This window comes from Furipterus horrens, unplaced genomic scaffold (genome assembly GCF_987537825.1).
Source record: "Furipterus horrens unplaced genomic scaffold, mFurHor1.1.pri manual_scaffold_8, whole genome shotgun sequence".
NCBI lineage: Eukaryota > Metazoa > Chordata > Mammalia > Chiroptera > Furipteridae > Furipterus > Furipterus horrens.
The window spans coordinates 6,079,306-6,151,394 of NW_028327178.1; the positions used below are offsets into that span (position 1 = coordinate 6,079,306).

The following is a 72,089-nucleotide window of genomic DNA, read 5'->3' on the forward strand; positions in this document are numbered from 1 at the left end:
GAGCTAATTTGATTAGAGCGAGAAAGTAACTAAAATGCTTATCAATTTTTGGAAGATTTTTGCTGATGATTGACTATTCCAGGAAGGGCAATGGATGGAGAGAGGTCTATGGTGATGATGTTGGTGGAAGGCTGATCTGGAAGTCTCAGGGTCCTTATGCTATAAATGGGGTTAGGTAGCATAATCTAACCCCATCTACCCCCAATGACCCTCCGAGGCCGAGGCTGTCAGGAGGTGGAAAGAAAATAGAGGTGTTGAGGTCCCTCCAGGTCATGCAGACCTCTCCACCCTCTTCCCTCCTGACAGTGGTGTTGTGGAGGCTGAAGGGAGGGATGCTTACCCGGAGCGTGAGGTGTTCCATGCTTTCTCCTCTGTTCTGTTATGGGAGGCGTTGAGTCTAGGGTCAGAGTGGTCTTATCCATGTATCTCACCTTCCTTCTTTCACTGGAGGACGTTTATGAAAAGATACCCTCCCAAAGTTTTAAAGTGATTTAGTTTGAATTAATCTGCAGCACCACCTAATCATTTATAGTATTAGCAAGCAAAATATTTGCTTTACCAGAGGTAAAAGTGACAATTTGTAAGCGTGAGCAGAGTGCCTATAACAACTTTATTTATGTCATGCTTTTGAATACTCATGACGATCCTTTCCATTTTCCATACAACAGAAAGGAGTCTCCCTTAGTTACGTAACTTAAATGTGGAAAAGTCAAAACTGAAATCAATTTCAATGCTTTCTCACGTCTGCGCCTCAGAGATTGGTTAACCTACCACTGGCCAATTCTTTAGCTGTAGTTCCATTCACTTAGTCTTTAAACAGACAAAATGCTGGTTTCATGAGCTCGGTAGTCAAAGGGGCATAAAACCATTCTGGATATCCTTTAAGGACTTCAGCTACCTGGTAGGAATCAGGCCTCTTCTTTCACGAACATGGCAGTGATAAATGGTTTGCATTTTTTTAAAAAGAAAACATCCTAAATAGAACTATTAAAAGGAGGAAAATGATGGTAGGCGGTCATAATGAGTTTCCTTGCAACACTTTAATGTTTCCAAGTTCCACTGAATTACCAAAAAAGATTTCCACGGAAGGTTTGTTGCAGGAGGCACTGTTTTGCTAACGATTAATTGGCGCCTGGAGGACAGAACGGTGCTTTGTAAAGTTGCCTTGGATAGTTGCCTTTGAAAGGTTGTTACGCATTATCATGTGGAGTTCTGAATTTTAACTTCTCCAACTAAACTTAAAATTTTAAACTAAAATAACCTTTGTTGCACTTTGCAGCATTTCCTTTAAAACTTAAACCCTGACCCCACTCTGTGCAATTTTTTTTCTTAACTTATTTTGAGAAGCACTACAGAAATCCGACAAGACACACTCCTTCTGAAGCACAGTGCATCTCAAAAGCACTCTTGGCTGGTTTCAGTGGCCTTGAACACGGACCCCTTCCGTTCCCACTGGCCCCTGCTAACCGTGGCACTTGAACTGGGTCACATGGTAAGAGCCCCAAAGAGAAAGTGTCTCTGGAAGGGAAATAATTTACACTAAAAATGTACACTTAATAAGTATTTAAATAAAAAGAATATAGAGGGCCACTGACATTTATAAGGTTCACTAAAGTTTTGAAAAAGCAAAGGAACAGGGAGACAGTTGAAATGAACTAAGAAATGCATTCTTCAGTCATAAAAACAAATTAAAGTTGTTTCTATAAATTATTAAGTGAACACATCAGTTTTGGGCAGAGAAAGTGCTTTATTCAGTAGCAGTGTAGATAATAATCCATAAGGAGCATAATTACAGCTAATTTTGTGTATTAAATGTAACATTTCGTGAGGTCACTTGGTAAAACTGGGGACATCAGGTTCCTAGACTGTTTTTGTCTTAGTTACCTGTATTGCAGAATCCATCACACCAAAAGTGGGTGGATTAAAATAACACCCATCCAGCACCTCACATTTCTGTGGCTCAGAAGTCCAGGCATGACTTGGCTGGGTGCCCTGCTGTAGGGTCTCCAAGGAGACTGAAGTCGAGGGGCCAGTGGGAGCTCTGGTCTCATCTGAAGGCTTGATTAGGGAAGATGCCCCTTCCAAGGTGACTCACATGGTGTATTAGGTGGAGTTGCCATGAAGAGAAATGTAGAAACACAGAAACTGCACACAATTCTCAGAGAAAAGACAGCATTTATTAGTAAGAAAGTCTTTGATATGTCACTAGGCATGGAAGAGGTGGCCATTGGTATGGAAGTCAATGTCTAAACATGAATGTGTTCTTCTGTACACATGTACAAAGCATGTTCCTGACCCACATATCTGTGTTCTCCCTTCAGTGGGGGAAATCCATGGCTTTAATAGGAGGGGGAAATAAAAAACACACTATCTGTATAAAACAGAACCTATAACATTAATATATCTGAATTTTACATTGACTTGTTGATTAACTGTTACCAAAATTCATTTCACTACTGTTTACCATGAATACTTCAACTGTGTTCTTGTAAATTCTATAGCATGTACGAGCAGGTCAGGATCAATGAGGGGAGTTAGTTTGATTCTGTGAGAAGTCCTGAAGCTAATCCTCTGGTGTCTTGGTAAAAGCTTCCATTATTATCCCAATGGGATGAATCTGTGGGGCCAGTCATCCTAGCAGGCAAAATTCACCTCCACTAGAAAACAAAGTACTGTGAGGTTAACATACATATTGGTAAGAGGGTTTTGTGCTTTACAAGATGATATTTTATTCACTTTTATTTCTTTTGATATTCTTATACCAAATTGTATTATGTGTGAATAATGCAAGAACTTAAAAATACTGCTCAAGATAAACATAGAGTTTCTCTATATGCTATATGCCGCAATCAATCATAAAAATAAATACAAACTTGATCCTATAAATTGTTAAATGAATGTATCAGTTCAGAGGAAGCATGTTTTGGGCAGAGAAAATCATTGTATACATTAATGTTTGATATTGCCATATTTGAAAGTCTTATGTTAACATATGGTCTCTTCTGTTTACATTTTAATTCAACATATAGCTTTGGTAGCTTCTCTTTGTTATTGTTTTTGGCTCTCGTAGCATCATTCATTTCTGCCTCAGTCACTAATACGGGGAGCATTCTCCAGTTTCGGGGGTGTGCCAGTGAAGGCGGGTATAGAGGGGAGAAACGGTGACGGGTGGACACTTGACTTGGGGCAGTGAACACATGATACAGTGGAGAGAGGATGGGTTGTCTCACTGTGCACTTGAAACCTGTATAATTTTGTTAACTAATGGCATCCCAATAAATACAATAAAAAAAAAAATGGCAGTGTCTCAAAAAGAAAAGTCTCTCAAGAGAAAAAGAAAAAAGTTGTGTAAGGAAGGATGAGCAAAGGTTAACAGATATTTCTCAGGGGAAGTTAGCCAGCCAAGGGATCAGCGACCTGTGGGGTCTGACAGGAAACATCCTGTGTCAGCTGGTCTTCAGGAGCTGATAAGGGTATCACTCTTCAGGCTTAAGGGCAAACAGAGTCAGGCACTGGAAGGAGAGCATTTCTAGGAACGTTTTGTCAAGACAAAGTAGTGGGCGAGAAATGAGCAGTTGCACACCTGGTCACTGCTCGTTCATTATTTTGACCCAATGATTGGTTTTGAGGACGGCCAATGTAAATGCCACAAGTTGAGCTGTCACCGCTCTGACAGTGTCACACAGAGCCCACCCTTAGCCACCTGTCTAGGCCTTTTAATCTCAGGCCTAAGGAAGGGACCTGTGATCTCTGGAAATATTTTACATATATAATTGCAGCGTGGCCCTGGCTGGTTTGGCTCAGTGGATTGAGCGTCGGCCTGCGAGCTAAGTGTCGCTGGTTCGATCTTCCAGTCAGGGCACATCAGAGAAGGAAAACTCTGACTCCAAAAAACCTCCGCTGCCTTGCGGCATACCTCTTCAGGGGAAAGGCTAAGGGAGTAAACCCCGACAGAAAATCCGGAGCCGGAGTCCCTAAGGCGGTTCGACGTTGTAGTCAACACCGGCAACTCCTGCGGCGCACCTGAAGCCAAGCTGTATTGACTCCGTCTTTCCCTTGGACCCTTCAGCTGCGAAGAGAGGGGGGGGTCTGCTGCATGGGCAACAGCAGACCCTCCATATCACCCCACCCAGGCTCTGTAGCTTCAGCTTCACTGGAGAGGACACTCCAGCGTCATCGCAAGATGTCGATTCAACACGGGAGGAGACAGATACCGTGTCACTCCCGAGTCGGACTGCACAGCCATTCTCGGCGGTGCAGATAGACTCTTAAGAAGCTACACCATCGTCTCTCGAGACGGACGGCTGCCGACGATAATTGCAGCATCTTTATCCACTAACCTAATCTTTTAAAATAACCACACATAAAGTGGTTTTTACAGGGAAGTGTTACAAGTAATTTGAGTCATATTTTTATATTTCTGAGGAGGGCTGGCATTGAACTTTGAGTTCTCTACAGGGCTGCGTGGTCCACATCCCAGGGGTTCAATTCATTATCAGGAAAGTGCCCCTAAAGCCCTTATTTACAACCATAGCTCTAACCATGGACGCTTTAGTGGGAGCCAGGGTTTAATGTAACAGAGTAGTTTCAGATTCAAGTAAATGATGCTTCAGGGGTATTTGTTATCCATATTGATGTGATTATTCCACGATTTCCATATGTTCATACTATCTACATCCAGATTTCTTTTCTATCTGATAACTTATCATGGAGGATCATTTGAAAGGAAACTACCTGTATCTGTTTCATTTGCTTTTTCCTACTCATACACAATCCTAACAGGCCCTTAGTCACCCTCTACAAAATCTTTAAAGGTGATAGAGTAAGATTGCAGGTACAGGTATCATACACCCAAAGCCTGAATTCTGATCCTATCATTTTCACTCCGTGCAACTTTGAGGAATTTACTCGGCCTCTCTAATCTCAGCCCACTCAACCCAAATGTAGGGGAAGCATCTACCTAATAAGGCTATTTTGAGGATTAATTAAAATAATTATATGGAAGGAACATATATATTTATATATAATTATATATATTACGGTAGTTGAGGTAAAATAAATAATAGTTTACACTTTCTTTATATGTAATGGGCTTGTATCATTTAGTATACAGATATAGGAAATTTTCAAGTATTAGTCTTCTAGTAATTTAATCCAAGATTAAATGTTTGGACAAAGCCTCCTACAAATAACAATTATAAATTCTAAAATTAGGATATATAGAGAATATAATACTATAACATGTGGATGTCTATGTTTGTTATTGTTAACAGGTAAGCAGCCTAGAACATATGTGTGTGCACATGCACATTGATTTAAAGCTTTAAAGTTCATTAAGAAATTTGGAACAAAATGTTAGAAAATATTTTGAAAAAAATGATAATGTAAAAGATGTCCAAATATGTGGAAGTGGCTAAAGCAGAGCTTACAGGAAAATTTACACAGCTTAAATGTTGAAACTGAAAAACAATGAAGGTATAAAATTAATGTTGTAAGTAGCCCATTAAAGAAGCCCCCTCCAACAAATGGCAAGCCAAACACAAAATAAGTGGAGAATGGGAAATAATGAAGATAAGAATGAAAATTAGTTAAACAGAAACAATAGAGAACACCAATGGAAACAAAAGCTGCTGTTTAAGATGGGTGAAACTGATAAAGCTCAGTGGTAAAAGAGAGAAGAAAGGGGGGAAAACAATTATTATTAATATTGGGGAAGAAGAGAGAGGTCTATAGAGATTTGGTAGATAAGCGGATAATAAGAGTCAATTATAAAAAAATTTATGCCAATAAAGTTGACAACTTAAATGAACTTGATGGATTCTTCAAAGTACAGATATTATTCACTCTGAATCAAAAAGAGAAAATATAAATAGTCTTTTGTCTATTCTCACTATTTAGTTCTTAATTCAAAATTCACCCACAGAGAAACTTTTTAACTATATAGTCACCAAGCAACCGGCAATATTTATCAAACATTTAGGTATAAATGCCACCATCCATAAACAAACATTTTAAGGAAATAGAGGAGGAATATCCAAATGCCAGTGATTTACATGAGCTCAGCATTACTCTAACAGCAAAGCATGAGAAAAAAGTCACCGGGAAAGAAAACTATATGGCATTAACATAGACAAAACATTTTAACAAAATATTACCAAGTCATATCACCCAGTATAAAAATGTCTTAGTCTGTAATGAACAAGTGAGGTTTTTCAAAGGCCTGCACACAGGTAGTTTAACATTGGGAAATCCATCAATGGGACTTGTCATAGTGGAAGAATAAAGGAGGGTAAACATTTGATCGTTTCAATGCATAAAGGAAAAGCAACTGACAAATTACACCACCCTTTCATGGTAAAAACCCTCAGTACATTAAAAAATGAAAGGAACACTTTCAACATAATCATGAAAAGTGACTGGTTATCCTTTAAACAACTAGCATGACAAATATGTCTATTTCTCAAAATGTGTATTCCACGTGGTACCGAATGTCTGACCCAGTGCAAGGAGGTATGAAAAGGAAACAAAGTATTTAAAGATTTGAAAAGAGAAAGTAAAGCTCTCTTACTTAGAAATTACTCATTTACCTAAGAAATCTACAAAAAAGCAATTATGTCTAATAAGTGAATTTAACAAATTTCCAAGTTAAAATGTCATAACTATGTAACCATTATAGAGTCAACAAAGTGTAGTCAAGACCAAATTACAAAGCATCACAGGTGTAAATTATAAAGAAGTATGAAGAAATGGAGAGACTGTACCAAGTTCCCAGGTTGGGAGACTCAATGGTCTTATATTTTCAATTATTCCCACAATGATTATAAATGCAGTGGCATCACTTCCCTAAAACACCATTCCCCTTTCTCCCTGTCTCTTCTATTTTATTGTATTCTCTCTTCATACCCAAAACATACCATCTCCGCTGTCTCACTTCATTCCTTTTCCTTTTGTAACTCTTCCCACAATCTAGGAACCTGTAGGATAAACAGTGTATTCTTGCTTTTATTGAACTACAATTAGCAAATCTTGAAGGGCCTAAGTGATAATGATCTTGACAAGTCATTTTTATCTCTTTACCCCTGTCTGAGACCATGCCTTTATGTTTCATCCATTTGTGTGAGAATTACTAAAATAGACTCATAATTGAGTATCCCGCCTTTGCTGTTAAACGCACTCCTTACTGTTGCCAAAATAACTTTACAAAAATTCAGATTTAGTCAAATTATCCTTTCCCAAAAGGCAGTGATGTATTCATAACTAAATCAAACACCTTCATGTTTTTGTTCTGCTTATATTTTCATGCTTAACTCCTAACGGTTTTGAACATCCACCTGAAAATCCAAGTATGCCAGTTTTGTAGGCATTGCATTAAAATGACATTCTTAATGGTACTGCACACAGGCTACCTTTCTTGATGTAAATAGAACTGCTTGTTCATAGAGCTCAACGTGAGCACCATTTCTTTTGGGAACTTCCCCAGTTCCCTCCACACTTCCATCTGGAAAACACTGGTAGATTAAGCCACGTCCTCCTGTGCTCCTATAGTACCCTGTGAAAAATATATCAAAACACTCATGAGAGTCTTAAAAATGCAGGGCCCTTTAACTAATAGATGCCTTTATTTTTGTAGAGAAAGAGCGCAGTGGGATTTTTTGATTTGTTTGTTTTTAGCTACTTCTAGTACAGTGCATCACACAGAGTAACACTCAACAGTTCTTGAATAAATAAATGTTGTGAATACATTCACTGGCACTCTAAATATAAGACAGCATGATAGAGTGGAAACTGGATCATTTCTGGCATCGGATTGACAGAAACTTGAAATCTGACTGCAAAACATTCTCACTGCATGACATTCTCTTAGATTCAGTTTCCTTCTGCCTGGTATGAGAATGAAAATAATAGCAACCAACTTATATCAGATTGCCTGAAAATTTCCTATCACTTAGAAGGGCCAAAGCTTCCTTTCTTCCTGCTGTTGGAAGGGATGCCCAGGAGAATTAACATTGATTTGGGTACCACTCCCTTTGCCATTGAAAACTGGACTAGAGGCATGAATCCAAAAGATAAGTAGCCCCCTGGTGGGGTAGCTGAGTTGGTTAGAGCATCATCCAGAAACACCAGGGTTGTGGGTTTGATCCCTGGTCAATGAATGTATAAATAAGTGGGACAACAAATTGACGTTTCTCTCTCTCCCTCCCTTCCTCTCTTTCTAAAATTCAATTAAAAAAAAAAAAAAAAGAAGAAGAAGAAGTACCTATAGAATCATTGTTGATGTACATAGACTACTTTTGGCTCTTACAAGCTGTAACAGAAAAAAATATTGCCTCTTTTTCAATGTTGTGGAAGAGTTTGAGAAGAGTAGGTATTAAATCTTCTTTGGATATTTGGTAGAATTCACTAGTGAAGCTATCTGATCCTGGATTTTTACTTTTTTTGGGGGGGGTTGTTGGTTGTTTCAATTTCTTCACTGTTAATCAGTCTACAAAGATTTTACAGTTCTTCATTATTCAGTCTAAGAAGGTTATATATTTCTAGGGGCTTACTCATTTCTTCTAGGTTATTGAATTTGGGGGCATATAGTCTTTCACAGTATTCTTGTATGGTCCTTTGAATATCTATGATATCTGTGGTAACTTCAATTTTGAATTTTGTTTGAGTCTTTCCTTTTTCTGCCTTAGTGAGTTTAGCCAAAAATTTGTTAATTTTATTTATCTTTTCAAAGAACCAGCTCTTTGTTGCATTTGGTTTTTGTATACCCTTTTTGTTCTTTATTTTATTTGATTCTGCTCTGATTTTTATTTCCTTCCTTCTGTTGACTTAGGGCTGCTTTTGTCCCTTTTCTCTTTCTTTGTTAGGTTGTTTACTTGGGTTTTTCTTATTAGTTCAGACAGGCCTGTAATAAGATGAGAATAAAGATTTCCTAGTAGAAGTTTAAAAATCTGTCACTAAGAACTTATGGATGTAACCATCAGCAGTAAATAAGATAGATTATACCTAAACAAAAACTGAGGGGAAAGAAAGCCTTACTCAGAAAGTAGAAGGTAATGACACCATTTGGTGTAGATGGGACAGGAACAGACAGAGGGAGTAACCGAATCACTTTTGGAGACCTAAGGGACAATGATGAGCTCCCACCATGAACGTCTCTAGGTCTGTGATGGCCCTGCCCTGTCGCTTCCTGTACTTCCTGTACTTCCACGCAACTCTGCTTAAGCATAACTACCAATACAAAAATCTCCGCTTCCCTGGCAACCCAAGATGCCTGGCCCATCAATGCTGCTTTGTCAGGCTGCTGAGACCAGGAAGCTGGATGCTGAACTTGTAATAGCTCTTAAAATGTTTTATACCCTTTTCCAACACGGCACGGACTACATTGGTCCTTTAAAATATATGTTGGGTCACATTCTCTTTGTTTAAAATGTTCTAATAGCTTTCCATCTCCCACCTTGCAAAAGCCAAATAACCTGAAATTGCCAGCAAGATCTAAAATCTGCCCGCTGTGCACAAGTGAACACATATGCATGCGTGCACACACCCACACCCCCCCCCCACACAGAGCTACACCTCATCTCCTACTTAATGTTTCTTGAACATTTTAAGCTAATGGTTTCTTGGATCCAAGCTGTTCTTTGACAAGGTAACCTCAGAGCACAGCCCCTCATCTCACGTGTGGTTTTAGCTCACGGTCTCCTTCCCAATTGGACGTGTCCTGACGCGTCTGTATAAAGTTTTGTGCTTCCTGTCCTGTGACAATGCTAACTAACCCTCTCATCTGACTTTTTTTTCTACTCGGCACTTTTGCTTATCTGGTATCCTAGATATTTTAATAATCGATCTTGTGCCTTCACTGTGTCCCTTTACTAGAACATGAGCCCCACTGAGGTGCTCTGGTCTGTAGCTGACATGAGTGTACCTCCAATACTAAGACAGGCTCCTGGAAGACAGCAGAGGCTTTAGAATTTCTTGGGAAGGACAGCAGAAGGGACTCAGCGAAGGGAGGAAGGACCTTAGTTTAAGTTCTTTTACTGCTTGTGTAAATGGAGGCCGCTATAACACTACTAACTTAAATCACTGATGGTAGTTTTTAAAGAGGTGTTTCTTTTAAAAATTGTAAGTTTTCTTCGGGAAAGAGGAGGTGCAGGTCATGATTGGAGAAAGATCAACATTTAATTAATGTTAAAATATTACTAACTTTAATGTCTAGTTTTCATTCATGTAAATATATACATTTAAGCAGGATTTTTTCTTTTTACAAGGGTATGCAAAGCTTTTCGAAAGTGTGGCGATGTTTTAGAGGTGCTATTATATTTCAGGAAATGTAAGCAACATGCAGGACATCAAGTTGTATAGTACCACTCAGTCTAGAAACAAGCTGTTATGTTCTGCAATCTCCCGTGGTTGGTTCTCGATTCAATAACGCGTTTCACATTTCATCACATGTTCGGTGGAGGCTGACATTCCTCTCTTCCCAAATAATCCCGCTGGATTTTTATTTTATTTTCACTCCTTTATGATGCTGAAGACTTAGTTGTGCCTTTCATTTTCAGAAATTGGGTGGTGAGAGTCTTCTGTGTCTTTGTATCCCCCTCACCTCTGACAAAGGTGGTAGATGACATAGGGTGATGATCGGCCTTTTGGAAGTTGTACTTCTGAACTCTAGTATCTTAAATTGTTTTTGTATTGCCTATTGCTAAAGTATGTCTTTTACAGGATGGACATTTTTGCTATTTATGTATTTATTCATTGCCAAGTTCCTGTACCATGGGATTAGGTTACAGTTGAATCAAAGTCTTCCTTAGATGCAGAGCTCCAGGGAAGGTATGTACACAGTAATGAAAGGAAACAAAAATAAAAGAGGAAATGTGTGTATTTGTGAACAGATACATTTTAATTATATCAAACTAATGCTGCTGCAGCTAGAATTTAAAAGAAATCTAAGGCGATACAAAATGTTGCCATATTCAATAGAATGTTTTTAACAGGGACCCAAGTTTTACTGAGTCAGACCAAAAAAAGTCTTGCCCTTGTTCGAAGCATATAGATTAGTGAGTGTTTTATTTATTGTCGCTTTTGTTCTCAGAAGGCATTGTTCCTCCTGTTTATCATCGTGATATGCAATCAATCTTAAAAAAGAAAAGAAGGTGCTGTAAATTGGACTAATAGAAAAGAATGACATCTAATGGTTGCCCATAGAGCAAAGTATCTTTGTTTTTAGTTTTTAAGGAAGTGATTTCCACACGCCTGTAGTGAACGCTGTTGGCTGACAACCAGCGTCAACCACCCTGATTTGGTGAAATCAGTCTGTTCCTTCAACAAGCTCTCACTCCCAGGTGCAGGGATGGCATAGTGGCTCGAAGCTTTTCTCTTTGGCTTCATTTGTTTACATACGGACCAATGACCATTGTAGTCAAAGAGGCACAAGTGGAGTGTTCAGGGGGTTCTTCGAAGAAACGTTATTCTGAAGCACAAAAGACCAAAGGGACCTGGACAACTGAGGCTACTATATCAGCTAATCCTAAGCCTATCTTTCTAGGAACATATCAAATTTCTTCATTGTTTAAGCCGTTTTTAGACTTTATTTTGTTTTGTGTTGGTTTCTGTATGGAGCCTCCAGGAATCCTAATGGATACAGTATCATATAGCTAATATATTTTCCAATTATTCTATCTTAATATATCATGAACTTTATTTAAACCCATGAATAGAATTTTAATTTGAGCAATACTAAGCTCCTAGGCTGTGGTGATGAGGATGTAGACCTTAGATTCTATCATCCTGGACACAGCTGACTGGATGAAGCCAAAGTAGTTCATTGAGGTCCCCTGGATAGTCAGTGCTGTGAAGTATATAGAGCTGAGCTCTCTGTTTAAAGTTTTATCTTTAAGAAATAGGTCAGAATTGGAGTCATGTTTGGTCTTCATCTTCTGCCCATATTAGATCTGAGCTATAGTTAATTCATAAATTTACATTTCTCAATCATCTGGTTCTAAAAACGTGTTGACTCTTCAGAGCTTTGATGAATTTTAATATTTTAATTCACATCTTTAGATGTACTCGATGCAATGCGGGCTTAGTTGTTTCTGAAGTTCCGGGCTCTCTTCCTCAGCCTGCTGGCAGATTATGTTGGTAGAATCCCCCCAGATCACACGGGAAAGCTGACAATTGTTTGCCGGCATGTTCATCTGTAGCTATGAAACAGCACCTGTGACTTGACCTGTTCACCCTCTCACATGTTTATTTCATGGTATGGAGACCTCTAAAAACCCACAGTGGAACAGCTTTGACTCCTGGGAGTAGTGGTGAACGTAATTCTGAGACTCTTCATTTGCACAAGCCAGGCTCCGTTCACTATTCAAAATGGCTTTCTCCTCCCATCGCTGGAAAAGCCCTCCGGTACTTTCCCTGTGCTATCAGGAAAGTGCAGGAGAAGTAATCCCTCATCTCGTCTGGTACTTAGTCCCACCAGACCAGTCAAGGCCACATTCTTGGTTGTGACAGAGTTGTGAAGACTTGCTGGATTCCAGCCTGTCTGCTGTGAATCACCTCTTGCCCCCAGAGAAGACAAACATTTTTGTTAAGTAATTGAAAGTACTTTGTGCCTACCTTAAAATCAGACCTTGTTGGTTTCTTTATATGGGTTTTTTGTTTGTTTTTATATATTTTATTTATTTTATTTTTTAGAGAGAGGAGAAAGGAGGGAGTAAGAGAGGGAGAGAAACATTGATTGGTTGTTCTGCACATGTGCCCCACCTGGGGACCTGGTCCGTAACCCATTCATGTGCCCTGACTGGGAATCGAACTGGTGACCTTTAGATTTGCTTGCCAGTGCTCAACCTACTGAGCCACACCAGCCAGTGCAACAGGTGTTTTATAATACATCTTTCATGTAATGAAATCACGAATCGCTGTTAATGGTGCTCTACAAAAAGCATATATCCCAAATAGTACGTTCGTTAGAAAACATAATTCTGTCTCACTGTAGTTTCTACAGTTCTCATTGTCTTTTTAGTGATATTGTAATAATCGGTGTAGCAGAGGCTGACCCACGCTTGCTCCCTTATGCCTTAAGATCAGTCCTCGGGATATCACATTGACCATGAACTCTGAGGTTGGAAAAGGGTAACTGCAATCCAAAGTAGGCCTGGAAACTGTATCAAAGGAAGAAGCAATGCCCCATAACATGTTAGATTCTTACATAAACATTAGAACATGGATGCATCCTGAGGAAATTACGTTAAGTGAAACAAACCAGTCACAAGGACAAATGCTGAAGGATTTTACTATTATAAAAAGTATAAAGCAGAGAGTACGATGCTGGTTGGTGCAGCCCGTGGGAGGAGAGGGTACCGGAGAATATTCAGTGGGTATAAAGGTCTGCAGGATGAATAAGTCCCAGCAGGTGCCATATAGCATTGTGCCCACTGTTTACAATACTGTATTTGCACATGAAATTTTTTGTTAAGAGGCTACATCTCATGTTGTATTCTTACCACAATTTAAAAATTGCTTACAAGACAAAGCTTATTTCTATTTGCTATGCCACATATTATAGAGGTATATAACATTTACTTAACTAATTAAATTTTTGAATTCAAACATGAAGTAAGCGTAACTTAGAACACGATCCGTTTCATTCTCACAGCATTCGTTGTGATCTTTTTCCTACCACCCTTCTCTTGTGGCCACAAAAAAGCATCAGGGCTGCCTATGATCTCAGTATTGCAGGACTCAAGTGTATTCCTGAACATCGATGCTGCCTCCTTTCAAAAATAGCATATATAAACCTTAACAATATTAAGTTCTACAGACATTCATAGTTTCAGACCTATCTTTAAACGCTCTGATTTGGATTGAAAATTAGTTTTAACTAAAAACAACTTGAGAAAACAGCATAAAACCGCATACACGTTTATAACAGATTTCGTACAATCAGCATATCTCGGCGGTAAATAAACTCAGGAAAAGAAGGGGACACGGACTTCTCTCTGTGCACTTCGCCCGATTCCTGCGCAGAAAGGCCGAATTCAGAAGCAGCCAGGAGGCGCAGACAGTGGGAAAGCTCCTCTTTTTAGTAACTTTTGTGCTTCCTTTAAATCGGTCATCTGTTTCCTCAGCTCGCTCCCGAGCAGAGGGCGCGTCCTTTCCACTTGCGAATTCTCTTACATCCGTTGAATCCTCTCTTTATCACCTCAAGGCCATAAGGACTTGATTCCTATTTTATTTTTGCTCGTTGTTAGGAAAAGGGAAAAAAACACGGTCAGTTCATCCTGCTCGCTGGAGCTGGCTGCATTTCAATCCCAGACTGGGCGCGGACACCGGGTGGCCCTGTGATATTTTACACAAAGGGCGCAGTGTTCGTGGCTTTACTCAGCGAACCCAAAATAGCGTTCGTCAGCAGTGACAAACGGAGTGTCGTGGTCCTTAAAGCTCCAGCCCAGAGCAATGTGACTCAGGCAGGTTGCATGAGAAGCCAGAGAAGCCACATCAGAACCATCTCTTCCACCCCTCCTCATGGGTTTAGCACGAATTCAGAATTTCACTTTCCTCAGAATTCCTAGAAGTTGAAGAGACACAGGTAAGAATGAGAGAATCAGGCGTACGTTGAACTATAAGAATTATTTCTTAGTGAATACAGGGCCAGAAAGGACTTTGAAAAGCTCTTTACTAGTTTGCACTTCATAGGAAAGAAAAAACTCTAAATTTTTAAAACTACAACATGCTCATTCAACTCTCTCTAAGACAAATGTGCATGAGAACAATTTGCCATCATTGCCATTCAGGCTGAGAACCAAAAATTTGCTTATATCTAGAATGTTTAAAACATTATTTCTGGGAGGTGTATATCGCTATTGGATCCTTTTGCTTCTCTATGATTTTGTTTTTTAAATTTATCACGTGTTTACCTCTGGACTGTCAGATAATCCTTACAGTAAAGTTGTCAACCTTAAAACTATGAGAACTAATATTAACTCGCTTAATATAATGAATTATTTATATTTAAGTGATGTAAGTACAGAACTTTCTGCATATCTGAATAAAACTAAATGTTTCTTTGAAGAACAATCTATTACCAAATCTTATACACAATTATTTAATTTTCTTCTTCGCTATCAAAGTTTCTAGTGACATTTGAAAATTCTTAAAACGAAAAGCTTAATTAAGAATGTTATAATAATACTAATAAAACTAAACTACTAAGTACATCATGAATATAAACACATATATAGTCAAACATGTATACCTATTAATTTACAATATATTACATGAGTTACATATAACAAAAAGGCCAATTTATCAAATATGAAATACATAAACTTGTATATTATGAAAGTGCAAAATTTGAAAGACATTTAATATTGTTTCTATTTTAATTTGTTGAAAATTACTTTAATTGGATTACTAATTTTAATAAAATATTTCAATGAAATATTGCAAAAGGAATTTGGTAAATCTAGAACATGAAGAGGTAAACAACAAAAATATCTAAATAGAATGGTAAAGTTTTCCTTTAGAGTATATAAATTTATACTTTAGGTCTATGAATTCATTTCTTTGAATTTCTATGTCTGTACAGAAGAGGCTATTCATATAAAATATTTGCAAATTTATAATATATAGAGTTTGGGTATATTTGTGATATCAATTATTATAATAAAATAATATAAGTTCATGTAATATTTATTAAAATTCTAAAGACATTAGATGTTTAAGTATGATAAATATGCAAATATACATGCTTATAATTGTTTGAAAAAGCTGAAGGGGATTAAGAATTATAAACTTTCAATTATAAAATAAGTAACTGGGGTATATTGTAAAGTATAGGGAATATAGTCAATAAAATCATAGTAACTTACTAATGTAATATTGTATGTCAACTATAGTTTAAAATACTTTAAATATTTAAATTTCTATATAAGCTGCATATTTTCCACATTTTTCAACCAATAAAATATTTTCAAGAAGGAACAGACATTACAAAATTGAAAGTCTAGAATTATTCATTTTTAAGTAAATAACCAGCTTATGAAATCTAGAAGTCATCTCATATCTTGTTTTTTTATATGCCTCCTGTGTATTCCTAAGAATTATTACTGTTCTTTTATAATAAGCCTATTTAACAATATAAATTGATGCTTAATTTTTTGCCACTCACGCTCTTAAATATTATGCTACATTTCAGGTGCTATAGAATATTTAACATGTTTTACAGTTTAAAAGGACATGCTGTTCTTGTCACCTACCTTTGTTTAGATTGGGTTTTAATGCCACCGACCTCATGTTTGAGAACCATGCTGCTGAGTGTTAGGAAAAGGAACATTGCATTTCCTTGTCATGATGGTTGCCTTTGATATCCATGATCTTTGAAGACCTGTGTCTTTGCTGTGGCATATCCGATTGAGGACGAAACACAAAACTACGTAATTTAATAACCCCACGTGAATCCTTCTTTCTGGCAATGCTGCTGACAGCTCACAGATCTGAGAAATGAGTGACTTTTACCAGTGACCAGAAGGAAGTCTGACATGTTTTTTAAAAACTCCACATTCTGGCTGGTGCGGCTCAGTGGATTGAGCACCAGTTTCAGCTCTGGTAAAGCAGAAGAGCTCTTGTCAGAAACTGGTTGCACGGATTACTCAATAAAAGACATTCACAATCACCAAAGAATGTCGTAATGTTAAAGCCAAGTGTGGTTTCCAGAGACTCTGCTTTGCCATACCAAGTCCATGAAAAGCAAACCCAGAGATGCAGGCGACAGATTAGTGGTTACCGGCAGGCAAGAGGGGGAGAGGACAAAGTGGGCAAAGGGGATCAATTGTATGGTGACAGATGGCAACTAGACTTTGGGTGGTGAGCACACAGTAGCACACCTGAGACGTATATAATGGTATAAACCAATGGAGCCTCAATAAAATAAAAAATGTTAATGTCATTATAGGACAGTGACATCAACATACAGGATTAGTACATCTGCATTTTTATGTTCCTTCATTCAGAGAACTTGATGATAAAGGATCATTTGTAAATCTGCAGACCAGTATGTGGAAGTGGAAATAATTTTGACATATCAGTTATGGCTTAAAATAACCTAAGTTATTTTCTCTAAGTGCAAAAATTTAGAAATGTCATCCTCATGAAAATGAGTAAGTTATACATAAATTTTAAAAGAGAAAAATGCCACCATGTTTTCTGCTTTTAAGTTGAATTACACCTGAATTGTTTCCAAGAGTTTACCATCTACTTAAAAATCTCTAGTGGAGATTATGCCATCCTTTGATAAAAAAGATAATATGACCAAAATTCAAAGGCAAACATGGACTATAATCAGAACACTAAAAACAATAAAGAGAATAGAGATGCATCTTTTATTTGAGTTTTAATGGTATAGTTGTTTGTTATTAAACAAATACTTCTTGATGGTGCTTGAAATTGCCCTTGATCCAGTAAAGCAAAATATAACTCTTTCCCATAGTGACAGATGAAAACTAAAGGGACCATAATATCACTTTTCAATTGGATATGACCTTCCTTCTAAGAGACTTTCATCTTAGGGGCTCTCTAAGATATTAAATTTTCCTTGCCTGTGTATTTTCTCTTTTATCTAATGTCTATAGAAAATGCCAATTCTATAGGCACATCAGGATTTGATTCCAAATGTCTTGTTTAATAATAAATAAGCATATGCATTTGCATGAACACATACATGCATTTACATATATGTGTCTATATTTTTGTCTAAGGACACATTTCAGATTTACATATTTACTCGTTTAATAATTTACAACCACATTAAAATGCTATATCTTTTTATAACATGTGCATTTAATAGAGTTGCTTATATAAATGTAATTTTATATATGTATATATAAATTTTAAATAATGTTTAAAACACACAGCTCTTAACTCATAGGTATAATTTGTATGAGGTTACGTGAAATTATATTATAAAGATATTGAATTTTGTTTTGTAGAGACTAAACAAGGAAAACATGTTCAGGCTATATATACCTGACTTAATTATTACAAATCTTGATAAGATATTAATTAGCTGACTTCTACATATAATAAAAAAATGATGTTATGGATGCCAGATTAGTAAACTAGGTGAGAAATTATTTCATATGAAAATATCATTTCTTTCCTCAGAATACATTAACTCTCCCTACCCATGGACAAGTTGAAGTGGCTCATAGTCCATATACCCCAAATTTTTAAGATAAAAGATAAAATTTACTTAATAATTGTCATTCATCCACATTATACCGAATGCTTCTACATTTAAACACTTAAAAAAAAATTTACTCTCTCTGGCATTAATTACAAAGTAATCAGAAACTTAAAAAAGATGCTCTTGCTTCCTGTTTAAATCCATTCTTATCTTACATATATTTATGGTAGTTTTCCTTCCATAAATTTATATGTATTTTTAACCTATCTTATCTCTTGGAGGTGTACTTTTACTGTTTTCTAGATTTAAAACCTGTCTTTTATTTTTATGTACATTATATTTGGAATTAAAGTGTTGTGCCCAACTTTTTTATCTTGGGTATATAGAGTAGGAATTTATTTACTATAAAAGCCTGTCATTCATGTCAAGGGGATTTAAATGTGTTCTATGTTTCTTAAAATACTTTTTGAGACCTTTGGACCTGTAGCTACTATCTTATGAATGTGGGACTGTAGCATCATCTTCAGCTGCATCTTTTTTATTTACTACTCTTAACTTCCTTCCATCTTTATAATTATTCACCAAATAAAACAATTCATTTAATGTAAAATTTTTAACATCCGCTTTTCTTATTTTCAGCTATTAAGTACTGCTATTTTAGGTGTTAATTATTAGCACACAAGGGAACTAGTCAACAAAAAAATATTTTTCTGCTTGCCATCTGGAAATGCCAACAGGATGAATGTATGTCTCTCTCTTTGTCTCTCTGTAACTCCAAAATAAAATAGAAAATTAATACTTCAACAAATTACCTAAGGAAAAGAAAAGGAATATGCTATGTACCTCAAGGAAAAAAGTCTAAAATTGGTTACTATCTAGGAAATTAAATGTCTTTATATCTAATTTTAATTTTAAACATTTTTTTCATTGTAACTCTGAACATAGGAAGAACTTTTGTTTTAATTTTTAATGGCATAACCATAGCCGATTTCAATATTTCACCCACTGTGGGTGTGCATGTATGTTATCCTGGTAATACATGCATAGGAAATACATGTGACTCTGAATGCACCAGACAAATTGTGAAATGACAGGGAAAAGAAAACTCAGGAGAAAAGACTTTAAGCATTTGCTTTGAAAATTGTGAAGAAATGGCAGAAGAGCCAATTTAGTACCTAATACGGTGGAGAAAATAGCCTAGGAAAATCAGTACTGGGCTGAACTAGAGAAAGCAAGACTGGACGTGGACCGAGGAAGGAAGTCTCTGAATTCCACAGGCTGTGGACATTTGTAGCCTTAATATCTTAACTTAGAAATAACCTGGTCTGCTGTTTGAAACAATGTTTTGAAATTAATATGCAAATGAACTTGTCCCTGGGCACCTTCTATTTTTTCCCAATGCTAACCCTATTCAACATCTTGGATTCTTTCAGGTTAGACATTTCTGTCTCTTCTGAAAGGAGGTATTCCAGCTATTGCTTATCGCTGGCCTTCGGGCTTCCCTTTCTCCCATTAGTTTATATAAGCTCACTTGGATCTTTTTTTCTTCTCTTTTTAAAAGGAGGTTAATAATTAATATCTCATTGAATTACAAGGAAGATTAACAAGAGAACACATGAGCTATCTATGTCAGTGCCAGGAATAAAGTGGGTGATTTTATTGGAGGGCTGGGCTATGGAACCAAGTAACTGTCAAACTCCCAGTAAGCTCCTACCTCAATTTGTAATGGGGGGTCAGTGGGGGTGCAGCACCAGCTCCCCAGAGTCAGTCAGTAGCCCAAGCTTGACTGAGGCTCCACCTTCTCATAACTACGTTCTCGGCTGCCCAACAGGGGAGGGATAAGACGAAAGAATTACTCAGAGGCCTTTCCTGGCTTCAGTTCTGAACTGATAGACATCATGTTTATTCGTATTTCAGTAGAAAAACTTGTCCCATCAATCTGCCCAATTGAAAAAGGGATATTGGTAAATAATAGTATTTCTTCCACAGGGACTAAACTATTTTAGTTCTTTTTAACTCTTATTTCATATCTCAGTCACATCTATTTCTGCTTATTAATTATCCAGAGTTTAGGGATAGTTTACGAAACCCTACAGAATTAAAGCCAAGCTTTTCTTAGAGCGATGGGGTGGAAGGAAAGTTATAATGATAACAATTACAGTTCTCTGGGTCTGGAATCACCAAGTGCCCACTTAGGAATTTTGCCGGTGTTGTTTGCCGTTATCTTAACCTAAGTATTTCCAAATCTACCGTTGACATTCCCTACATGGGCAAGCTTTCCTGAAATCCAGTGGATCATCAAGTTTTGTGCACTCTGTTTCCAGTTTTTCATTTTTCTCTTACACCCGTTACTCTTTCTGGGGACCATGATGAGTCTGAGTGCTGGGGAGCATCAGCACCCTCAGGAAGGATGGCAATAAACCATCAGGGATCCAAGGTCACAGGGAGGGAGCAACAGAACAACCATTTCAGTGTCCTGGAATCATTGATGTTTTTAAGCACAGAGTAGAAGACTCAAATTATTCCATTGACAACTAAAATCATATTGCAACTAATTAAAATAAAAATGAATATAAATTAAATATAAAGGTAGACATCGGGAGGAAAATGAGACAATAGGTAATACAGACTCTCCAAGATATGTCAACTGAAACATGTAACATTTCGTTTGAAACAACTAAAACTTGTCCCATTAAACATCCTTGTTTCTGTGCTTAACTAGACAAGATTTTAAATAGAGCCATGCAACACAGAGTACCGTCTTTGTAATGAATATCAAGTCGTTGTCTATAACATTTTTAAAAAAATTAGACTTCAAAATATAGTCTACACCCAGCTAGCAACCATCCATGCTATTCCTGTATAAGGAATCATAAAGACGCTTAAGGAATGAATGGGGATTGTTCATAGATGTTTTAAGACCTTCATTTTCTCATTTTATAAATAATCCTTCAAATGAAAAGGGAGACAGGAAAAGACTCTCTACTTTCCCTGTAATAACTGGCATCAGATCCCAGTATAAGAAGTTGGACCTGCTTCTTAAAATTGAGGAAGATAGGGGTTTCCTCTTTTCTTTTTAAGGGCCATCTTAGAAACCATAATTTTAGAGCTTTTTTCCCCTTTTTTTCAACGTGAGCTGTGGAACTTTCCAAACATCATGAAGTCCCCGAAATGTTATTCTGTTCCGGCCTCCTCGATGGTTTGCCAACGATGGAGGCACTACCTTAATTGCCATTCTCCTCTTCCCCACGAGAAGCTCATGTAGCTGAGCTGTGCGCAGCTTCCCACAGCCTTCCAGAAGACATTATATTTTTATAAGTTTTCACAGATGGAATAATTATCTTTATGTAACCAAGAAGAGGTCATAGAAAAGACAAGTTCTAATTAGATCCACTTACAAATGGTATAACTGCGTAGACTATAATATTTTCATTCGTTAAGTCATAATTAGTCTTCTTTGAAAACATAGTTGTTCTGAGTCACACTGGGATCATTTTCAGCCTATATATGCCCATGAAATATCACATATTGTTTCAAGCATGGAAATTTGTATTTGTCATAGTCATTTAGCCGTGGTTGGAAAAAATATAACGGCATTCGAATCATTTGAAAACCCATGTCGGACACATGCATCAGAGATAATGCATCCGATGCTATTTTTATAATAGTCATATATAAAGTTTTACATGTGTGTGCGTTGTTTGCAGAAATACCAGCAGTTGAATATTTATAAGTTTAGAAGAACAGAAAGGGTCGGATCTTTACCACCTAACTTAGGGATAGGTATTTTTACAGTTAGTTTAAAACATAGAACACTTAGTATGTGTCAGACAGTATCCTGGATGCATTGTCTCACTTAATCAAGATAACAACCCGGTGGTATAGGCAATATTATTAGCCTCACTGCTCACAGGAGATCATTGAGGTTGGGTCAACTGCCCAAAGTAATGGAACCAGGGGGTGGCGACTGTTCCCCTCCTTCAATTACCCTCGCTGCCGGGTGGTGGCGCTGCTGAGCTCACCAAGCTGCCTTTATAGAAGAACCCAGTCAATCAAGAGAAATCTCTTGATCTTAATTATGGTGCTAATATTTATGTAAAATAGCTTCATAATTTATTATAAAATTAGGTATATGTGTATTAATCTAATAAATAGTAAAATGCAGAAGTACACATGAGGGCAATGTAAATCCATTTATAATTCCTCAGTTCAGTGATGATTTCTGTGTGCACATGAGAACATAATTCTCCACACCTTCTCTGCGTTTGTCTACTTCTTTCCTTAAATGAGCGAAATCATTTTAAATGTATTTAATTTCTCTTTTTTTTATTTTTTACCTAAGAAAGTGTTACAGCTGTATTCTCAGATCATAAAGCGAGTTTACAGCATGACATTCAATGACTGAATAACGTAAGGTGAACTTGAATTTTGAAATTTGTTTTTATTTACTTGTTTCCTTGTGAACTGTGAGAACAATCTTATGTGTCTTCTCCAAATGAATAGATTTAAGTTAGTCAGGGAATTTTCAGTGTTTTTAAATTATACAATGCAAATAAAAATATAGACAGATATACGTGGGTTTACCTCCTTAAATAATATAAGTCACATTAGAATAATGTTCTAGATCTTAGAAATAAAGCATTGACTTATTTGTCCTTGTTCCTTAACTTTAAAAGAACATTAAGGGGAAAAAGGGATTTTTATACAAAAAATTATTTTCCAGGTTTGACTGCAATCACACAGGAAAATAAGAGTAAGAAATAGCCTATGGACATGTAATGGCTGAATTAATACTAGATTACGAAATGGCAAAGGTGTAATTAAGTTTTATACACATTAATTACATTCACAACATATAATGAGGAATAGGGTCCAAAAGGAGTTTTAGACAACTCTTCAGTACAGAGGCCTACCAAGGTTTAGCTTTGAAATAATAAGGAGAAACCACGTTTTGGTAGCTTGCGGAAGAGAGGAGAAAGTGGGATGCGGACTTTTTAAATGAGATTTTGTCAGCGTGTACTTCATCAGCTGGACTCTGTCTCTTTTCATTCTAGAATGTTTTGTGCACTTGGGCTCAGTCTTGTCAATGCCGAGCGCTCTCGATGTGGTGTTCACGAAAAGACAGCTCTCTTCCCTGGTAGAAGTCGAGTTCACAACGGCCAGTCCCGGCACGCAATGGCCTTTGCCGGTCCCTGTCTTAGGGCACCACACAGTGACTGAGAAGGCTGTACCGTCCGAGGAGGCTCGAGTCGTCCCTAGACAGGCATCCTGACGTCTGCCCATCGCTTTATCTGTAGCACACAGCTTTTATTTGCGTCAGTTAATATGTACCTTTTAATGAGAGTTCATAAATGGGACAAAGTACAATCTTGTATATTCTAGGTCCAGGGCAAAAGGGTTGGCACGTGGATCATTACGATTTGGGGTTCAGAGTGCCGCTCCCTTCTCCCTTGTGCGCGCGGGCTGCATCCACGTGCATTTCTTTCCATGTTTCCTAACAGTTCTGAGAAAGCCATGTCAACGTACTTAAGGAGAGTGTCACTCCATGAGGCTGCCAAGGCCCCTCTGATTTTTTAAGAGATCGCAAAGAGCATTAAGCTCCTATATGTATCCCACCCACATTTCCCCAGCGTCAACGTTTCCCTCCCCCCAGGCAATGATCAAATCCATCATTCTGACTATTTTTAATCTGCCTCACAAATCTTTAGAATAAGTGAGCCGGAGGTATCTTAAAATGGGGTAATGAAAACATTTGTAATGTCTAATGTCAAGACTTGTCCAAACACTATAATGCAATTTATGCATCTTTATTTAAGTTCTAAAGGTGACCTGATGGTGACAGATATTAGGCATGATGTTAGGTAACTATGAATTTTCTTTCTTTCGTTCAGTAAAGCATAGAATACAGTGTTTGCTCTATGCCCTTACTCTTAGGTTTCCAGTCCTAACTTTACTGTTAAATAACTACTTGGTACTGGGAAGGTCCCTTAAAATTTCTAGATATTCCTTCATATGTGAATGTAATACAATAGATGAATTACATTTTTCAATAATAAAATCTTATGATTCTACTTGGACATAATGATGCTTATTAAAATAATATTATTTAAATGTTAGTAAAATACATCTTATGTGATATGTTAATATCAGTGCCATTTTAATATTATACATGATAGATTTTGAAGTATACCGTACTTTACATTTTATTTACTAACTATAAATAAGTGTACCTAGATTCTGGCAATGAGATTAAATCTAAATACACTAACATGAGAGGGTATTATCATGATTTTCTTTTTCCATATTAGAATAATATGAGGGTTTTTGTTTAAGTGATAATCTGATTGGGAAATATAACCAGGTTTGCAGATGTAGGGCAAAAATGTCACCGCTTGTTTCTCTGGGGACCATTTCAGAATACTAATTGATTGCATTTTTCCTTATTAGCCTGGTCTCAGCACTGAGTATTTCTCAGCCGGGTACTGGTGACAGCTGCCAACATGCTTCAATCACAAGTAGACTATTATCTGAAAGGCCTTCTCTTGCCCTGAAATAGAAGAGTATTTTTTCTGACCATTATAGAAAATTGAGAAGGTGGAAAAGTATAAACAAAACCACATTATTTCATTATTCAGACATTGTTACTGCTACTATTTCACTTTTGTATTTTTATACAGAGAAGTTCAAATGAGAAGAGATGCATATCTGTTTTATTATGATCTAGAATTATAAAATTATATTTGACTTTTATTTTTAGTTTGTAAAATATTTCAACCATACACATACCTGAAAACTATAACACATGGTAGAACAGTCACCTGGATTTAATGAGTATCATTATGTAACATATATACTTTAGATTGTTTCAGAGGGAGAAAAATGTCACAGGTATTTCTAAACCTCAAACTTTGGACCACTTTCTCTCTCTACTATCTTGGTAATTATTATGATAAATTTTGTATAGCTTTTTTCTTTACCTAGGCTTATTTTACAAAATCTATTTATGGCAATAATCTCATAGGACATCACCTTCTGATTTTTTTTGAAACACTACTATAATTGATATTATATAGTACCCTAATATGAACTTTCTTTTTTCATATATGTTTTTCCCAATTAATTTGATTTCTATTTGCTCCCAAGTGGACAAACTTGAAAGCTTCATCAAGTTTAAAAGAATAAAAACTGTTAGTTTATAGATCAAACATCTTTTCACTTCGGTGAGACCATCATCTCAGTCAAGATACAGGGCAGAGCCATCAACTGGCCATGCTTCCTCATGAGCCTGGCCATCCTTCCTGGCCCGTCCTCATCTCCCTTCTCTCCCGGGTACCGATCTGCTTTCTGTCACTGTGGTAGGCTTACGTGGTAGGAATGGTATATTAATGGAAACATAAATGCACTGCTCGTCCAGCTTCTTTCACCCAGCGTAATTACTCTGAGATACAACTGTGTGCATCAATAGTTCATTTGGGTGCATATTGGTACTTTGTCACAACAGCCGAATTACTGTTACGTGATGCCATTATTTCCACGTCTTGCTGTTTGGACTGCCCTCATTATGGATGTTACTTCTTCATACGCTATACATCTTGCAACACGGTGTTATTAATGCATAAACAGTAAAATTACTATAGAAATACTAATAGAACGGGGTCTGCTGCATGGGCAACAGCAGACCCTCCATATCACCCTGCCCAGGCTCTGTAGCTTCAGCTTCACTGGAGAGGACACTCCAGCGTCATCGCAAGATGTCGATTCAACACGGGAGGAGACAGATACCGTGTCACTCCCGAGTCGGACTGCACAGCCATTCTCGGCGGTGCAGATAGACTCTTAAGAAGCTACACCATCGTCTCTCGAGACGGATGGCTGCCGATGAATGACTAATAGAACGAAATAACATTTACATTTACCAGTATATTTTATATTTCCATCTAATTTTATTGCCTTATGTAGATTCATGTGTCCTTAATTCTGAAAATATTTTTCTTAATATTTTCAGAGTTCACTTATGCTATTAATTAATTTTTCTACTTTGCATTACATTGCCCTTCTTTTGAAGGTTGTAATTATAGGTTAAATATTTTTCTCTCAGAATTCTATGTATATCATTCTATCAATCTTGCATGATTTGCAATGAACACTTATTGGATCTTCTTGCTGCTTATTTTTCTGGTGAGGTTTTGTTATTTACTCTTTACATTTTATTTTAGTAATTCTAAAATAACATACTATTTTTTAACTTTTTTTCTTTTGCTTCATGTTTGTCGAGAGTCTTTTTCAGGTGTGATATTGTTCCACAAATGAGAAACAATTGACCATTTTTCTCAATCTCTCTCTTTCTTCTTTTTGAGATTTAAATTAGATATTTATTATGCCACTTGAGATTGTTCCAGTAATTAAATGTATTATTAAAATTATTTTTACTATTATACTTTAGCTCTGTACTTTGGTTTGAATAATTTCTATTAAACACTCATCAAAACCAATATATTTTCTTCTGTAGTGTTCAAGCTTTTGTTAAAACCATCCAGTAAATTTTGTTTTCATTTCAGATATTATATTTTCAATTGCAGGAGTTCCTTTTGGTGCTTTTTGAATTTGTATTTCTCTGTTGTGTGTCACCATGTGGTCAATGAAATAGTCAATTTAGGCAATAATCATCAATAACTGATAAAACTTTGAAACAAAGGATGACTAGGAAATTCACAATAAATGAAGAAGTTGATGATACATGAATCTGCTAATGAATCTTGAAACAACAACTTCAACACTAAAAACAAAATGTGAAAAAACTAAGTATTTTATGCCTCCAGATATCATGCAATAGGAGGTATAGAGCATTAGCTATAAGTATTTTTGACAAATACTTAAAATTGCATCTAGTCAAGCCTCTACTAATTTATAGAAAGTAAATGAATGTATTAAATCACACTGTGGATATAGTTAGCAAAGTCCTTATTGTGGAAAACTCTACAGGATAAATCATGCTCTCCAACTTGTAAATGAAAAGAGAAATTAAATTTTGGAGCGATAAAACCTATGAACTAAATGAAATGAAAGGAATGAATCAATAAACCACATGTCATGGACATAGTTGAATCCTGAATCAAATATGTTTAAAAATTTCAATTTGAACACTAGTCAAATATTTGATTGTATTAAAGACTTGTCCTTAATGTTTAATATTCAATTTTGACTTTAAATGGATAAACACACCCAGATATTAAGCATCTGTGCCAGAGTGTGTGTATGTGTCTCTGTGTAATGGATGGTTAATATGCTATGATATTTGAAATTTATTTTAATATGAGAAAATGGATGTGTACATAGATGAAATAAGATTGTTCTAGCCTTGATAATTTTGAAGTTGAATAATGGTGTCTAGGTGTTTCTTATACTATTTTCTCTATTTCTTGATGTATGAAAGTAACTTGATATAGAGTTAACAAAAATTTTATTCGTCTAACATTATAAGTTTACTTAATATTACTGTTAGTGATAAGTTCTTAAATTTATGAAAAATATCTTCTGATAAAGGAAACTCCATATTCCAAATGTATTCATTATTCACTAGCTATGAAATATACATATTTAATCATTTCTAAACCACATGCATTACTTGAATCTCAAAAAGTCAATGTAAGGATGAAATTTACCTTTAAGTTTCACATCTGCTGCCTTTCTTTATGACCTTCGCGAAGTAAACTTATACCAAAGAACACATTGACTTGAAGGGATTCCAGAGGGACTGCAGCATTTTCACTGATGACCGTGTGTTCTTCCTTTATTAGGCACTTTGCAGCTCTTCCTCGCAAGAGCCAAACACCTGAAAAGTCTCACAGGAGTTGTACAAAAATACACAACCATCAAAACAAGATCATATTGAACACTCCTAACAGAAATAGAAACTCTATGGCTTTTTGTTTTTGCTGTTGATTACGACATTAAACTCCATTGTCGATTTGACCAAATTGTTCTTCTTCATGAATCTCAAACAAGCAAACCCAGTTTGGTTATATGGAGGTGCTTATGTAGGTGTGGAACATGCAAAGCTTTTCACTTACATATAAAGGTGAGGATTATAAATCATTTCAGAGAGAATTGGTATGATCAGTCCCAGGTAAATGGGAAGTTTTAAATGAAAGATTTCATGGTTCAAGTTTTTTGTTTGAATAGTATATACTAAAGATACGTTTCATCTTCTGTCTTACATATTAAAAGCATTCAGCCATTTTTACCCAGGCACTATAATTTTGTATTTACTTTCTAAAAAATCACATTCTTCCTTTAAGATTTAAAGAAAAAAACACATTTCATTTCCTATCTTTCATAGCACAAAATGGTAACTATTATGCACCTACTTTTTATTCACAGAGTGTTTTATAACATCAGGATAAGTGGTTGTTAAATGCTTTGGGTTTAAAGGTGAATTATCCTTTCATTTCCTTAATACTACATAAACAATAGTTTAGAAAATTGTATACAAAATCATCTTTTCATTGAAAAAGAGGAGACATGAAGACATACCGCATTTTCTCCAGCTGGTTTGACTGTTGCTTTAACGGGATTGTTTGTTTGTTTTTGTTTTTAATTGAGATAAAATGGAAGAAGTAAACAGGTTTTAAAAAAATGCCTATCTCATTGTCAGCTATCAGTCAAGGAGACTGACGGAACATCTTTGCAGTCTTCGGGCAGATTTGGCTATGGTTGAAACTGGACAGTGCCTGAGCAGAAATTTATAATTATTCTATTCAAGTTATTGCTGAGCTACAAGATATAATTAAGTAGCGTAATTGAAAAATAAATCAAATGTGTACTTTTGTTCCCTTTTAAATGGATGCAGAAGTTGTATCCTTTCCTCAGCAATTATGTGAGGTAGAGTTATTTTTTAAAATGTCAAATTTTGTTTTGTTTCTTGTTCTTTAGGACATGAACGTTACCTAAGAATTTTAAAAGATTATAAAGGATCATCACATTTTTGTTTGCCACGTATTGTTTCTTCTGAAGAGCATCGGCTGGAATCAGAGGAGCAGAATGAATTGTTGCTTATTGCTGCCTTTTATGATGGGAATTCCCCTCTGGCCTTGCCTTACTGCCACGGAAAACTCTAAAACAGAGGAAATTCAGCACCCAGGGGGATCTCACTGGAGAGCGAAGCGTGACTGGGTGTGGAACCCGTTTACTGTACAAGAGGAAATCAATAGCACTAATTTCATTGGCCAGGTACTGATTTTCTGAAAATGGTACCGGAAGTAGCGTGTGTAGATCTAAACAAATGAGTTGAGGTGGTTTTGGTGTTGGATGATTTCTAAAAATTTCCAGGAGAACCACTAGAAAACTTCAAATACCAGTATAATTAATTGTTTCAGATTTGTCAGCAGCCAAAGTAGCCACCAAAGCTTGAGGAAGAGGGAAAGCTTTGGTTTTCCAATTGCTCCGTAGTCTCCCATATAAAAAGGCAGCCTTCCTCATCAACATCTGGAAATATAATGGTGTTATTTTTGGTAATGGGTCTAAGCAACTACATTGAGAACAATAATGTTATCAATAGAATTTAGCCTGATATTCTGTTATGCTAAGTATATGTTGATATACCCCTCATTAATTTTTACTGAAGCAGATTAATACAAAATTCTTTTACAGTTAACTAGCTTCACGAACCTGTGTACTTTTTTTTCTGATTAGTGAAGTTGACATATAAAGAATAATTATCTTCATTTTCTTATAAGAATATATTTTAGAAGAATTTCCTTTATGAGAAAGAACATTTTTCTATTTATGTTTTTGGTTTTTATTATTCTTTGATTTTCTTTAAATAGAGGTCATCACAATATCATGTCTTTTTCTGTAAAGCTCTTTCTCTAGATGAATGGACTGAAGTAAGTTTAACCGCTAATTAACTGGCACTAAAATTTAATTGGGCCCAAAGGGTGAAGCACTCAAAATTCATGAACTCCTTTGTTCTAACCCTTTCAGGAGAGCTCCAGAGTTAGCATGATGTCCAGATACCATAGCAGCTCATCTATTCCATCATCCTAATGTACATTCAACCAAATGCTTAGCTTAGGATGGCAGGCAAATGAACAGATTTCAAACTGTGTGTGCCTGCAAGTGATATTTCTCTTCCCTTTTTAATTTTCTAAGCTGACTGCAGGTCAATCACAGGCAGAGAGCCATGAATGAGGTCCATAATTAAGTGTCTGCTCTGTAACCGAGTGCCTCTAACCTCATTTCCAGTGGGCTCCATGGAGCTCCTTAGGCTCTCCATTCACGCAAGGGGTGGCAGGGTCACACTGGCTTGGGGTCGTGGTGAGTGGAGTTCTGCAGGACAGATCCCTGCAGTGGGACCCGGGACTGCCTCCCCAGCTGCCTGTCACCTTTTCTAGTTTTTAATTTGATGCTCTCTACACAAATCTCCTCTCTTTCTCCCCTTTCACATAGCCATGGGTTAAGCCTATTTTTTTTCATTCTGGAAACATATTTATGAAAATATTCAATCAGATATTTTCCTTCTAAAAACCCTCACGAGGCTTAAATAACATATAGCTAGCTCGTTGAAAAGAGATTAATAATGCATGTTTAGGTGCTTGTAATTGAATAGCTGGTCAAAATAAAATCTAGCTGGTATGGCCAACAGAACTTTCTTTTTATCTATTTGTTAAAAGTGATTAAGTTTGGAAATCACGATCAAGGAAAAAATTCAAGTCATGTTGATTTGCCAAATTGACCATAACTGCTTAATTAAGAGGTATTTTTTGAATGGGAATATAGGAATTTTATAATACTAGAACCCATGGAATTGAAATATGTTTAACTTATGCATCTTGTGACATTAAGAGACAGGTTTTCAACAATTTTATTTTTTTGCTTTCTTTTTTTTACTTAAATCTTGGTTTTTAAAAAGATCAAGTCCACTGATTTATGCCAGTCACCTTCTAAATATACTTGAAAGGCATGTATCTATTACTAAATTTGTCTTACTTTCATTCAAATATTGAATTAAATTTTCAGATGACTTCAAAATGATATTTGAAAACCATGAGCCATGCCTTGCTTTCATTTGATATATTATTTGAGAGGATATTTATTTCCCTTAATTTCTTATTAGGTCATGAGACTTCCTTTTTATTTTATGCTAATGAAGGATTAGTAAATTAAAAGAGTTGGAACTTTTTATTTATCTTTTTATTACTAGTAACAATTTGTTTCTTTTATTGCATAGCCATGATATTCAACATATTACTACAATTATTAAAATTAGTTATTTTACATATCTTTAGATATCCTTCCCAATCACATAGAAAAATGTATTAATTAGTATAGAATAATACATTTACCTTGAGCTATCAGAAAAGTTATTAATTCAAGATTGTATTTCTTGATTAACATTGTAAATTTTCAAAGAAGCTCTTACTTTGAAGAATGGCATATTCATAAGAGATAATACAAGAAAATCATAAGTTCACAATAATTAGGAATTTATAGCAGGCTTTTCTCTTTATGTAAAAATACTTTAGATAAGAAAAAAAAAACAGTGTACCTATATCATAACCTTTGTTTTTATATATAAAATGAAAAATTAACACTATGAGTGATAGATTCATTTTGCTTTAAAAAAATGAAAGTAATGAGAAACTAAGAACAGGTATATTTGAGAATTGAGTAGAATATGCTTGGGAATAGAATTTAATCTTAATATTATACCTTATTTAACATAATATAGGGATTATATAGAATTATTTACTTGGGGAATAATAAATGGCCAGGAAAATAAAATCATTACAACCGAATTGTTCCTTTGGACATGTTTGGAAGCTTAAGTGATCCCTCTTTTCACTTACAGCTGAGATCTGATCTGGACAATGGAAACAACAATTGCCTGTATCAGCTTTTTGGAGACGGAGCTGGAAGTATTTTTGTCATTGATGAAAAAACAGGTGCCTTATATGTGGTACAGAAGCTTGACAGAGAGGAACGAGATCTCTACACTCTAAGAGCCAAGGTAGTAGACGGCGCCACTGGAAAGGCTGTGGAACCCGAGTCGGAGTTTTCCGTCAGAGTGACGGATATCAATGACAATGAACCAAAATTCCTGGATGAACCTTATGAGGCCATTGTACCAGAGATGTCTCCAGAAGGTATTACAATATTAATTTACATCAAACATATATTAACAATGAAAACAGATTTAAGATCTCGAGCATATGCCTTGGAAGTGAATTATTTGAAAATTGTACATTTGTCCTCTCTTCTACAAGCATGTTAAGTTAAATATTTGAAAAATGAAACTACTAAAATTTTGTGAATGTTGATAACTTATTTGTCTTGTTAAAATATATTCTCAGTCTTCAAAGCAATAGGGAAAAGTTGAAGCATGCTTATTTGAGTGATCTATATAATTCTTGAGCTTGTTCACTTACTAGTTTCTTCAATGTAAACTTTATTTTCCAAGACAAAATATGCTTTCGTATCCAAAAAAGGAAAAATGGTCATCCTCACAGATACACATGAAAAAAATAGAAGTCAATTTATAAGACATAAATTCTCTGTGCACCAAAAAAATCATGAAACATGAAGACTAAACACAAAATAAATTAGTTGAATATCTCTGTGAAGCTGTATATGCTTCCAAGTTCCTTTTAAAATCCAAATCTAGTGTTACTTTTATAAATATTTTAAATATAATACATGTAGATTAGAGTGCTTTTCCATAATATATAAGAATTGGCTACCTTGGGAATCAGAATTGTCTTCACCGTAGGGGAAAAATTATAGTGTAGTTATGCACTCACTCATGGAGTCAGAACATTTTGATAACATAATATGTAATACAATTTAATTTACACAATTCATAGCATGTGGTAAGCTTAAATGTGATCCAGTTATTGTCATTTAAAATTTTGTTTCCGTGTTCAAAATCTGTTTTACCTGAACATTTGATTCATTAGCCAGTAAGGTACAAACTTCCAGTTATAAGATGATTAGATTCTAGGGATGTAATACTTAGCACGGTATTGTTAACAGTAATGTATTATATGCTTGGAAGTTGCTAAAAGGGTAGATCCTAACTGCTCTTACCACAAAAACAAAATTGTAATTACATGAGGTGTTGGAGGTCCTAACTAATGTTATTGTGATGATCATTTCCCGATATATATGTATATCAATCATCATGCTGTATCTTAAACTTATTTAATGTTACATGTCAAGTATACCTCAATAAAGCCAAAAAAAAACTTCACTTTAAAAATATTTATTATTAACATGGCACAACTATGTCATAATGAAGAGTGACTATGAAAAGGAGATGAAATTCAGTTCATGTACATTTTATACATATTTTATTCTTTTCATGACTGGTAATAAGCATTAACGTATAGCAGAGATTTCTCAGAAACATAAAACCCTTTATTTCTTAAAATACATCAAATATGAAAATTAGATCCTATGAAACTCATGCCTTTGGACATATGAATTGAAAGGGATGGAGACTATGATGGATTGCTCTTTGTGTTCTTTTTAAATATAATATTATTTATTTATTAAATAAAGACCAATTTATTTGACTTAAATTCACTCATATTTTTGAAAGCAGAGGTGTCAAAACTGCAACCCAAGAATATAATAATGACCTACTTTTCAGGTGATTATGGACAGAAAAGCAAAATTATTTAAAGACTACTTTGCACATTTACTTTGACAGGAGCGAAATGACAATTGTTTCTTGAGTTTCATTTGGAGGGTCTAGGTTGTAAAGCAATTGCATTGCAAATATAAACACAGTAAGGATGGGCCACTCAATACAAGTAAATAACTAAAACTCCTTATACTAATAAAATAAGTTCTCAATATCAAGGAGCGAGCTGATCCATTATTCCCATCATGCATTTGATTTCTGACAATTATATTTTTACTAGATCATCTAATATCTTGTGTCTGTTTTTTTGTTGCCAAAATCACAGATTCAGGCTGTAGGTCAAAAGAATATCATTTACTTTGCACTACTTTGAATTTGACCATTATACAAGTCCACATCCTCTCAATAACTTTGTTACAGATGAATCCAAGTGTCTGTGTACTAAAACTGCAAGCAAGAATAGCTTTTCTGTTAGACAGTCCATATCTTCATTCTAAGAAAAGTTGGTTAATATTTTAGCACTGAATTTAAAACCAAAGCATTTCATACAAAAATAAATGAGTCATTTTGAAATCTACAGTTCAAATCTTGGTGTTCGAGCGTGCTATACTTTAATAGCATGCTGTTTGTATAGTATATTGTAATAAGTGCAAACTTTGCATACATAACGATCTTGTCACAGGGTGCTGGCTTCTCTGTTGCTTACATGATATTTAAACTAGTCTTTGTGTCAAAATTTATTACTCTTTTGCATTTTTATGTTTCGCTGCCTCCCATAGAAATAAGAAGATAAAGCATTCTGGGTGAAATATGCGACACCACCATCTCTCACAGTTTTGTTAAAAATATTAAACAACATTTGGATGAGTACCTTCCAGTCCTTTGTAATGCTTCTGGTTTGTACTAAAATCTGTATAAATCAGCATTGACAGAGTTATGCTATTCTTACATCAAATTTTACTCTCCATGGGTAAATAGGTCTAAAATGTTAGGAATATAATTGATGCTGTCAATAATACTTGCAACCTTCAAAAATTATGTGGAGTTTTATAAGTTTCAACATTTATTAACATTATCACAGAAAGCATAATTTATGTGTTGTTCCTCATGCATAATAAATGCTTTACATTAACATACCATACTTCATTATAATTTTCTATCTGTGTCATAACAAATGAAAAAGTATGTCAGCAAATGAAGATTCTGGTAGTGCTGAACTATGATTTTTCTCTCAAGCACTTGGTACCAGTTTACATTTTATGTGACCTATATAACAACATGATTTTGCAATTCAGTGTGTCTGATAAAATAGGCGAAGTCAAATATCATCTTAAATTTATTTTCATAAAGTTATTTTGCAAAAAATAAGCTCTAAAGACTCCGAAGCTAGCTAAGAAGATAAAACTGATGTTAAATATTCATTTTTGAAAAAGTCTCTCAAGGGTAATATTGGCAGACACTATCAACTATGAATGTGATAATAGAACCCAGGATTATTCTATTGAATATTATATTTGTGTAATTCTGAGAGAACATTTTTTTTGCAGTTAAACTTCTGTACACAAAACAGAATAGATAAAAATTGACTTAAGAAAAATTTCAGACAGCAAATGCAATGGTTTGCATTGACAAACAACATGTCTATTCAGCTAATGTGAGTCCACTCAGAAGACTTTTGGCACTTTCTGGTTTACATTCCTTTCTATCTCAATTTCAAGGATCTATCCAGTTTAAGTTTTTAAGAGTTGCCATCAACCACCCAATTCTACTTACAGGATGGTGTCTTAAGATGGAATAGTAGGAGTTAAGGGTGAGGCAATTCAATAACACATATCTGTCCTGGGGTTATCGCTCTTGTATACACATCCTCCCAGAGGTCATTTTGCATTGTCACAGGTGTTCTAAAGTAGTATGACCCCATGTCCACTTTTAACCGGGACAGTTACGCTTCAACCTATTTTATTTCTGGATTCTTTCTAGAAACATCTTTCCCTGTGTCCCTGATTTTTTAAAACACTTTAAATTTTGTCACCATTTTAAATAAATTTATTGGGGTGATATCGGTTAATAACAGATAGGTTTCAAGTGCATAATTCTGTGATACATCATATGTATATTGTATTGTTTGTGTGAACTTTGGGTGGTAAACACACAATCCTTTTTTTAAAGAATACCATTAGTAGGTGCATACAATAAGCTAGAGCAAATTTGGTAGATAACTACTTTTTACTTATAGTAGCTTCCATAGAGTATTAAGAAACAGTGTGTTAGAAAGTATAAAGTTTTAGTACTGAAAATTTCCTTTGGTCAACACTAACCCTGCTATGATTTTGGCTCTTACACCTAAAGCTGCATACAGGTAGTCTAGTTCTGGAAACTGGGAATGGGAAACCCCTAGGAAGGAAATTAGATGGAGACCGTGAGAACTTGCAGGAGAAGTAAATGGATGTGAAAGAACATCTTGCCTTATACAGACTGATTCGACTGATGGTTCCTAAGAAGGCTTTTGCTGAAAAAACTTCACAGCCACCGCAAGGATCTATCAGTCTATCTATCTAGATATAAGTGGTTGGCTTGATATATTTATATATTGCAATATGCTCACCCCCATAGCATTAGCTATGATGTCCATCACGTCACATAATCATTATCTCTTTTGGTGGTGAGACCTTTAAGCTCTAGTCTCTCAGCAACTTTGAGATTTATAATATAATATATTTGATGATAATCACTCTACTGTGCATTAGCTCTTCAGAACTTGATTTCTAAAGGCAAGTTTGAACCCTTTGATCAGGAGCTCCCCTATCCCCCCACCCCCAGGCCCTGGGAACCAGCACTCTACCTCTGCTTTTAGGTGTTTAGTTTTTCCAGGTTCCACATATGATACTGTGTAGTTTTGTCATTCTCTGCCTGACTTATTTTACTTTTCATTACGCTCTGAAGGTCCATCCATGTTGTCACAAATGGCGGGACTACATTTTTAAAACACTTGAAATGAATGTGTCTACATTTTCAGTAATTGTGCAGTACAAAACAAGTGTTAAAAAATGACATTAAAAATGCTAAACAAAACAGCAAACATTACATACAATTAAGGTCTGTGGTAAAGTTTTAACAGTTTTGTGACTGAGGAATGCAAGGGCTTTCATTACAGTTTTTTTGCTTTCTAAAATTAGATTGTAATGAACAAAATCACGGGGCTAGCTGGAAAGAAAATCCCATAGGCTACTTGATTCTGTGCTGTGCGTAACCATTCTTATTGACACGGCACATTATATATCAATAAATGAAAAATTTCAAGAGGCCTATCATGCTGGATTCCACAGTGATAATTAAAAAGCTTAATAATTTTAAAGACAGTTAATTTGAACATTAATTTTAAATGTACAATACTTATTTTTATATTTATATTGATTGCTACTGGACTGAAATGCCAATGCTTATCTATCAATATCTGGTAGATTTTGCTTTGCATTTTGACAAAGTTTTTTAAACAAGGAGGTAGTTAATAGAAGGGAATTAAATAGACAAAATAGTTATGCCCATTCTCAACTTGACACTCAGTCAAGTTCACTTAAATAATCTTTATTAATATTCTATCAACATTCTCCAATTTTCTGAGTTACTGAACACAACATAATTTTTTGAAGTACAGTGTTCCAATCTTTTTATTTCCTTGTTAATAATACACCTTTGAAAAAATCTGATTTACACATTTCAATGGATTGGCCAATGGTTACATTTAATTATGTTATAGATCTACATAAAAGTCAACATTGTACATGGAAATTAGAGCCATTTTATATGAGGTTATATTATCCTATTGATACAAAAATACGTCATCCATTTTGAAACTCAGAACAGAGGTATACTAGTATTTGATTGTATATCATCATCATACTTGGTAAGAAAGAATGCTCTACTGAACTGAACTGATTGTTCAATTAGACCAGAGTCTGAATTTCTTGCAACTGTTTACTTTCTCTTCAGGAACGTTCGTCATCCAAGTGACAGCCAGCGATGCTGATGATCCGCTCACTGACCATAATGCTCATCTCGTGTACAGTCTGCTGCAAGGCCAACCGTATTTCTCTATTGAAGCAAAAACAGGTATTTCTGAATGAAACAAAGTGCAATTCTATATGATTCTCAGTAGGCAAATATAACAGCAATTATAATCAGGTCATAAACATGTTGTATATCAGGTCTGTTGCTACACAAATAAACAACCGGGTGGTATTTTAAAGATTTAATCATTTTTAGTCTTTTAGCTAATCTTTGTAAGGCTGAAAGATTAGATTTTACTCATCCATACCACAAATGGTTTGTGTATGGGGAATGAGACAAATGAAAATATTCTTGCCAATCAATTATAAAATGGCAGATAACCCAATTAAAAATGTGGGGGAAAGAACTTTACAAGCAATTGACAAAAAGCCTAACACGCGTACTAAAAATGCTCACCTCATTATTCATCATGGAAATGCTCACTGCTAACTAAAACCACAATGAGATATACCTACAAACCAAACCAGAATGACCAGCATTAAAATTTGCACCTGGGCGTAGAAACTGATATAAGGCATTCACTTTCAAAAATGTACTTTTGCATTTCATGTATTTTTTATTTAGATTTAAAACTTAAGTTTCTAAAATTGCTTTTCTTCCAATTTTCATTAATTAATTGAATATTTTATAAAATGATAGGACATTCTCATCTTTTCAATATGTCAATTGAATACATAAGAATTATATGACACTATTTAATTTTACAGATATTGATTGTCATGTCCAAAACAAAGGTTAAGCCCATATAAATCCTGCCTTTAAGTGCTTATAGCTTCTACAAATGGAAAAAGAAAACTCATACAAGTGTGTAACCAGGCACCAAAAATGTGGCAAGTGTCAAAAGAAGAAAAATGTTATCCTTATTAATGAGGCAAATTATTTTTTTTTCCATCTTGGTAACATGAAAAGCATAAAAGAATTATAGCTTTTTGTTGGACCTTTAAACATGCCTTATTGATTCATTCAATGAGCAGATAATAAATGTCCCAGCCTTTCTCAATCAGGGTTTCTTGGGAGAGATTCTGAAAAATCGAACTTGAGTGACTGTATTTTAAATTCTACCAAGGATGGTGCCGAGCTTCTATTATTTTGGGTGCAGGGGACAAAAGCTATTTTAATACAAGCAATGGATTCCTTAAGGCATTATGTTATAATTCCCTCACACAATCTCAGTGGAGAAGGGTTGAATGTGTAACAGACATTGTACAACATTGGATTTAGAACATTACAACCTAAAAAAAAAAAGTAACAAAAACAAACAACATGGACTTCTCTCCTGGAACTTACAAATGTATATGAAACGTGCGAATATTCACGAATACATATACTCAGCTTGTGAATATTACTAAGTCAAACAAGCGTGATCCAATAAGAGGAAGAATGTGTGCGTTCAGAACGAGCTGAAACCAGAATGCAGAGCAGAGTCTGTGGATGAAGGGAAGAGAGCGGAAGCATGTGCCAGGTTGTGGGAAGAAAGTATGAGATGTTCCTGAGGCGGAAGAGTCTTGAAACTCTTAGACTAACGGCCAGTGTGGAAAAGCACAGAGGAGACCAGCCAGTGGGGTATCTGAAAAGCAAAGCATGTGCTCCGTCATACTAGAGCTTCTTGACCATTTTTAGCATCCCCTCCCACCTGCGCCAAACCATCGCTGTTTTTGAAAAAATATACTGAGCAAAATAGCTAAGGCTCTGCATTCCGTTAATGGAGGAGGGTGGAGTGGGCAGCAAGAAAAAATGAGAGCCCAGAAAGGAAGTTTTAAGTTCTGGGAGGAACAAGAGGATGTGGGGATATATATCCTTTGTTTAGTCTGAAGGTGAGAAGAAGAGGTCATAAAGTAGGTGAAGTTCATGGAATTCTGCACCCATGGGGGACAAAGGCCTCCATGTTCCTCTCACTGCGGACTGATCTCTACATCTTTGGATATATCATGTACATGAGAAGCTTGGACACTATTCTCCTGTGCTAAGATGTAACAATTCTCTCTTGAGTCGTACATTGGGAGATACTAGCGGCATCTCACACATTTGGTGGTTTTCATATAGCGAAATGCTCTATCCACGCTTTAAATCCTGTCACAATGTGGTCTATTTTATCAATTTAAACAAACATGTGTCACAATCTTTTTAATGAACACTTTTCTTTCCAGATACATTTAAGGATTGGTCATTATCTTTCCTATTTTTGTTAAGTGTTCCCAAAATCTTTAGGACTGCACCCCCTTAGAAACTGTTGAAATATTTCCTACATTTTATTCAGTGGTGATTTTTTCACTGACTGATATTCTAGAAAGTGGTCATGTATTACTATATTTATCACGGTTCATCTGGAGTTTCGATATCTGTGTATTTGTTCCGCTCTGTTGGTAGGTTGTGAATAATTGTGTGTCAAAAACCAACCTTTCTTTATGCATCATGACTCAAAATAGACATTGCAGGTGCACAATGTTTTTTACATAAATTTGGTATTGTAATTTACTCCTTTACCCATAATAACCTATCTTTAAGTTAAGCTAGAGAAGATAGCAGCAAATAGATTGATGTAAAAAATAAGACAGTCTCATTTTTTGCTTGTGGGTTATCATAAAATAGGATTTTATGAAGGGTCTACTACTGTCCTTAATGTTGTGATGGCACCTTAAAAATCTAGACAGAATTTTTGTTTAATTTATTATTATTACCTTTTCTCTGGAGCAGTGACTGGCACATTGTAGTGGTTTGGAATGTGTCAAAAGTATGATTATATGGTTGCATTCTTAAGAAATTAGCTAGGAAGATTCTGTGGTTAATAGTAAGATAATAATTGGAGTTTATTACATTTCTAAAGGAGTTATAAGAATATCTTCTAAAATGGATAGAGAGCTACATGATAAGTATTGGGTAATTGTTCAAGCCAAAGACAGGATCGGCCTGCCTGGAGCACTGTCCGGAACAACGAGTGTGTTAATTAAACTCTCCGATGTGAATGACAACAAACCTATGTTTAAAACAAGTAAGTAGAAAGCGTCTTGAATTTTTATGACATCATTATAAGTATGTTGAGTATATGCTGATGTTAGTTTGCATTCTAGAAGCCCTGCTACAGCACTAAAATTATGTAAAATAAACTTAATTGTTCTAAGGTGTCATTATTTTCATTAGTGTGAAAAGTCAAATACAAATGAAAGAGTAATGTGTTATTTGCCAATTGCTTCTATAACCAATCACCACCAGCTTCCTATATTTTTTTAATAGTTGATTTCCTTTTTTTTAATTATTATTTGTCCGTTTGTTTATTTATTTATTTTCAGAGAGAGGGGAAAGGTGAAAGAGAGGGAGAGAAACATCACTGTGTGGTTGCCTCTCATGTGCCCCCAACGGGGGACCTGATGTGCAACCTAGTCATGTGGCCTGACTGGGAATCAAACCAGTGACACTTGGCTCGCAGGTCAACACTCAATCCACTGAGCCACAGCAGCCAGGGCTCAGCTTCATATCTTAACCCTAACTGATTACCTTACATACCTCTGGTGTGGTTGTCAGCAGGTCAAGTCGGGTCAAGCATGGTATGTGGGTAGGGCTGCCTTCCTTTCTCTGGTCTCTAGGTAGGGCAAGACCTGTTTCCTTGGATCCAGGTGTTGGCAGAATTCAGTTCTTTGTGTTTGTAGGATTAAGGTCTCTGTTGCCTTGATGTCTGTCAACTGGAGGCCATGCCTAGCTCCCTGAGGACCCTTTCTGGTTCTTGTGCAGAGACATGTATCTCAGGAGCAGCAGAGGGTGTCACATCCTTCTCTCTCTGCCATCACTCTGACCCTCAGTTTTACCTCTTCTTCCACTTTCAAGGGCACATGTGAGGACATTGGGCCCACTTGGACAAACCAAGACTATCTCCACATTTCAAGGTCAGCTGATTAGCAACCTTAATTCCACCAAAAAACCTTAATTCCTTGTTGCACGCTTTCTTGGGCATTAGGGCACACATATCTTTGGAAGTCATTTTGCAACCTACTACCAGTAATGATTTAAATGAATATATTTTATTCTTATTTTTGTAGCCAGAATAGGTCACACCTGCTCTGAGAATTTAAGTAGTAAGTACACAGTAAGTCATATGCTGTGCTTCAGAAAGAATTTCTTACGACATTCTAGGAGGACTTTGTTTTCTAAGGAAAGTTTTTCCAGGGGATCTATCTTAGTTACAGAAATAAATTTGCAAGCGTTTCCAGAAATCATTAGTAATTAGCATGGTAGAAGGAAAATTGGGTAATCATGGAGCAAAGAAGTAGATCAAGCACACGTATGCATGCGCGCGCGCACACACACACACACACACACACACACTTCTAAATGATGCAGCCACTACTCGGTGTAACCACTTGGTGCCAGGCCCAGGATTGTCAGAGTTTCTGAACTTTCGAGAAATACTAGAATTCTGAACATTTATTTCTGTGCTATTATCCAATTTTAAATTTTGTTAGTTCGAAGAAGTAACCACTGTTGTTATTTTATAATAGAAGTTATAAATATTTGGGGTGTACGCCATGATGGTTTGATGTAGTAGACACAGCGAAATCGTTACTGCAGTCAAACTAACTAATGTGTCGGTCTCCGTACAGCTTGTGCGGAGGCAGTGTGAGAACACCTGAGGTCTATAACTCTCTCGGCAAATGCCGTGACATCATACAGTCATATTAACTGTAGTCGTTATGCTGTAAATTTTGAGGACTCATTTCTAGATTTCTAAAACTTATTCATCCTACATAATTGCAACTTTGTACCCTTTGAGCTACTCTCCTCAGTCCTCTACGAGCTCCTTTTTGGATGGAATTCAGGCAATGAGGTATCGGTGTGTGACCTTCACCTTCATGTTATGAATCGTATAGTGTTTGTGACTCTTTCCACAACATGAAAAAGCCTCTATAGGCAAGCAGACAATGTCTAATGAAATCTGAAATACCCAGAACTTTATAAAAGTATTGGCATATAAAAAACATAGAAAAGTAGTGGCTGAATTCATTGAACAAATCTGGTCTATTTCACCAGAATAATTTATTGGTAATTTTATATTGTGTGATTAAACAATTATTTTAATTTTCCCACAATGAAATAAATACTGCAGCAAAGTTAAACTGTTATTTCCTTAAAAAGTAAAATATTAGCAATATTTAAGTAACATATTTTCATTTAAAAAAATAAAGTTTTACAAGGTAATGTGTGAAGTGACTTGCTTTATGCCTCTAAGGGAATCAAGAATCCCTTTAAAGAAAATTATACTATATGAGCTTTTTAAATTAATTCTTGGAAGTTTCATTCTTTAGAATATTAATATATATGATTATTTTCTACATTTTAGCATAAATTAATAATAATAATATATGACTGACTAGTTCTTTATCAGTTTTATGCAAGATGTTTCTGAAAAATAAGGGAAGGAGCTGAGTTATTTCTATTTATTATCTATGTGATTCAAGTACAATTACCATTATATTATTGTGGCTAAAACAATAAAATAATTTAATTTAAACATAGTTTTTCCACCACACCCACTTACCAAATATTATGGATTCAACTTCCTTTTTCATTTCCACTATGGCTAATGGAATCGAGGCTCAAAATCTCAAAATCAAACTATTATACTTATAATTCAACTATTGCTTATAGTCTCTCCTATCTTTAACTCATGCTTACATTTTTTGGTTATTTTTGGTATAAGAATGTTTAAGTGAACTTGAAAAACTTTTTATCATATTTAATCTTGGATAGCTGAAAGGTACGATAAAATATATCTATGAATATTGAGAAGATATGTATATAAATATAAATTCGGAAATTAGGTGTACTAGTAATAGGACTTATTAAGATATAGTTACAGGATGATAATAGTTGCTCAAACAGATTTTTAAAGAAATGTTAATATTGTAAAAATAAAGAAATACATATATAATCAGTTGGTTTGGCATTGTATTGCAAAGCAAGAGGTCACTGGTTCAATTCCCAGTTAAGGCAGATGCCTGGGATGTGGGTTCAGTTCCCAATCAATCAATGTTTCTCTCTCTTTCTCCCTCCTCCCCCTCTCTCTAAAAATAAATAAAATCTTAAAAAAGAAGAAAAGGTTGGCATGGGTTTCCCTATGGCCCATAAATAAAGGGCATATAATTAGGAGAATCTTATGTTTGTTATTTATACAAAATATCTTGAATTTTGTTTTTGAAGGTGTATACCGCATGGATGTCTCTGAATCTGTACCCATTGGTACTTCTATAGGAAAAATCATGGCCTATGATAATGACATAGGAGATAATGCAGAAATGGAGTACATCATTGAAGATGATTCACAAACATTCAGTATTGTTACTAATTATGAGACCCAAGAAGGAATAGTTATATTAAAAAAGGTAGATATATTACAATTATTTGCTTTTCAGAATAATGCAAAATCAAATCATAAATATATACAATTATTTTGTGTAGCCAGTTAGTTTTGCTTCATTAAGTAATTGAAATGAGAACCTGTGATTTATTTGTGGTTTAGGGAGACAAGGAACTTAGAGATGTGATTTTGTTATTACAGAGCTTCTTAAATTATATGCAGAACATTTTCAAGACTTTTAAATAGAGGACAAAGTTTTTGAAAAGATCTTAAGTGACAAGAAAAATTCTTAATTGCATAAGATATTTATGCCTAGAAAAGTATAATTTTAAACATAAATTTAAAAAATATAGTTGTTATCCCCAAACAGTTTGTAATATATATAAATGATAATACAGATAGGGATTTACTGTACAAATGCTTAATGGTACTATCAGGGGGATCTACACAGATAAAAAGTAAAACCAATATGCAGATCATGGATTATAGAAATGTATACCTAAAACCTATATAATCTTATTGAATGCCACTCGAATGTATTTAATTAAAACGAAAAAATAAAACAGAGCAACCTAAGGAAAAAGAAAAAAAGTAAAAACCTAACTGAGATTGAAGTAATGCAACACTGAAATCTTTTTCTAAGTTATGTCATGGGTTACTGAAGCCATTTCTACTGTGCACACTGTATTTCTTCGTAGAAAGTGGATTTTGAGCAACGGAACAACTATCGTATTACAGCAAAAGTGAAAAACCCCCATGTTGATGAGCAGCTCATGCAATACCACGCCGAAGCCTCCACCACTATCATTAAGGTCCAGGTGGGAGACGAAGATGAACCGCCCGTCTTCCTTCTCCCGTATTACGTGTTTGAAGTCTTGGAAGAAAGCCCACAGGGATCGGTGGTGGGTGTAGTCTCTGCCACAGATCCAGATGAGAAGAAATCTCCTATCTGGTATGTCTGGAAGGCCAGCTTTACAGTAATGCATGAATGAACACAGATGGGCTTAAACATGGCATTTTATGTGAATGTAACAAATATATGTCCATATTTGGCCAGGTGGCTTGGTTGGAGCATCATCTCACACACCAAAAGATTGCGGGTTTGATTCCTACTCAGAGCACATGCCTGGGTTGTGGGTTTCTTCCCCCATCCAGGCACTTACTGAAGGCAATCTGATCAATGTTTCTTACATTGCTGGTTCTCTCTCTCTCTCTCACTCTCTCCCTTATTCTCCCTCTAAAACAATAAACATATTTTCAGGTGAGGATTAAAATAAAAATGAGAAAGCTTTCTATAGGCTACCACATGAAGGAATAAAAATGAAACAAGTCTAATAAGTAAGAAATAAATTTCTGTTTAAACAGTATTTGCCACTACACTAGTCTGCTATATTCATGTACTCAATTTTCTTCTTCTTTTTTAAATACTTGATTTGTAGGCCTGGTAAGACATAAAAACAAAGTCTGTTACATGTTCCCTTAATCATCTATTTACCACAAACCTCCACATATTTATCACAATGCTGGTTCTGCTGTGAGCTTTGCAAGGGCTGCAGATGCAAAGAAGGTGCTTCCTTAAATCTTTGAGACAGAGGGAGGCTCCCACTTTTTCACTGTAATTACTAATCATAAAAACTGCTCCCTAATATGTAGATATAGTTTCTATTTAGTTATAGTCAGTTTAGGAAAAATGTAAGTGTATGTGTTTTATATATTATTATAACCCCATAAGTCAATTGTTTAGATTTTTAAAATAGTATATCTGTTAACTTAGAATACGTAAGAATACCTAATATTTTTATTTATATATTTTAAACATTTTATTTTATTTTTTTTTTAGAGAAAGGGGAAGAGAAAGAGAAAGAGAGGGAGAGAAACACTGATGTGAGAGAGTAACATTGATTGGTTGCCTCCTACGTGCGCCCAAACCTGGGACTGAACTCGCAGTCTAGGCATGTGGCCTGGCCTGGAATCAAACCCGTGACTTTTCGATTTGCAGAATGATGCCCAACCAACTGAGCCACACCAGTCAGGGCTACCTACTGTTTAAAAAATGCTTTAATGATTAAGTTGTTCATTATATTATTGTTTATGGTAATGAAGTGTTCAAAACAATTTTAATGTTGAATCTTAGTGATATAAATAAGGCAATGAATGATGTACAACAATGCCTATGAAATTGACAAAAAACATGACATGATTTTAAAAGATAATACAAAATTATTAGTTGTATGTTTACTACAAGTAAAAAATGTTAGGTATATATGAGGCAAGTAAGTGAGACACACCCAAAAGTTAACAGAGGTCATGTGTTCCATAGAATCACTTTGGGTGGTTACTTATCTTATACCAAAAAATATTTTTTACTAACAATTTTCATTTTTCTAATGAAATTAATTATTTAAAAAAATACTTCGTGAGCAGCAATCAAGAAGAAAATATATTTCAATGCCTTTTTGGACATTTTTCATTTAGTGGCGTCTTTAAAGTAAGATTGCTTTTCACAGTTTTTTTCCATGTAATATTGCAAATGTTCAACACATACCATGGAAACAAGAGTAATTATATTTACACTCGGCTTTTATGTGGCTCAGTTTCTTCTGAGGGATGGGACTAGAACACTTGTAGCTGTGCAAGTGTTAAGAATAAGATGTAAAGGCATCTGAACATGGAAGCATGGAATTATCTTTTATTTATATAATTCTGGCAAAAGCTGTGAGCAATGACAAAACATTGCACAGGCACATTTTATTTCTTTAGCTTTAAGAAAACTTAATTTATTGGGGGCGACATTGGTTAACAAGACTACTGAGGTGTCAAGTGTACAATTCTGTGATGCGTGATCTGCACATTGTATTGCATGCCCACCGCCCAAAGCCAACTCTCCTTCTATCACCACATATCCCCCCTCCGTGACCCTTTGCTACAGCTCCACCCCTCTTCCCTCTGGTAACCGCTATAATGGTGTCTGTGTCTGTGAGGTTTATTTTGTTCATTTGTTTTTCTTGTTTGTTCATGTGGCTTTCAGTTTTATAACCCGTATACGAGTGAAATCATATGGTTCTTAACTTTTTCTGTCTGACTTGTTTTGCTTAGCACGATAGTCTCAAGATCCATTCATGTTGTAGAAAATAGCAGTATTTCATCTTTTCTTACAGCTGAGTAGTATTCCATTGTATATAGTTTTAAAGAAATGAAGAGTCCATAAAAGGAAATTTGAAGTAAACCAAAGATTAATCTTTTAAGCATCAAAAGTTTACATTTTTAGCTCAGGCTCTTTAAAATGTACTGCATGCATGTTTCCTATCCTAAATGTGTTTATTGACTGCTACTTAAAACATTACTGCTAACTCAGCACGATAAGTTTTTAAAACTTTAATTTGGAAATAATCTCTAACTTTTGATTGGTTAGAGATTGACTGGTGTATTATAGAAACTGGATATTCTAGATGTTTAGTAAAAAATGTTAACTGTTAAAATGCTGTTCTGTTGGCCAGCAAATATCTCAAGTAGAAAATGTGACCACTTGTAGGTGTGTAAGTAAATCACTCATAAAGGGTGAGAAGTGAGTAAAATTCAAACTGAGTTCCTCTAAAGCTTAACTCCTTGTAATTTCTATTTTAATTCTCCCTGGAACACCAAACTACAAATTAGCAGTATTTTTAGAGACCTGCCAATTCAAGATTAAAATAGTCCCATCTTTTGCCACCTAATTATGGCAAACCTCGTTGATGTCTCATCAAAGTCTTCTGGAATATTCGTGTGATGAGAAGTCATCACCTAACCCTAGTTATTACTCTTCTTTAATTTTTATTATTAATCATTTGCAGGTAGATAAGACATGCTGAGCATTTCAAAGGCTTCTTTTATTTTGGGCTTGGAGATTATTTTTCAGACTTTTCAGTATGCAAAACACAGAGTGCAATCTTGTATTATTATTTATAAATTACATATTATATAAATTATATTTTATATAAAGTTTTGTGTTTTTTCCATACAAACAACTGTCAACCGATCTTCGCCTTTATACACATAATTTATTAACTATTTTCATGATGTTTTCTTTCAGCAAACAAAAAGGAACAATTTCTCATAGGTCAGCTATCAAGTAATTATAATATGATGCACAGATTTATCAAGCATCCATGTGGTGTTGCAATGAGACTCAGCAGTCCAGTCTAGTAATACTTTTTATGTCCCTTCATATTAAAAAGAAAAGGTTCACACGCATTCATTTTTATCCCCATTTATTTGCATTTCTCTTTATTTTGTAAATGATATTTTGCCATTTCTTTTTAAACAACTTACTCACTTATTAATTATTCTCTCGGGAATGAATGTGAGTTTAGATTGAGCATACACCAGTTTAAATCTGAAGCCATTTTAGTTATCTTCTTTTCCTATCTTCACTGAACTGAAATGTATATATGAAATACATGTATGTAAGATATCTACATGAAATATGTGTGAAATAAATAAACCTTTATGAAAATTGTTCGGAATTTAATTAGCTATGTGGAGTATGCATTTAACAATTGGTCATACTGCTTTAAAAGGGTGTTCTGCATCACTGTTACAAGAGAGAAAATGTAATGAAGGGACACTTTTTTTTTGCTTCAGGTATTCTCTAAACATTATCGGAAGCAAAGTGTTCCATGTTTATGACAATGGCACCATCACCACAGTGAAACCTCTTGATCGAGAGCTTAGCGCTTGGTACAACCTAAGTATTAAAGCCACAGAGGAATGTAAGTACTCACTCGGGAACTGCAGGTTAGGTCACCGTAGTCTCTGACCACAGGGACAAAAGCTAGCTGAAAACGTTGTTGGGATTAGAATTAAGTGACATATTATGTATCAAATCATACATGTGTATTTTATTTTATTCTTTTAAATTAACAATGTCTGCTCATTGCTATTGTGCTTATAAATTGCTTCAGCATTTAAATTTCGATAGTAATATAAAACCAACCGCCTGAAGAGTGGAAAGCAGAGGTCACATAAAAGTGCCATAAAAAAAACATCCGAAGCTGCGAAGCTGCGTGTGTTAACTACCTGGGAGCAGGCAACTTAACAGTTATGTTGATTGTGGGGAAAAGAGGTTACCTTGTAACATTTGTTTTAGCAGCAAATGAAGTTCACTGTGCTTACTCTCTTTCCTGGAAAACTTCCCAAATTAAGCAACAAGCTATTTATCAGCATGTCAGCTAAGTGAGTAAAGCTACTATTTTAAAATAAGCTGTGAAGGTATCAATATATGTTATGTTTTAGAGTCCTGTCAAAAGTTTAATTTGAACATATGTTTAAACAGGATTTTTAGAGAAAAATACTAAAAACTTAAAAGGAATTTCTTACTAATTTTTCTTAAATTTATTTGTATATGGAATTCTTTTTCCAGTTTGCTTACTTAAGCCAAATGTCGTTGTATGGTGATCCTTTATCCAGTAAAAGATGAGCCTTAAGTTTTGAATCATTCCATCTTGAAGTCTCTAGGAACACTTTTTATATTTTAATGTTTTATTTATCTGTTTATCCTAAATATAACGCAATAGAGAAGAGTCTCAAAATAATTCTTAATGGTCTGTGTATTTCTTAAAAGCCATGGATTTCTTCGGTATATATTAAACCTTGCAATTTTAATTTTTAAATAAAGAAAATTGCAGCGTCTATCATAATTGTAACTTATTAATTAGGAAGAATAGTTACAAACAGCATATCATCCCAACCCAGAAACCCTCTCTACAACAGTGGGAAAGAAACGGCTTTGTAATCGAAAAGCATTAACCCAGAATGTGACATGCATTCAAGGAAATCAGCCAAGAGGCTGCCAAGACAGAAAGAAATCTCGCCCTTTCATACACGCAGGCAGGCACAGCTCAAGGCAAGCATGTTCTCAAGAGAAGCAATTACTAGTCTGCCAGTAGGAGGACCTCACTTCACTTGTGACACACAGTTCTTTTAAATCCACTAGGTAGTTGGAGTGACCATCTGTGTTTGCTAATGGATTTTCTCCAAATGAAAACTAAACTTTTCATTCCTTTATGACAAAAGGCAGTTCTGCAACTTGGGCCAAGGCCTGCGCTAAATTTGGCTCCTACCCTCTCACAGAAACTGGAAGGAAGGTGTGTTTGGTCCTTGATGATTACATTTCAAAGAGGGGGCTCCCAATACTTGAGAAAGACAAACCTGGGTTGGAAAGTTGTCAAGAGGACTTTTAACTTTTAAAAGGCTTGCACACATATCAAAGAAAGAGAAATAACATAATTACATATCTTTTAAGGTAAATGTTCTAAGAGGAAGGAAAGACAGTCTTTTTCCTTACTTTCAACAGAGAGACTTTCTCTTTAAAAAATAGTCTTTACATTAAAACTTACAATTGTAAATATAATGCTTTTACAGGCATTAAAGAGCTTATTCACTATAAATAAGAACATTAAGAGAAACAAATGAACCTCCCTCTTCCTACTCTTTAATTGTATGTACCTTCCCACAGCATGGTTAAATAAGACATATTTAAAATAATGTTCTACAAATAGAAAATATATTATGCTGCATTTTTTTATCATTTCACAAAATATGTATATTACTTCTGGTTAGTATATAAATAAAATAATATTTATTGCTTTTTTAGATGCTAAGACACATTCTAAATGCTTTATGTATGTTAATTTATTTAATCTTCGTAGCAGTTCTGTTAGTAGATCCTAGTGTCATTTTCATTTTACAGAGAATCAACTGAAAACAGTGGCTATATATTTTTCTCTAAATAAGAACCGAGAATAAATTTCATTTTTAAAACTCATGATATTAATACATTTTTTTTGTCGACTCATTTTTACTAAGCACACAGAATTTCAGACGATGGTTGTAATTTATTTTTCCAGTTCCCTTTTGATAGGCAGTGGGGTTATTTCCAGGTATTTGAGGGTGATGCAAACAATTCTGAAATAAATCCATTGAATCTTGTACTCTTATACATTGGTGCTGAGACAAGATAGCAAGAAGCTAGGAAAATTCCTTGGCAAGTGGAATGGGAAAACTGAGTCAGAGGACTTAAACAGCCAAGCAATTTACAGCCAGGTAATAAATCACAACATCTTATCCTCCCTAGCGAAGGCCACTTTGGAGCAAATGGTTGATACATTCCAGACCGTGCTGGGGCACACCTGCCTTGGTCCCAGGTCTCCTCTGGTGTAAAACTGACCATAGAAGGACCCTGACACCTCTCTATGCTCATATTGATAAACCAGCATATTGAAGGGCACGCCTGGAAAGCTGATGAATGCGCTGTTAAGATTCTTCCCCGAGCCCTCCCGTAAAATCCCCACCTTTAAAAAAAAGATAAAAATTCCTAAGACAAAGGACTTGGTGCACATTCTCCCCTTCTCTCTCTTGAGCATGCTCCCTCCTTCCCTCTCTTCTTTCCTCAGGCATGCTCCTTTGCTGTTTTTCACCCAAGCTCTACACGTTCCCAGGAGACTTGCAACCAGGGGAGCAGCAGGCAGCGGCAACTCGTCCTGGGTTAACCCCCTGTACCTGCCTCTGAGGAGCCTCTGTTAGCCTCTGCCCCTTGTTTCCTGAGCCCACGCAGCCCAGCAGGCTCATTCCTCCTGCCTCTGTGACTTTCCTTCTAAAGGGCCAAGGCAGCAGCACCAAGACTCAACTCTTCCTCATGTTTCCAAAGGCTGATACAGTGCGGCACAGGCTCCCTCCTTTTGCTCTGATCTTGCCTTGTCTCTCTTGAGCCCTTCCTTCATTTTACTGTCCCCAGCTTTTAATAAGGGTACCCTCAAAATCAATTGGATTCATGCTATGAAATCTTTCCTGCATGAAGTCAAGAACCCACACATCCCAGACCCTGCAGGGGGCAGAATGTAGGTTTTCCAAGCTAATCCCTGGGTCAAAGATATGTGTAATTTAACTTTTTCTGTCTACTGCCAGATTAGGTTCTAGAATAGGTTACTATGCCAATTATTTCTCAGCACTCCACCATGCCTTGCCTTTTCTTTTTTTTTTCTTTCCATTTTTCACACAAATTCCATGGGCTAACTCATCCTCCTCCACACTTCTGGGGAGCGAGAGCCTTTGGGAATATTATGATTAAGCAGCATTGCTCAACTGTGGGCCATTTTGCCTCCTAGGACCTTTGAAACCGTCTGAGGACAAGTTCGGATATCACAACTAGTGCAGGGATTGCTACTTGCATTTAATTAGTAGAGACCAAAAAAATGCTGCTAAGCACCCTTCAATGCACAGAGAATTCCTCAAAATGAAGAATTATTCAGTCTAAAGTATCAATAGTGACAAATTTAAGAAGCCCTGGTTTGAATTACTTGAATTCTGCCATGTGTGAATTTGTGTTTTGTGAATATTCCCACTGATTTGTCAGGATTTCAAAATGAGAGCTGTTACTATTTCATCTTGTGATGCAAACACTTTTCCAGATCACTGATGTTTGGTTATTGATTTGTCTTTTTTGTACATTGCTTTTTGCTATTTAAAAACTGTGTTTATCGGCATCTTCCCAATCTTTCATGGTTTCTGTATTTCTTGGCTCACTTCAGAAAAACCCTCTCAACTCAATGTATATATAAACCTTTACTTAGATATTATTTTATTATTTCATTCTACCGTGTTTTTAGATAATTATCTCATGCCGCTTTTGTTTTAAAAAACTGCACCGAATGATGTTGTCATTAAGTGTACTGGCTTCTGACTTTTTAACTGCCTTTTCCACTTCAGCTATTACCATAAGCAAGTCATTTTACTATAATTTATTAAATTAAATGGTTTATCCATATTTTGAACAGTAAAGCTGGGGAGGATAATAGCACATATATTCATCAGGATTAGATGAATACAAATGTGTTTAAAACTTTTCTGCGGCTTTAGGAATATGTTTATGTATCTATCTTCTTCAGTATGTTTTCTCATCAGCTCCTATGTCTATGGCAGGTACAAGGCACTCCATAAATATTGGATGAGTTAAATGTGTTGAGAACATTCTATTCTAGCCTGTATTATTGATAAATATACAAATTATATAGTGAGCCTGTCCTCAGATAGCTTTTATTCAAATGAAATTATACCCCATAGCCTCTGATGCACGTTTTATGTTTTTCCCCCTAAAGAAAGAATTAACATTACTTATTTTTATTCTTGTTCATTGCAGACAATGCTGAACAGATTTCTTCAGTTCCTGTGTATGTACAAGTTCTTAATATTAACGACCATGCTCCTGAGTTCCCTGACTACTACGAGACTTACGTTTGTGAAAATGCAGGCTCTGGCCAGGTAAGGCTCTCATAATTGCTAACATATTAATTACATGCACTTACATTGGGCATTCTGTATAAGTTAAATTTCTTTAAAAAATAACATGTCACCCTTTGACAGGGTTTCTGTTCAATGTTAAGTGCACACAGACATCTTTAGCTCACTCAGAATCTCTTAAGGAGGGAATAAGCCCCATGTTAAGAACTTATAATATACGACACTACTCTTAACTGTTACTGTTAATATGAACAACGTTACTTTTAACAAAGGCCAATTCTGTCCATTTACTCACTTACTAGAAGTTTATATTTACTAATTCCTTGTAAGATAGAAATTGTAGACTAAAAATTACATCATTCTTTTTGAATAACTCATAGCAGAAAAAGAACACATGCACACATAAACTCAAATGCAAAATATTAAATATAGGCTATCAATATTATATATAAACTATAACTAAAAGCAATTTCTGAAAGTATTAAAAGGTAGAACTCAAAAATAGTGTGTTTAGGTGTATAAACATGCTATTAACTTATATATTCAACTTATTTTAATTTCCAGAATTAATCACAATCTCACTACAGGATCTTGATAGTGTATCTCCCTTTTGGGACAATAGTGAACTCCTTGACTGACACATTCATGTCTTGAAAAAAAATACTAATCGAGAACTGATTTGTTCATTACTTCACTTTTTTACGATCTAAGATAGAAGAGATCATTTGATGTGGAACACTTTTCCTATATTATATTTTTTTATGGGTCAAAGGAAACTATGTATGTTGACCATTTGCTTTAAAATGCACTATATTCCAAAATCAATTTTAAAACACTACTTTAGCAAAAACAGTAAGTTGGCCACAGTTATGCGCTCAGTATAAGCAGCGACTACACAGTGACAGAAAACCATAATGCCTGGCACTCAGGTAGCGCAGGGAGAAGGAAAGAAGAGAGAGGGTGGGAAGGATGGCTGGGAATCTTTGAGAACATCTAACAAATTTAGCTTTTGGAAACCATTTGGGCCATCACCAAAAATGAGTTTATTATGTAATATCAAAATACTCTTCTGAACAAGGCAAGTAAAGAAATTCTTAACTGAGAAAATACATTAATATCTCTATCAATTTGATAGTTATCCTCTGCAATGTCCATAAAGGTTTTTATAAAGCAATTTTAATAAAAGGCTAATAACAACAATAGTGGTCTTTTTCTGAATGAAAAATAACCTTTTTCTATTTTTTTCTAGATAATTCAGACCATCAGTGCAGTGGATAGAGATAAATCCACAGAAGACCACTATTTTTCCTTTTATTTACCCGTGGAGGACACAAATAACTCGATATTTACAATCATGGATAACCAAGGTAATTACATAAGCTCGTGGTGGCTTTTTATCCATTCTCCTAGCATCGTGGTTGATTTTAAGTATACTTATAGTATTGCTTTTTATACTGTTACTGCGACGTGATAATGCTGAGACATAGAGCAAGGAGTGGAAATGAAAATAGGAAACAAAACGCAAAGTCCAGTTCTGAAAATAACTACCCCCATTTTCTGCTGGATTTCTTGAAATTTGAAATACTTCTTTTTTCAAATCATCAGTGGCTATAAGTCCTTGTAAAGTCTGAATGACTCTGCAAATATAATTGCAGTTCTGACACAAGGGTTCCTTTCATGTTATCACATAACTCGAACTTTTATCCATGTCCAGGGAAGAAGGCGAAGCATACTAAACTTGTAGTCATGTTAGCATGATTAATTCAAAGATAATTGGTGTCATTATTATGCCTATAACTATACAAAATTGGTCTAATATTATTCTTTTTCCTTTAAAATGAAATGATTATATCAATGCAAGGACAAAATGTGTAAAGAATTTCACATGGAGATATAGAATTTCATTTGATTTACTTTATAAAGAGCCACTCTGTTCTTTTTTTATCATTTCAGTAAAATATCTTTATCATCATATAGATTCCTATTTTAATTCTGATTTATAGCCCCAAAATATGAATCACCATTAGATTTATTACTCAAGCACCTGTAACCAAATGCTTTCAGCTGTCCCTCTAGACAACAGAGCTTAATCTTTAATATAGGAGAGATCTTTTCTTGGGAGAATAAATACAGACATGTTACCTCCTTTTTGTCCTTGTCAAATTCCCCAGTGAAGGGACTTCAAATAGACTTAAGATACAAACCTCAACATAAGAAATATGACGTAGCTTCGATTTGTTTGTATTAATACAAAATAAGGTCCTGAGGCAAAATGAAGATATTGAAACAAAGAAAATGACTGACTTGTTTTAATGTTTATGTTTGCAAATAAACTCTATATTGGAAAAATGTAAATTCTTTCACCTTTTATATCTTTCCGGTGACCAGAACCAGAAGGGTTCTCTAGACATCAAGAGCAAGGTAGAAAATTGGTTTAAAAAGACGGCATGAGGAAAGCCATGATTAGGCATACATTTCAAAAGACTTTCATTTGTCTGCATCTCATAGTTTTTCTTCTAGAATGTGTCTGATTGCCACAGGGAATATCAGGGGGGTTGTAAATACCAAAAACAAGAATAAAAAAAAAGGAAAACACAGGACTGAGGCATAAGAAATTAAACTGAACAATGTTACTCAGATGATCTCTGTACTCCTCCCTCTCGTATCTAGGTCTGGTATGAATTTTGTATGTGTTGTTGAAAAAATTATGCACATGGATTTCTGTTTTAGATAACACAGCTGTAATTTTGACTAATAGAACTGGTTTTAGCCTTCAAGAAGAGCCTGTCTTCTACATACCCATCTTAATTGCCGACAATGGAATCCCATCACTTACAAGTACTAACACCCTCACAGTCCACGTCTGTGACTGTCATGACAGCGGCAGTGCACAGACCTGCCGTGATAAAGACCTGCTGTTCTCCATGGGATTCAGGACAGCAGTCATAGTTGCTATTCTGATATGCGTTGTGATAATATTTGGTAAGTAGTGCTGAACTGAATGTGTCTTCATTTATTGAAAGTAACATGATAAATACGGGACATAGATAATTTTCCTTACAGCAGTATAATGTGGCTTTGTGTGTGTGTGTGTTTTTAGTTCCTCTCCTGAAGGTATAACAATTCTCAAATCAAGTAGAGTAAATTTAAAAAATAGTGACTGCACTTCAAGTTGAAAGCCAATGATCCTTGAATTCTATGAGTATATTGGTATGTGTGTGCACATTTGTTTAGGAATGTTTTAACACACACTTTGCAATAGGTATAGTTATATAAAAATTAGTAGTAATAATGGGGGGCTTCTGTTGAGTGCTTATTGCACACCAAGAGAGTGTCTTGAGTGATTTTCAGACATATTGCAATTTGGTCCTCAAAATAAACTTATAAAGTAGTAACTATTACCACCGGGGTTGCTTAGACAAAGAGAGAAACTCAAAGAACTATGTGCTTTACAAAGGGTCACACAGTACGTCAATGCTGTTTTGAGATTCTGTAACCATAATGCACTGCTATTCAACTAGTGTCTTTGGAGCATTAAATAGAGAGTAAATGTTAGCATGAAAGAGTGTAAAGGAGAAAATTTTACTTAAAGTGGAAAACACAAAAGAAATCACATTCAAATAACTGTTAGTTTTGTTGGTGGTTGTTGTTATTGTTTTCACAAGGAGATAAGTTACACTCATTTTAGTGATGAGGTGAATGCACCCGGATATTTTCTGTAGTCAAGATTTCAAGACAATACATGATCCACAAACATACGCTTTTACATTTCTTCAGTACCTATAATCTAAACGTTTCTCTTGCTTGTCTCTAAAACCAACACAACCTCCTCAAGTTTTGAAAGCAATGATATCAGCCACTGTTTCTGGAATCCCAAACTCATGGCTCAAACTAAAGTACATTATGTTCCAGGACTTGTTCTGCTTCTGTTGTTCTCATCTTTCCAAAGCTTCAAAACCATGCACTCATCTTTTACCATCCAACACCTTCAGTGTTTCCAATTATTTTTAATGATCTTTGACCATAAAAATAAATTTAGTGCTACATAGCTAGACAACATAATTAAGAAGTAGTTGAAATAGTGTAGTGTTTGGAGGATGGCAAGTGCTGAATTACTAGACCTAACCCAGGTCCTGAAACAAACCCTACAGGTAAGCCAAGGGCAGCCCCACCATCAAAGGCGTGCATGATAATTAGAGGGAGGGACGCGAGGTCAACCAATGGAAGTTCCCTCTGAAAGTTTTATGAGTACTCTCTCCAGTTCATAGATGTAGAAATTACTTATTAGATCCCTTTCTATTTCAACCATTTATCTCAGATGAGTTTTAAAGTACAATACCTGGATTTAAACATGATGATCTTATTTGATTCAAGAGCAGTGTTTCAATAATTTAAATGTACATTTTATATAAACAATTGCCTAATGTATTTATCTCTGTGATAATATTAATGACATTGGTTCAGTTTTGGTTCAAGTCCTTTCTATGAAATAATGAACAGCCACATATGATCCAACAGTGAGGAAGACTTGGCTATCTTTGACACACACACACACACACACACACACGCACACACACACATTTTCTTTAAAATGAAAATGAAGTATTCTGTTCTGAAATTGCTCTGTTTTTACATGATATTAAAATCATCTTATAAATAAATACTGATTATTGACATATCAATGCCATGATTAAAAGACTTGATAGTTCTAACTTTCCAAAACTAATGTGGTATCAGAGAGCACGGATTCTGAAACAATGATCTGATTTTGAGTGCCAGCTTTCTGTCCCCTTGCTATGACTCTGGGTGTGTGATTTAATATCTCTGGGCTTCAGTTTCCCCATATTTAATAGGGAATAATGAAAATATATGGGTCTCATAACAATTCAATCAATGAATAATTTAAAGCTTTTAGAAAAACGCCTGGTGCATACTTTGTAGTCAGTAAATGTTAACTTGGAAAATAATTATGCTACAGAATTTCCCTCAATGGAGCTATCAAACTGGTCCATTATGCTTAACTTCTATTAATCTGTATCTTTGATTACTAAATGGACAAATGCCTATGGATTGAAAAATATTCTGCTCTGTCCTAATTCCAATATATAAGAAAAAAAATAAAATTTTCAGTTCTAAGTTGATCATCATAAAAAATATTTCATTATATTTTTCTGATGTTTTTCTACTTTAAATCATCAGCCAGAAATTTTATTATATTTTCTATGTCATTCTGCAAGCCCATTTTGTAAATTTTCGACAGCAAATATATTTTTGTCTTAAAATCATAAAATCTAAGCTTATGTCTTGAGCTTGTAATAAAAAATATTGTAAAATTTATAAATAATATATTGTGCTGTATATTATATTATGTTAATTAATATTTTGGTATGCCTTCTTTGCCAGGGCTTATTCTTTTGATCCTCGTTCTAAAACAACGAAGAAAACAGACTCTCTTTCCTGAGAAAGGTGAGGACTTCAGAGAGAATATATTCAGATATGATGACGAAGGAGGAGGAGAAGAAGATACAGAGGCCTTTGATATTGGAGAGCTGAAGAGCAGCAGGATCCTGAGGGAGCATAAGACTCGGAAAACCGCCCGCGCTGAGATCCGGAGCCTGTGCAGGCAGTCTTTGCAGGTCGGCCCAGATAACGCCATCATCGGGGAATTTATTCTGGAAAAGCTCAAAGACGCTAACGCTGACCCCTGCGCCCCTCCTTTTGACTGCCTCCAGACCTATGCTTTTGAGGGCACAGGGTCATTAGCCGGATCCCTGAGCTCTTTAGGATCAGCAGCCTCTGATCAGGATGACAGTTTTGATTACCTTACTGAATTGGGACCTCGCTTTAAAAGATTAGCATGCATGTTTGGTTCTGCTATGCACTCAAATAATTAGGGCTGAGGGGGCGGAGGGCTGGGTGAAAACAGGTGAAGGGATTAGGGAAAAAATGACACAGGCCACACTCCGGTGATTGCCAGAAGGAAAGTGGGAGGAGGTGGAGAAGGCAAAAGGAATTAAATGGCGGCAGAAGGAGACTTGACTCTGGGTGGCGGGCACATGATGCAGTGTGCCGACGACATATTACAGAGCTGTACACGTGAAACCTGTATGGTTTTATTAATCAATGTCGCCCCAATACATTTAATTAAAATAAAAGGGTTAAACATGCTGATTTGTTTTGGGGCAAACTGGGAGTCTCTTAGTAAAGAGTTGTATGCTCCAGTTCTTTGGGGGGAAAATACCTGATTTATAGTGTTTCCTGGTTTCCTTGGGGTAAATAGCCATGGTTATTTCCAGCTAGTGATGCGTTATCAAGGTGTCTCTAGCACACCGCTGACTTATCCTCCTGGCACTGTTTTCAATACTTTCCAATCCAAGGTCTCAATGCTTTTAAATGTGTGAGGTGGGAAAGGTACTGAGCCTGGAGTATTTTACTAGTATTTCACTTATATATTTATTAAATCTTACCACATGAGAGTAAAATGCATATGTGTGTTCAGTTCCTGATACCATGCAGAGATAAAACACTTAGGAGAGTCTGGGTAATCATATAAAACTTGAAAAAGATTATTTTGTTTACATAAATTAGCAAGCTATTACAAAGGATTCTATGAGTTATTCTAATTTTCTGTTTTTAAATCTTTGTCAAGACCACACTTTAAAATTGATTTCAAATCTAGATAGCTAATTGGTATCTGTTAAAGAGACAAAAATATACTCTAAACTTGTATTATTTTTGATATTACAGCTTTGTATTAAAAATGGGGTAAAATATGTTTAGGAATTTTTTATCAATTGTTTTCATCTGTCACCAAAATACATCTTTATCATGTCACAACCCAACGTCAAAATATTTATTCATCATCAAATTTAAATGTTATGAAAGTGGTGGAAAATGTGAAAAAAAATTAAGTAAAATTTTATTGTTACTAGAATAATAGAGGTAACTGAAAGGAAAACTGGATTCAAACTTGAATTAATATTCAGTCTAAGTATTATGATCAACTGCACTGAATCCAACCACACATAGGAAAAAAACATAAAATTCTTAGCATTTCCTTTTTTGTGAAGAGCTTAAACTATAACTTACTCCTCAGTGTCTTTTTTTAAAAAATTATTATTATGGAACATAGCATTAGGTGCAGTAGCAACTTTTATTGTGACAGTGTGAAGGATTAATGCTAAACTGCTGGATATAAAGCTTTATGGTAATAATAGATAATAAGATAAAACCCTTCAATTTTAATCAACTTTTTAAGAATGGCCCTTATTAGTCTATTCAAATCAAGGTGGAATTCAAAATTCAGAGTTTAAACAGAAAGAAAGTAGTGAATATAATTGGTCGGTAGCAGCCGGGAGTGAGTGGCCAGAGGGGACACAGCAGGGCCCCTGCCCAGAACAATCTAGTAAAGAACGTAAGACGGGAGGCTGGGAACCGCAGGGGCACATGCCTCGCCCGCTGACTCAGCAGCCCTGAGCTCCCTCGGGTAGGATTGCCAGGCGTTCGGGCCATTCTTTCCCATTTTAGCAGAGGCTCCAAGGGTGCAGATACTTATGGAAATAGCACAACTTGAGATGGATACCCGAAGTGCTTCAACAGCCCCCCTTCGTTTTCTCACAGGGTTAGACATAAATGCTAAATTCCTGATGGTTGAGACAGGAAAACATTCAGGCCTTCATAAGTGTCAGAAAAGGGGAGCAATAACAGAGGTCCCCTCAGTGAGCGCGCCCGAGCCTCACAGAGCCCAGTCTGCATTAGGTCACCTCCAGCTGAAGACCTGGGCGAACTTGGTAAAACGGCCGAGCCTTTCTGGGTCGGAGTCTGTAATCCGCGAAGGGAGGTCCGGGCTCCCCCTTTCACGTGCGTGTTGTGAAGAGTCCATGGGACAAGGAGGAAAAGTCGTTCGGTCAAACGTGCGGGCTCACTGGGCCCCAGCGCCGCGGCCGCCCTGGGGATGCTCTGCCTGACCCCGCCTGTCCCGGCTCTCCTCGCACGCAGTGACCCCGCGGCTCCACGGCACGAGTGAAATACAGACCAGTGCCCTGCCCCGAACATAAAGACATGCGTTATCCTGTCTCCGCTCGTGTCCACCGTCCCTTAAATCTTCCAATCTCCTCCTGGAGGCCTGGAACAATCTTCCTGCCAACATCGCTGTATTCCAGTCCCCGCATTCAGGGGGTGATCATCGTCCCCCACTGTGGCTCTTGCTCTGCTTTGCTCTCCATCAAAGCCCTCAGCTACCCAGTATATTATGTTATAAATACTTCACTTTTTGTTGTCTTCATTACTGGAATGTAAACCTTAACTGGGCAAGGGATTGTCTGGCTTGTTTGTTTGTGTCTGAACATTTTTCTAGTACATAGTAAGCGAATGTATTCATGCATCCCAATTAGTACTTAGTTATGTATAGAAGCCATACTGCCTTTGGTTGAATATTACTATGAAATTAATGGATTAAAAAAAAATAATGTAGCACTGGGTAGTGCTTGGGGAAAGATTTTAAAAATCTTTCTGGAAATTATGTGAGTTAGATATTTTAACTTGCTTGGAGTTATTTATATTATACTTGGAATTTAAAAAGGTAATAATGTTACACAGTTCAGTTAGGACAGGCCCTTCTGAGGATCTCATAAGCGTGAGTTTGCACAAAGAGTGATGTGCATGAAAATGTGCACACATGACCCTCAGCTTCTCATTTCAGAGCTCGGCCTGGTTACCAACACATTATTAAGCTAACAGGGCCACGTAAAACCTATCAGGTAAGCTTCATGTTCTTCTGTGTGACATAAAAAGGGCATTAGATATCAATTACACTAAAGGCTTGGAGACTAATTTGAGAGATAAGTGGAGGGAAGGAATATGTAACATTTCACTTTCCTATTTAAGTCCGTCTATCAGCACATATCCATCTGTTCCGTCTATATTTATCTATTGTGAGAAATTGTGATTTTCTGGAGGAAGGGAGTCTAGCATCGCAACCACGAAGCAGATTCTGGGACCTGTTAGGATCTGTGACTTCCTTCTGTTCTTAGATCTCTGAGGACGGCAGGTTGACCGATTGGTCTGAAATGTTCGGAAGAGAAAAGGCTGCAGAGGGGCCACATGCCGTTCCTTAGCCTTTGACAGGCAGAGCTGCACGAGTTTCCTGTCGGTTAAGTGATTGCCACTGCAGAAATGTTGCACAAAAGATAAAGGCTGAGAGGGAGCTTAAATCAGTCATCTAAAGAACATGTCACATGGGCCGGGAGACAATAGGAACCTCTTCCAACCCCCCATGCAAGTGGCCCAGGATAGAATGCCCGCAGGGGCTGGTGGGATGCTCGTCCTCACACAGGACTCTGGCTGTGGGGTGAACAATAGCACCAGCCAGGTGTGTTGGCCCCTTACCTCTCCTCCCACCCCGAAGCAGCCAGGAAAGTAGGAGCGGGTAAGAGATGGAACCTTACATTGGATGTGATTTAAAGGCTTCTGCTGGGAAGGGGGACATAAGCGGGCTAAATATAATGGGAAAAATACAATAAAAAATATTAAAGGTGTCTGGTACCTGTAAAGGGATTTTTAAAAAACAATTTAGCAATGACCAGAAGCTGTGCAACTGTCTGAAATTTGGCCAATGTGGGCATCTGAAAGATCATGGCAAATGTGGATAAAAACTGAATACAATAAAACATTTTCATGACGTTTCCTTCAAGTTCCAAACTAATGAATAAACTGAATACATTAACATATCAAATCAATTTGGCATTTCACGTAGTTCAAAGACATAATTTAAAATTCTATTTTCTAATATAAACCATAAAATACAAAAGAAGTACATGTAAGTTATAGTGTTTTTAAAATATATGTGAGCCTATTAAAATGGTACATACAGCTTTATTTCATGCCATCCTTTGTGCTTCTTCATTTTACTACTTAAAATGTGATATGTTGTACTGAGTTCTGCAGGGCTAAGTGATTTATCTCAGCTACAAATAAGGCTGGACAAGGAAGCTAGTATATATGCACAGCTATATACAGGTAAGAACCTATTTACTGTTTTGTCTCAAAACGGGAGTGGAGATAATGCTGCCCCCAACCTTTTGGGCACCACAGACTGGTTTCATGGAAGACTGTGAAGGGCAGCAGGTAGAGCTCAGGCAAGCTTTGCCTGAGGCCCCAGGGGTTGGGGACCCCTGATGCATGGAATCACATGTTTCCATACGTGACCTCACAAGCATGCCAGTGAGAGTAAGTGATCTATGAAGTACATTCTAAATTATTTCCCAGTTGTTAACAAGTCTTTGTTAGGTCAACTTTAGCACACTGTTTAAAACTTTCTTTTTGGTGGCTTCATCTATGTAATGGGAATATCAAGAGTATATAACTCATTTCACTCTTATAGGAATTAACTGTAATAATACATAGAAAGAATGAACTTTGCCTAATGTAGGGCAAATGATAATTTTTCCTGTTATTATCATTAACATAATAATTGTTGGTATATTATTAAGTTTATCTTTAGGAATGTTCATAGACTGATCTTCTTACTTTAGAATTAATGTAGACAAGAAGTAAATAAATTAACTCAGGCCATTAATTAGTTTGCTGTTACTATGTCCTCCTTTAATCCTGTCAGTATCATATTACATTATTACCAAAGGAAAAATTAATCACTCACATTATACATTATGTATGAGATATTCTGATTGAAAGCCGTTCCTCTATGATATTTATTTTGGAAAAAACCCTGCTAAGCTAAAGTAGTAACTAAATTTTGTGGCAACTTTTTCTAGCTATTTTTAAGAAAAAGGATTATCAAAAGAGAAAGGATTGGTTTTGCTCACTTTGTAGTGAATGAAGAAATGAAATTATTTCTACGTTCTACTAGAACTACATAAAAGAAATAAAATATGCTAATGTCTCCAGGAGAAAGCGTTCAAACCTATTCTTAATATCTAACATCTGACACTCACAGTTCTAACTGTATATAAAGAACTTGAAATTAAATTACAAAGCAGATTGTTCTCTCACAATAAAGAATGAAAGCTGTACCCTTGCCTTCTCTCTAGATTCCCTGTCCTCCCTCTTTTGAAAAACAAAAATTAAGGACACATTGCCATATGTCCCCTGATGAGTCAGTTTTTATCATCTCTCCTTCTTTATTGAACTTGGAGCTCAGACAAGTTCTAGGCAACCGTCCAGCTCACTCCGACACCTCCACTCTCAGATGCTTCTTGCTGATCCGGACGACCTCTACCTTACACGGGAAGCTTCCTCTGCAGAGCTAATTACCTAATTTTAACTCTCTTTAAAACTTAACACACACCTACACGTGACATAGTCAATTTTTAAAGAGGGAATTTCACCCAATTATTTGAAAATGGTTTTAGTTTCATTCATCTTAAATTGAAAAGTTGATAAATCGTACAGGAGTTAGAAAAAGTAGGTTTATAGCTGCTTGTATGGAAAATAATGCAATAATCAATAAATATTAACACAAGAATAAACTGTGTTTTGTGCCCTCAAAACTATAAATCTGCTGTAGCCCCGCCCTGCACTGGGCATTTTTTCATAGTGACTTCTTACCATTATCGAACATTGTTAAAATAATTTGTTCCAATGACAGTTTGAAGTGCAGAAATGTCTCTCCTTATAAAATGTTATCTATAGTCATGTTACTTTATATCTTTTACATAAATACCTGAAAAGGAAATCCTTGCCAGAGAACATGCTAGGATAACTTTTGAACTCTGAAAATTCCGTGTCTTACGCTTCCGTTCACCTGTCCTAGGTAAGTAAATGAGGAACGTCGGAGATCGGACTGACCTGTAGCACCTACTGAGAGCGTCCAGGTTCAAGTGCTATGTAATAAACCCTGAATCAAATGCGAATCAATGAAGTATCTCTACCCTTGCCTGAAAAATAACGGCGAGGAACCCTTAGAGGTGACGTGAGAGACCACGAGCAGGGTGGCAGGGTGGTGCTCAGGGGAGACTAGGTCTCAGCTTCTTCCACAGGAACCCCTGCCTCTGAACGGGCATCCCTGAGTCACGCTACAGACCAAAAAAGAGGGAAACATTGGTGACGAGGGGATTTGTATCCTCTCAAGTTTGTCGGAGCAAACCAAACAAAGCTGGTTCCCTCAATCTTCCCAGCTATTTTTTTTTTTTTTTAAAGCAGGTATATTTCCAGGTCTCGTTCGAAGTGATTTTTTTTTTTTTTTAGTGCCTTCTCATTTAATCCTCTACTTTATGGGAAGGTACTGATCTTATTTCCAGGGTATTAGTAAGGAGAGGGAGACTGAGACTGAGCCATTAGCCTGCAGTCACACACTGGAGAACTGCTAACCATGAAAGCCAGGCAAGCTCATTCGCAATCCCTGGCTTTCACCTGTGGCACCCCGTGCCTCCTCATTGACATCACCTCCTTCGTTTATTGGCCCAGGGGCTTTAATCCTATTCTGTTGCTAATAATTTTGTGTCGCTGTTGATGTTCTGGCTGCATATAAATGACATGTACATATAGGTAAGATCAAGAGTTGGTTAGCTTTTGCTTTTCAAAGCACATTTACCCCTTTTATGTTATTATTATGTAGACAGAGTTTCTATCGAAATTAAATGCCAAACGTGTTTCTTTCCCCATTATTATTACATGTAATACTGCTCCTAGAAATGACACACTCAAATGTGGGCACAGAAGAAACATTGATCATTCAAGCACATTTATTCTTAAATTATTGTTACATTGAGCAACGGCTTACAAACCTAGTATATTCATTTACTTAATATGACCTATTTTCTTCTCCCTAGAAAAGTCACCCACAAAGAGAATACAAAGAAGTAGCTTTGTGTGGTTATTTTTTACCATTCAAGGACATGTTTTCATTGCTTTTAGAGAGAGGGGAAGGGAGAGAAGAAGGAAGAAAAAAAAAACCTTAATTTGGGAGAGGAACATGCATTGGCTGGTTGCCTCCTACCGGCACCTGGGCTGGAGATTGAAACCACATCCCAGGTACGTGCCCTGCCTGGCCTGTAATCAAAGTGGCAGCCTTTTGGTCATGGGACAGCCCTCCAACCCACTGAGCCACAGCCCTCAGAGCTGCGTGACTTTTTAATATCGCTGCGAAGAGCAAACAGAAGAAGGAAAGAAGTTTAAAGCAAGAGTATGAGAAAAACACTCAATTCGCATTGGAGAATTCAGAGCAACTACCATTTGTTTGTGCAGCGTTTGGCACCTCCTCGTCATGCTTTTTTTGCTCCGCACTCTGTTTGGGTATTTTCCGTGCGATATAGCACTTGTACTAGAATGTGCTTTTTAGGACTTTTCTATAATCTAATCAGTAACTAAAGACTGTGATCAGTTGCTCCGAGGCGATGGCCTCTGAGATTCGCAGGGACAGAACTGAGACTCACACGCCTGGAGGACGAGCTGGTGTTCTGGGGTAACACAAAGTAGGCTTACCTAAACAAACAGCGCTGAAGCTCCTACTTACTTCCCATCAGGGACCTGCGCCCCAGGAACAAGAGTGGGTAATAAGCTGGACATGTTCCTTTAACTCTCCCCTTCTGACACCAGGCTGCATGGGCTCTGTCATATCAAAGAGTCACGCCTCTTGATTAAATGAGTCAGCAACTGACCAGTAGATGACCCCAAATACCATGATAATGGGCTACATCACGACTGAGCCCCAGTTCAAGCCCACTGACTCCTCTAGCACATGTCCACTTCACCCAGGATAAAAATGAAGGAGAAGACTCCATTTATTCAGAGGATGGTCAGGGCATGAAATGAACAGGCTGAGAAGCAGATGAATTGCCCCATTTTTTGCACACGTGAACTGTAATTAATTTTATGTTTGACCCCCCAACATATATATCAAACCTGGTATTGATGTTTAAGGTGGTCAACACAGAATAACACAGGTCAGTTATATTGGAAGTTTTCATTTGAAGTGCCTTCTGATCAAATTGAGGGCAAAAAAGAAAAAAGGCAGGTAAATATTTGTAGTAATAAACCTGGAAAGGGTGAAACAAAAAAGAATAAATCAGAAGATACATATTTAAACACATTTTTAAAGGGCAAATGTGCTTAAGTAACCATATTATCTTTCTATTCTACTAGGTGAAAAGCAACGAATGTAAAATGTTCCCTCTGTAATACTTATAGAGAAATTGTTAAAACATGGTGGGGACAGATTAGTGTGGAATCCTTACTGTATTCCTAACTGTGTCATTAAAATGTCTGTTACTCTTGCTGAAATAAAGCTTGACTTCTATCTGGCAAAGGCAAGGTCAAGTATCAAGCTGATGATCTGCCCGAGCAGAGGGTGCATTGCCCTCACTTTCCTTAGATGGAAGAACATGGGTCCTTCCACATTATGTGCCAAGGCAAATATTAACCATTATCAGCTCAGAAGAAGAGAATATAGTTGAATACGTGTAAAAAAGAAGTAAAAGTGACCCAGAAGTTCATACTGCATGAAAATCCTAAATTTCTTTATGATGTCTAGCTTTGCAACATTAGTAAAAGCTAATAGATTTATTAAAATAGAACTAGAGCCATTGTTTAGGTTTTTATAAGTGGATCATCTTAGCATATGTAACATTCCAGATTGCAGAAGGGTTTCTGCCCATGTAAAACATGTGTTTGTTTATAATGGGTTCTCTTTTCTAATTAAATTGGTTGCACAGAGCTTGTGAAACCTCGGGATTTGAACTCAAAGGGCATGTGGGGGCAGGGCTATTCACTTCCAAGCTGACTCTGTAATTCTGAAAGCCAAATGCTACTTTCTATGGCATGTGCATCGCTCCCTGAGGCAGATTTCAGCCCCATATTTCTGTTCCCTAATCACTTCTATTTATTTCCAAACTGTGTGTAGCATTAACTAAGTCAGAGTATTTCATTATGACCTCTAATTGCTTTTCTGAAAGATGGGATGCTTAAGTGTATTCAATATGTTAAACACGGAAACAGTCCCACTGAGAGATGTGGGGATCTCAACCGCATTATCACCTTTATAAAGCAATTCAAGATGCATCTCTTCTTTCAGGCAGCGCCTTAATTCAAACAGAAATGATCTGATACGCGGCTTTTACAGTTAGCCCCTGCCTTAAGACATTGCCCCAGACGAAAGAAAATCAGAATAATAATGAATTTTTAAATAGCATACCTATACTGCTTTGTATTAAATATGAAAGGTAAGGGATGCTGGCTTGGAATACTCAAGTATTAGTAGATATTCTTTAGGGAAATTGAGTCATATAGTCAACATTGTTCATGTTTTCAAAAGATTAAATTTTATACAGTTAAACTAGCTAAAGGACGTACTTGTAAGCCAGTATGTCCCTAACATGTCTCTTAACTACTAAAATTAGCAAAAGGCCCCCAGGCCTGCGTGACTCAGTTGTTTGGAGTGTTGTCCTGTAAACTGAAAGGCTGAGTGTTCAATTCCTGTTCAGGGAACATGCCCAGGTCTGGGTTGGGGAGCTTATTAGGGATGTTTCTCGTTCTCTCTCTCCCTCTCGCTCCCTTCCTCTCTTACTAAAATCAATAAGCGTGTCCTCAGGGGAGGATTAAAAACAATTACAATGAACAAGAAGTGAAGAAGCAAATTTTATATTTTTTGTTACTTAAGACATTATTTCCTGCAAAATATCCATTTGAATAATACATATCACTAGAATGGGATATCTCTGGGACCTCCGCAACATTCTATTTTTAGGACGACTTAGGTCTAGTACACTAGGCAATGTACGGGCACACGCACACACTGAGCTCCTCGGAGCTGCGCAGTGAAGACACTGTCGTGCACACACGCTCTTGTCTCAGGTGCTCTTTTCCCCTGGGGAGCAGGCAATGGGGAGGGGTTGCTGCATAGGCTCATGGAGAACATTCTGGGCATATTTTCACAATGATTACTTTTCCTCTCCCACTCCTAGAGAGACCAGAAGCCTTCTTTTTTTTTTTTTTTTTTTTTTTTCCTTTTATTAATGTTTTCCAGCTTCCTTCCTTTCTCTTCTTCCTTTCTTCTTCTTCTTCTTCTTCTTCTTCTTCTTCTTCTTCTTCTTCTTCTTCTTCTTCTTCTTCTTCTTCTTCTTCTTCTTCTTCTTCTTCTTCTTCTTCTTCTTCTTCTTCTTCTTCTTCTTCTTCTTCTTCTTCTTCTTCTTCTTCTTCTTCTTCTTCTTCCTTCTTCCTTCTTCTTCTTCCTTCTTCTTCTTCTTCTTCTTCTTCTTCTTCTTCTTCTTCTTCTTCTTCTTCTTCTTCCTCTTCCTCTTCCTCCTCCTCCTCCTTCTCCTTCTTCTTTTTCTTCTTCCTCTTCCTCTTCTTCTTTTTTTTTTGGCTCTTTCTCAGGAGAACCTGCTGGAATTCCAGAGGGCACATCTCCAAAAGACTGCAGCCCCCAGAAGTTTTGCCCTCTCAAGCTAGGCCACCCTCAGGCCCTCAGCCTCCAGCAATTCATCCAGATGACCCTTTAAAATCTCCGGAGCCGGTCCTTCAGGTGAGCCAATCCGGCCCTGTCTGGCTTCACCTGTCCGCCTAGGGTCCTGCGCAGCGGTTCCCTGTGAACTGGGAGCTGCTCTATCGGTTCTCAGACTGGTTTATGGAAAGTCACGGCTTTTCAGTTTGTTCAGTTTTTGCGGTTGTTGATGTGGCAAGAAAGGAGGTGACATCGTCCAAGCTCTTCACCCTTTGTGCCTTGGACCAGATTCTGTCCCGCACACATGAGCATGGGAGAGGGAGCAGAATAAAGGCGCTGCCCGGGCAGCGGGAGCTCAGGCTGGCCCGGCTGGAAAACAGAAGGAAAAGCGTGCGCTCTCCCCCACCGCCCACCAGTGTCCACACCTGGAGCAACCCCCAGCAGGATCCTGTCCCTCAGACCAGAACTTTAAAGGTTAGTCAGTGAGCTGCTTTCACAGCAATTCTGGGTGCTTTTCGAGGGGCTGCCTCTCTGCTGGGGCCTGTGACCACTGAGCCTGCGTGGAGCCTTTTCAACGGGGTTTCTCAGTTTGCTGTCCTGTGTGGGTCTCCCGGTCGCAGTCGTGAGCACCGTTGTTTCTCACAGTTGAGGATCCCGCTCTCAGGTGCGGGTCTTACACGTTGGGTGTGCCTGTCTCTCCGCAGGGAGAGGCTCTGGGTTTTGAGTTCCCTCTGAGCGAGGACTGTGCTCCTACTGCTTTTTGTTGCAATGTGGAATTGTTGGTGGCCAATGTGAATTCCGGGCTGTGGTCGGCAAATCCGTGCTTAAAGAATCGGGACATATTAGGGAATGTCGTGCCTGCGGCCTCTATTGCAATTCCTCCACGTTCGTTTCATCATATAAAACAGCCGTGGACGATACCTAAATTAGTGGGTTCAGCTCTGCAGTGACAAGACGTGGTTTGTAAGAGCAAGCAGCTTGCCCACAGGCCAGAGTTCTCCGACCCTTTTTCTAGGGTTTTCTCTGGAAATTCAGCACACTTACAGCTGGATTTCAATAGGTTAGTGCTTTGAATAATGATTTCTTTTCAGTGCCCTAAAGAGTTAAGCAAAATGATGTAGACTTTGTCTGGGTTGTACTTGGAGTATAGGCCCTAGTCTGGATTCTGCCAGAGCTGGGATGGTGACTGGAATCCCCCACTTCGCTCTGTTCACGTGGACAATCGAATGTTGTGATATCTATGTGACAGGAATATGGAACTGGGGAAAACAAATCAGATTGTCACAACTTCCTTATGCCTGTCATAGTTCTTTCTTTGTAGGGCTGCATACCTGTTTTACATTTTGGCCTGCTTATAAATATCAAATTAGAAAAATCTATGTGAAAATATATTATAAATGATAAGATGCTGAATACTTAAATTTTATTATAATTGTAACTAGGAGACACATTCTGTCCTCTATATTCAGGTAAATATTAAGTTAATTTGTGTACATTTCAGTGAACTGAAACACTAGTCAATCTGCTAATTAGTTGGTCAACAATCACTTTTTATTCCTAATTCTCTGGTATGTTCACCCCTTTAAGGAAGAGATCATTTTGTCCGTGGGCTCAGCTTTAAGTTGGCTTGGTTCAGAGAAGATTCTATGACTTTGAAATAACCTCGATTTTCAGCATGTAACTTCAACATTTCATCTGCAATTTCTCCCAAAGCAGCCATTCTTCTGAATAGACACTTTTGGTAGCGTGATTATCATCATACAGCACTTCTTATAAGGTACAGATCTTCTTTAAGTAGTGGCCATCCCTGTCATTTCTTTAAAACAAAGGTCCATAGATCATTTTTCTTCGTACATAATTTAACAGTGAAGTGGGTTTAATGCTTTACTAAAGAATTATGGAAACTTCTCTAAAACATGAATTGATCGGGCTGAAACTACAGTATCTTTATGGGCCATTTTATTTTGAAACATAGTGTGAATCAGCCTTCTAGATTTCAAAATTAACCCCAGTGGAGCATATTCTGAAATAGTTTTAAAGCACTATCTCCATCCACATTCACTTTTCGAGAAACTTGCAACCGCCTAGAGAGGTACATTTAGAAAAGGGATTAAATGCAAGCCACTTAATTTGCAAGTCCCATAGTGGTACTTTACAGCTCATAGGAAGATATAGTGGTTACTGATCTTTT

General features: G+C 36.4%; 1 protein-coding gene across 1 annotated transcript; it reads left to right on the top strand.

Annotated features, from left to right (window-relative positions):
• Positions 1–14,410: 14,410 nt before the first annotated feature.
• Positions 14,411–60,099, top strand: CDH19 (cadherin 19). Its single transcript, XM_090285071.1, has 12 exons — positions 14,411–14,578; positions 29,105–29,401; positions 32,022–32,316; positions 37,806–37,925; positions 40,708–40,872; positions 44,073–44,254; positions 44,928–45,181; positions 48,850–48,977; positions 53,402–53,523; positions 54,752–54,869; positions 56,233–56,484; positions 58,906–60,099. Exons 2-12 carry the CDS (start codon positions 29,213–29,215, stop codon positions 59,394–59,396), a joined length of 2,316 nt encoding a protein of 771 aa, XP_090141197.1. The 5' UTR covers positions 14,411–14,578; positions 29,105–29,212; the 3' UTR covers positions 59,397–60,099.
• Positions 60,100–72,089: the final 11,990 nt, after the last annotated feature.

What these genes read in the sequence shown, in the direction of transcription:
- CDH19 (XM_090285071.1), top strand. Translation starts at nt 29,213, where the DNA reads ATGAATTGTTGCTTATTGCTGCCTTTTATGATGGGAATTCCCCTCTGG. An exon ending in TATTAAAGCCACAGAGGAAT is followed by an intron (nt 48,978 to 53,401) that starts GTAAGTACTCAC and finishes TGTTCATTGCAG; the next exon opens with ACAATGCTGAACAGATTTCT. An exon ending in TACAATCATGGATAACCAAG is followed by an intron (nt 54,870 to 56,232) that starts GTAATTACATAA and finishes TTTCTGTTTTAG; the next exon opens with ATAACACAGCTGTAATTTTG.